This window comes from Orcinus orca, chromosome 13, assembly GCF_937001465.1.
Source record: "Orcinus orca chromosome 13, mOrcOrc1.1, whole genome shotgun sequence".
Taxonomy (NCBI): Eukaryota; Metazoa; Chordata; class Mammalia; order Artiodactyla; family Delphinidae; genus Orcinus; species Orcinus orca.
The window spans coordinates 21,408,057-21,480,145 of NC_064571.1; positions in this window are offsets into that span (position 1 = coordinate 21,408,057).

Sequence of the window (72,089 nt, forward strand, 5' to 3'; positions counted from 1 at the left end):
ATTGAGACATTTAGTTTAGACCACTCCTGAGTAGTAATTCCCCAAGTTACACATTCAATACATATATGATAAAACTGTAAACAATGAATGTTTGGGGGTGATGAAAATCAAACACCAAATTCAGGAGTGTTTGGCTGCAAGGCAGAGAAATGCAATTGATAATATATTGGCAATATTTTATCACTTAATCTACATAGAGTAGGCACATAGGTTTTTTCTTAGATCATTTTTTGAATCATTTTTTTGAGTATTTGTTAATAATTTAAATTTTAAACCAAAATCTAACAAGTTAAACAATTTACTTGTGTGGTGACATTCTAGATGCTTCAAAAAAGTAATACTTTTTAATTAATACTCAGGAAAAAATTAATACTTTCCATAAAAATATAAAATAATAGTTTGTATTTTAATTAAAAGGTAAATGAAAATCAGGATAATCTTTGTGCCACATAAGGAAACATAGTTAATACTCATGAATTTATTTTATTTTGCTTTTTATTTTATTATTTGTATTTAAATTCTGTTTTTCTTAATCTGTAATACATTCAAAGATCAAAAAGTACAAAAGGAATAGTTATCTTAAAAGACCATGAAGAACATTACTCATTTATGAACCTGCCAATCATGAATGGAGAAAACATATGAATAAACAATTTGCAAAAGAATTATAATGGCTAATATATTCATAAAACTGGCATGCAGATTAGGCTTTAAATAGGTAAACATTTTACTTCTCTAATGAATTTAGAAATTTGTCATCATAATGAATTACAGAGTTTTGAACATTTTTTTTTTTTTTTTTTTTTTCTGTACGCGGGCCTCTCACTGTTGTGGTCTCTTCCGTTGTGGAGCACAGGCTCCGTACGCGCAGGCTCAGCGGCCATGGGTCACGGGCCCAGCCGCTCCGCGGCATGTGGGATCCTCCCGGACCAGGGCACAAACCCCTGTCCCCTGCATCGGCAGGCGGACTCTCAACCACTGTGCCACCAGGGAAGCCCTGAAACAAATTTTTAGTGTTCAGTTTCATATTCGTTTTTCAACATTATGAATTCAGGAGATGCCTGAATTTTTATTTAGCCAGGAGCAGCAAGACTTGTAGCTGTGGCCCTATCTAGTCCTCTTTGAACTCTGTCACATATTCTGTCCCAAAAGAGAAGTATTCATATTTCGCATCACTCTTTGCTGCTCATTATTTGTTTGCAGGGTCTTTCAAGTCCTTTCCATTTTTACATTAGAGTTTGAAAACATATGTGAACATTCCTCTGGTACTGCAGAGGCTATTCTGGCAATTGCTTGAGGTTTCTTTTTTCTCTAGATTCTTGAATATTAGTGTACCTTATCTTTCCACGTTGAAGTAGATTTTCTCATTCTTCCTTTATTATGTTCTCCTTTGCTCATATTTCATTTTGTGTGCTCTCTGAGACTCGTTCCCTGACTGCATGAGCAGGGAGCAGCAGGGGAAGAGCCCAGTGGGCAGAAGTGTGAATGCTGGGGCCAATTTGCTACAGATGAGCTCCATCTGTGTCTCCATGTCCTCACAAATAAAAAGCATATAAATTAACACTCACCTCATAGTGTGGTTTTCAGATTAAATTTTTTGCCCACATAAGAGTTGGCCAGTAACAGTAGCAGTAGTAAAAACTGTAGTAATAGTATTTTGTATGGGTGTAATAAACTCTTCAGATCCCACTTCTGCCTCTTCTGATCAATTTGCATAAACTAGTAATATGTTGCAATGATTGAGCTCTCATTGAACAAATCTCAAAATAAGAATGACACTTTCACCTATTTCAAATGAATCCTATTCATATTGAACTCAAAAGAAATATTGTTTTCTCATTTTAAATACAAAAACAAATAACCTTTGCTGAAAACAAAATTTGGGGATTACAAAAATTAAGTGTACTTTATTGTGGTTGATTTTAAAAAATGGTATGTTTTTAACTCAAGTGATTTTTTAAAAGATTAGCATATTGAAGATTTTGATTACTAGGGATGTCCCAAAGTTTTATAGAATTTTGGAGAATCAACTATTAACATTTTTCATAACTAGTAATTTGTGGAACATTGTTTGGCAGATGTTTCTCCAGTTCACAGAATATTAAGCCTATTTATTACTTTTGTAAGAGTTCAGAAAATATTTAAACAATTAATATTGAAGTAATAGAAACATGTACAACCAGTTGATTTAAGGTCAAATGAAACAGCAAGATTTAGAATATAGGAAGTTGAACAAACATACACACACATGTTTCATTAATTCTCCATTATGAATAGCATATATATATTATTTTATTTATTTTATTTTATTTTACTTTATTTTATTTTATTTTATTTTTTCAACCTCTATATTGGATTAAAATTGTGCTACAATGGTGCATTAGCTTCTGCTGTATAACAAAGTGAATCAGTCATACATATACACACATCCCCATATCCACTCCCTCCTATGTCTCCCTCCCACACTCCAAATCCCACCCCTCTAGGTGGTCACAAAGCACCGAGCTGATCTCCCTGTGCTATGCAGCTGCTTCCCACCAGCCATCCATTCCATATTTGGTAGTGTATGTATGTCCATGCCAATCTCTCACTTTGTCCCAACCCACCCCTCCCCCTCCGCATGTCATCAAGTCCACTCTCCACGTCTGCATCTTTATTCCTGACATGGCTCTAGGTTCTTCAGAAGCTTTTTTTTTTTTTTAGATTCCATATATATGTGTTAGCATATGGTATTTGTTTTTCTCTTTCTGAATTACTTCACTCTGTATGACAGACTCTAGGTCCATCCACCTCACTACAAATATTCCATTATATATATTGCCACATCTTTATTCATTCATCTCTTGATGGACACTTGGGTTGCTTCCATGTCCTGGCAATTGTAAATAATGTTGTAATGAATATTGTGGTACATGACTGTTTATGAATTATGGTTTTCTCAGGGTATATGCCCAAAAGTGGGATTGCTCAGTCATATGGTTGTTCTATTTCTAGTTTTTTACAGAACCTCCATACTGTTTTCCATACAATTATGGAAATTTACATTCCTACCAACAGTGCAAGAGGGTTCCCTTTTCTTCACACACTCTCCAGCATTTATTGTTTGTACATGTTTTGATGATGGCCATTCTGACAAGTTTGAGGTGATACCTCATTGTAGTTTTGATTTACATTTCCCTAATGATTAGTGATGTTGAGCATACCTTCATGTGTTTGTTGGCAATCTGTATATCTTCTTTAGGGAAATGTCTATTTAGGTCTTCTGCCCATTTTTGGATTGGGTTGTTTGTTTTTTTGATATTGAGCTGCATGAGATACTTGATATTTTGGAGATTAATCCTTTGTCAATTTCTTCATTTGCAAATATTTTCCTGCATTCTGAGGGTTGTCTTTTTGTCTTGTTTATGGTTCCCTTTGCTGTGCAAAAGCTTTTAAGTTTCATTAGGTCCCATTTGTTTATTTTTGTTTTTATTTCCATTTCTCTAGGAGGTGGGTCAAAAAGGATCTTGCTGTGATTTATGTCATAGAGTGTCCTGCCTCTTTTCCTCTAAGAGTTTTGTAGTGTCTGGCCTTACATTTAGGTCTTTAATCCATTTTTAGTTTATTTCTGTGTATGGTGTTAGGGAGTGTTCTAATTTCATTCCTTTACATGTAGCTGTCCAGTTTTCCCATCACCACTTATTCAAGAGGCTGTCTTTTCTCCATTGTATATTCTTGCCTCCTTTATCAAAGATAAGGTGACAATATGTACATGGGTTTTTCTCTGGGCTTTCTATCCTCTCCTATTGATCTACATTTCTGTTTTTGTGCCAGTACCATACTCTCTTGATTACAGTAGCTTTGTAGTATAGCCTGAAGTCAGGGAGCCTGATTCCTCCAGCTCCATTTTTCTCTCTCAACATTGCTTTGGCTTTTCACGGTCTTTTGTATTCCCATACAAATTGAGAAATTTTTTGTTCTAGTTCTGTGAAAAATGCCATTGTTAGTTTGATAGGGATTGCATTGACTCTATAGATTGCTTTGGGTAGTAGAGTCATTTTCACAATGTTGATTCTTCCAATCCAAGAACATGGTATTTCTATCCATCTGTTTGTATCATCTTTACTTTCTTTCATTAGTGTCTTATAGTTTTCTTAACACAGGTCTTTTGACTCCTTAGGTAGGTTTATACCTAGGTATTTTATTCTTTATGTTGCAGTGGTAAATGGGGGTGTTTTCTTAATTTCTCTTTCAGATTTTTCATCATTAGTGTATAGGAATGCAGCAGATTTCTGTTCATTAATTTTGCATCCTGCTACTTTACCAAATTCATTGATTAGCTCTAGCAGTTTTCTGGTACATCTTTATGATTCTCTGTGTATACTATCATGACATCTGCAAACATTGACAGTTTTACTTTTCCAATTTTGATTCATTTATTTCTTTTTCTTCTCTGATTGCTGTGGTTAAGACTTCCAAAACTATGCTGAATAATAGTGGTGAGAGGTGGAAACCTTGTCTTTTTCCTGATCTTAGTAGAAAAGTTTCAATTTTTCACCATTGAGAATGATGTTGGCTGTGAGTTTGTCATATATGGCCTTTGTTATGTTGAGGTAAGTTCCCTCTAATTCCACTTTCTGGGGATATTTTATCATAAATTGGTATTGAATTTTGTCAAAAGCTTTTTCTGCATCTATTGATATGATCATATGGTTTTTCTCCTTCAGTATGTTAATATGGTTTATCACATTGATTGATTTGCATATTTTGAAGAATCCTTGCATTTGTCAGATAAACCCCACTTAATCATAGTGTATGATCTTTTTAATGTGCTGTTGGATTCTGTTTCCTAGTATTTTGTTGAGGATTTTTGCATATGTTCATCAGTGTTATTGGCCTGTAGTTTTCTTTTTTTGTGACATATTTGCTGGTTTTGGTATCACGGTGATAGTGGCCTCATAGAATGAGTGTGGGAGTGTTCCTCCCTCTGCTATATCTTGGAAGAGTTTGAGAAAGATAGGTGTTAGCTCTTCTCTAAATGTTTGATAGTATTCACCTGTGAAGCCATCTATTCCTTGGTTTTTGTTTGTTGGAAGATTTTTAATTACAGTTTAAATTTTAGTGCTTGTGATTGGTCTGTTTATATTTTCTATTTCTTCCTGGTTCAGTCATGGAAGGTTGTGCTTTTCTATGTATTTGTCCATTTCTTCCAGGTTTCCCATTTTATTGACATAAAGTTGCTTGTAGTAATCTCTCATGATCCTTTGTATTTCTGCAGTGTCAGTTGTTACTTCTCCTTTTTCATTTCTAATTCTATTGATTTGAGTCTTCTCCTTTGTTTCTTGATGAGTCTGGCTAATGGTTTATCAATTTTGTTTATCTTATCAAAGAACTAGCTTTTAGTTTTATTGATCTTTGCTATTGTTTCCTTCATTTCTTTTTCATTTATTTCTGATCTGAACTTTATGATTCCCTTCCTTCTGCTAGCTTTGTTTTGTTGTTGTTCTTCTTCTTTCTAATTTCTTTTGGTGTAATGTTAGATTGTTTATTTGAGACTTTTCTTGTTTCTTGATGTAGGATTGTATTGCTATAAACTTCCCTCTTAGACTGTTTTTGCTGCATCCCACAGGTTTTGTGTCATCGTGTTTTCATTGTCATTTGTTTCTAGGTATGTTTTGATTTCATCTTTGATTTCTTCAGTGATCTCTTGGTTATTTAGAATTGTATTGTTTAGCCTACACGTGTTTATAATTTTTATAGATTTTTTTCCTTTAATTTGTATCTAGTCTCATAGCATTTTCCTCAGAAATGTTCTTGATACAATTTCAGTTTTCTTAAATTTACCAAGGCTTGATTTGTGACCCAAGATATGATGTATCCTGGAGAATGTTACATGAGCACTTGAGAAGAAATTGTATTCTGTTATTTTTGGATGGAATGTCCTATAAATACCAAATAAGTCCATCTTGTTTAATGTATCATTTAAAGCTTGTGTTTCCTTATTTATTTTCATTTTGGATAATCTGTCCATTGGTGAGAGTTGGTTGTTAAAGTCCCCTACTATTATTGTGTTACTGTCAATTCCCCTCTTTTGGCTGTTAATATTTGCCTTATGTATTGAGGTGCTCCTATGTTGGGTGCATAAATATTTACAATTGTTATATCTTCTTCTTGGATTGATCCTTTGATCATTATGTAATGTCTTTCTTTGTCTCTTGTAATAGTCTTTAAAGTCTCTTTTGTCTGATATGAGAATTGCTACTCCAGCTTTCTTTTGATTTCCATTTGCATGGAATATCATTTTCCATCCCCTCACTTTCAATCTGTATGTGTCTCAAGGTCTGAAGTGGGTCTCTTGTAGACAGCATATATATGGGTTTTGATTTTTATCCATTCAGCCAGTTTATATCTTTTGGTTGGAGCATTTAATCCATTCACATTTAAGGTAAATATTTATATATACGTTCCTATTAGCATTTCTTAGTTGTTTTAGGTTTGTTTTTGTGGGTCTTTTCCTTCTCTTGTGTTTCCTGCCTAGAGAATTTTCTTTAGCATTTGCTGTAAAGCTGTTTTTTTGATGCTGAATTGTCTTAGCTTTTTCTTGTCTGTAAAGTTTTTAATCTCTCTGTTGACTCTGAATGACCTCCTTGATGGGTAGAGTAATCTTGCTTGTAAGTTTTTCCCTTTTTCACTTTAAATATGTCCTGCCACACCGTTCTGCCTTGCAGAGTTTCTGCTGAATGTTCATCTGTTAACCTTATGGGGATTCCCTTGTACGTTATTTGTTGCTTTTCCCTTGCTGCTTTTAATATGTTTTCTTTGTATTTAACTCTTGATAGTTTGATTGATATGTGTCTTTACATGTTCCTCCTTCGATTTATCCTGTATGGGACACTCTGGTCTTCCTGGACTTGGTTGACTATTTCCTTTCCCAAATTAGGGAAGTTTTCAACTGTAATCTCTTCAAATATTTTCTCAGTTCCTTTCTTTTTCTCTTCTTCTTCTGGGACCCCTTTAATTCAAACATTGGTGTCCTTAATATTTTTCCAGTGCTCTCTGACACTGTCCTCAATTCTTTTCATTCTTTTTTTCTTTATTCTGCTCTGTGGTAGTTATTTCCACTATTTTATCTTCCAGGTCACTTAGTCATTCTTCTGCCTCAGTTATTCTGCTACTGAATCCTTCTAGAGGATTTTAATTTCATTTATTGTATTGTTCATCATTGTTTGTTTGCTCTTTCATTCTTCTAGGTCCTTGTTGAACATTTCTTGTATTTTCTCCATTCTATTTCCAAGATTTTGGATGATCTTTACTATCATTATTCTGAATTTCTTTTCAGGTAGACTGACTATTTCCTCTTCATTTGTTTGGTCTGATGGTTTTTTACCTTGCTCCTTCATCTGCTATGTATTTCTCTGTCTTCTCATTTTCCTTAACTCTGTGTTTGTGGTCTCCTTTTCCCAGGATGAATGTTTATAATTCCCATTGTTTTTCATGTCTGACCCCAGTGGGTGATGTTGTTTCAGTGGGTCATGTGGGCTTCCCTGTGGAGGGGACTGGTGCCTGTGTTCTGGTGGATGAGGCTGGATCTTGTCTTTCTGGTGGGCAGGACCACATTTGGTGGTGTGTTTTCAAGTGTCTGTGAACTTATTACAATTTTAGGCAGCCTTTCTTCTAATGGGTGGGGTTGTTTTCCTGTCTTGCTAGTTTTTTGGCATGGGGTGTCCAGCACTGGATCTTGCTGGTCCTTGAGTGTAGCTAGGACTTAGCATTGAGACGGAGATGTCTGGGAGAGCTCTCACTGATTGATGTTCTGTGGGGCTGGCAGGTCTCTGTTGGACCAATGTCTTGAATTCAGCTCTCCCACCTCAGAGTTTCAGGCCTGACACCTGGCCAGAGCACCTAGACCCTGGGGAAGGTGGGCTATGAGTTAGGTGTCAGCCACTGCCCTGTTGTAGCTCTGTGTCAGCTGTCTCCAAAGTCATCCAGCTACATTGGGTTATTCCACCATTCCTCGGAACTTGCACATGCCAGTCTGGGATTTGTAGATGTCTTCCCGATACTCTTCATTGAAATACCTTGCATTCATGGTTGTGAGAGATATGCTAATAGTGTTGCTTCTCTTCAGTTCAGAGACTGGGACAGTCTGAGCCTTCATGTGGCCAAGTCAGTAGCAGCTAGCAAATGGTCTCAAAGTGATAACATGTCAGATTCCAAGGAGGCTTTCTGCAGTGGCTGAGCAGCAGTCCCAAGCAGCCACTTCACTCAGCTGCAACACTCTGACTGGGAATCTGTGGGACCCTCAAATGAGGATTTCTGCTGGCCCTAGAGCCTGACTTGCCCACTCAGGCAAGAAATAGGAGAACGTCTACTGGCTCCATCTCACCAGAGAAGCAGACACCTGGAAGCTGTGTGGCCAACAGCACAGGAGCTGACAGGTGGGTGGGCAGTGCTGATAACCTCCTGAGAAAAGCCAGAACTGCATGAAGCATTCCCATGCTACCACCCAGGTTGGGGAATTAGTTCAGAGCTGAGGCTGAAGGTAGTTCCCAGCCCACCCCATCTGGAAAGCCTGGTGTTACCCCACCCAGTCCTGCTAAGGCAAGTCTATACTTTTATTTTATATGTTAATGCATAAGAAAATAATCAGACTTAATTATATTATAGGTATCCATTATGTTTCCTAAAATTTATCATGTGGAAGATAATTGTTTATGTTTTGAAACACATAAAAGAGAAATACACTATGCCTCTTTCTTTAAGACATCTTATAAGATGAAGATGTTTTATTTCCATTTTCCCCATTTTTCTGATTCTTTGTGCTCAAGTTTTTTCTCATTAAAAGCAAATTAAATCATAATTCCTTCCAGGAAACACCACATATGCACATAAACAAGCATGATTTGCATTACAATTAGAATTCTTCCTACTGTTATTTTATGAAAATGAGAGTCAAAAGATTTGCACCCTTGGATAATATTTGAAATCACAATTCAAAGTATAAATCAAGGTACCTAGAGAGTATTAAATATTCATTTTAAATATCAGCCCAAACAGTCATGTAATTAAGCTACCATTTTATTACATGGCATAATGATAGAGACCTCTGCATTCTGTTTTTCTGACAGTAATAAAATATCTTGACAGCATGTTTATTGAAAGTAATTGCCAGGAGAAGAAAAGTTAAAAAAAAATTCCTATTAAAAAAAAAACTATCAAATTCACTAATAAACTTTTAAGCTTTAAAAAAATAATAAATTTGTTGTATGTGTGAAGCTGTTTAGTTTTGAAAATATTTTATAAGTATTAATTGATTTGATCAGTCCAGGGACCATATTAATAGCAATATGACCATCATTACTTCTAGGAAGTTAATAAGCAGATAATCAGATACTAATATCTAAAATAAATTAGATAAATTAAGTAGTGATATATAATAACACAACTGCAAAACAGGCAGTAAAAATGGAGCTCAATAATTCTGAGACCAAATTGTTTATCATGAGTCTTTTTTAATGTATAATGTAAGCTTCATTTCATTTGAAAGACTTTTAAGGTGCTGGTAGATAAAAAAGAAATAGGCAATCTTGCATTTGAACCTAACTTTATTTTTTTAATGAGTTAATACGTAGAAAATACTTAATCATTCTGAGCCCATTATCAGTGTGTATTTTAGATTTTCAGTGATTAAAAAACAACTCAAATTAGATTTCAAATAAATCTTAAAGGTGTGGGGAGATTTATTGGATTTTGGCATTTAGAAGGCCAAGGGAATGCTAATTTAAGATACAACCTGATTTGGATCTCAGTGACTCATCTACCCCGGGTCTCTCTCTTTGTCTCTTGATTTGTCCTCCCATAGTAAGTCCACTTCATTCCCAGAAAGATTCTTCTACATAAAGAATGTAATCATCACTAGCACCTTATATCTTACAATAAAAAATAAAGTACTTTTTATAGTAGAGGATAACAATGTTCTCCCAATGATCCTTGGAAAATCACAAGAAGATTCTGCTTGGCACTGCTATGCTTTGATCACCTTTGAAGTAATTATTAGGCCACAGACTCAAATATTCGAATTGGTCAGCTTGAGACAAATCTTATTTCTATGTGGTCGCAGTGGCAGGCATTTCTGTATAATTGACAGCGTTACCAAAACAAAATTTGTTTCATTTACCTTATGGGCAGCAAAGTCAATATACTGACACTGGGTTGTGGTGAAGGAAAGTACATTTATTTTAAGGCACGAGTAAAGGAGTACTGGCAGCTTATGTTCAAAACATAAGCTAACTCCCAAGTGGCTTTCAGGGAAAGCTTTTTAAAGACAGTGTGAAGGAGAGGGTCACAGGGTGTGTGATCAACTTGTGCACAAATATCTGATTGGTTGATATTAAGGTAACAGAGTAATATTTCAGGAATTTCAGTTATCAGCTTTCTGGTTCCAATTGGTCTGGGGTATAGTGCTGATGATCAGCATGCAGTTTATTTTTCCACCTGGTGTGGTTTTATGTGTCTGTTAAACAACTCAAAGATATGGCTCAGGATATTACCTACACCTGTTGAGGTGGAACAAAAGTTCCTTAACTTTGTTTTATGGCTAAACTATTATTATTTTGTCTTGCTTGACTCTTTTCCTTTGTTTTTGTATTTTTTCACTTCTCTGATTAAATTTGTTCTTTGGACCATGGGGAAGGACTAGGAGACTAAACCACTTTTACAGACAAAATGCAGTGGACATGGGGGCCTATCCATGGGAAGACCTCATAGACTCCTGCTCAGTTTCAATAATTCCTTGAAATTATCATTGTGGAAGAGGATGAACCACATCAGACCCATTGCTTGACAAATATTTTCATGTACCACATTCTCATCCTGATTGTCAAGCAGCCATACACTTTTCTTTACATGTATATACCCAAAACTTTCCCTCCTATATATAATAATACTATGTACCCTCATGAAAAGAAGCTATCTTCAAGTTTTTCAAGTTACTTGATTCAATGTCAAATCTAGGCTATCTGGATGACGTTAGTCTTGTCAATTTTGCTTTGCAAGTAATAGTTAAGAGATAAATATCATCAGCCTTAACACACCCAATACAATGAACACAGTAGAAGTAAATTGAGGATGTCCACTCTCACCATTATTATTTAACATAGTTTTGGAAGTCCTAGCCATGGCAATCAGAGAAGAAAATGAAATAAAAGGAATATGAATGGGAAAAGAAGAAGTAAAATTGTCACTGTTTACAGATGGCATGATACTATACATAGAAAATCCTAAAGATGCCACCAGAAAACTACTAGAGCTAATCAATGCATTTGGTAAAGTTGCAGGATACAAAATTAATACACAGAAATCACTTGCATTCCTATACACTAACAATGAAAAATCAGAAAGAAAAATTAAGGAAACAATCCCATTTACCATTGTAAGAAAAAGAATAAAATACTTAGGAATAAAACTACCTAAGGAGGAAAAAGTCCTGTACTCAGAAAACTATAAGATACTGAGGAAAGAAATCAAAGATGATGCAAACGGATGGAGAGATATACAAAGTTCTTGGATTGGAAGAATCAATATTTTGAAAATGACTATACAACACAAAGCAATCTACAGATTCAATGCAATTCCTGTCAAATTACCAATGACAATTTTCACAGAATTAGAAGAAAAAAATTTACAATTTGCATGGAAATACAAAAGACCCTGAATAGCCAAAGTAATCTTGATAAAGAAAAATGGAGCTGGAGGAATCAGGCTCTCTGATGTCAGACTATATTATAAAGCTACAGTAATCAAGACTGTATTGTACTGGCACAAAAACAGAATTGTAGACCAGTGAAACAGGATAGAAAGCCCAGAGATAAACCCATGCATCTATGGTCACCTAATGTGTGACAAAGGAGGCAAGAATATACACTGGAGAAAAGGCAGTCTCTTCAATAAGTGGTGCTGGGAAAACTGGACAGGTACATGTAAAAGAATGAAATTAGAACATTCCCTGACTCCATACACAAAAGTAAATTCAAAATGGATTAAAGACCTAAATGTAAGGCCAGACACAATAAAATTCTTAGAAGAAAACATAAAACAGAACACTCTTTGACATAAATCACAGCAAGATATTTTTTGACCCACCTCCTAGAGTAATGAAAAAAAAAAAAAAAAAAAAACAGGACCTAATGAAACTTAAAAGCTTTTGCACAGCAAAGGAAACTAGAAATAAGATGAAAAGACAACCCTCAGAATGGGAGAAAATGTTTGCAAAAGAAGCAACTGACAAGGGATTGATCTCCAAAATATACAAACAGCTCATGCAGCTCAATATCAAAAAAACAAACAACCTAATCAAAAAATTGGGCAGGGGCTTCCCTGGTGGTGCAGTGGTTGAGAGTCCACCTCCCAATGTTGGGGACATGGGTTCATGCCCCTGTCCAGGAAGATACCACATGCCATGGAGCAGCTGGGCCCGTGAGCCATGGCCGCTGAACCTGCACGTCCGGAGCCTGTGCTCCACAATGGGAGAGGCCACAACACTGAGAGGCCCACATACCACAAAAAAAAAAATTGGGCAGAAGACCTAAACAGACATTTCTTCAAAGAAGACATATAGATGGCCAACAAATACATGAAAAGATGATCAACATCACTAATTATTAGAGAAATTCAAATCAAAACTACAATGAGCTATCACCTCACACCGGTCAGAATGGCCATCTTCAAAAAATCTACAAACAAATGCTGGAGAGGGTGTGGAGAAAAGGGAACAGTCAACAGTCCTACACTGTTGGTGGGAATGTAAATTGGTACAGCCACTATGGAAAATAGTATGGAGGTTACTTAAACTAAAAATAGAACTACCATATGACCCAGCCATCCCACTCCTGGGCGTAAACCTGGAGAAAACCATAATTCAAAAAGATATATGCACCCCAATGTTCATTGCAGTACTATTTACAATAGTCAGGACATGGAAAAAACCTAAATGTCCATCAACAGAGTAATGGATAAAGAAGATGTGGTACATATATATGAATGGAATTTTAGTAAAGATAGGAGAGTTTTAAAAAGGTGGGCATGTATGTTAATTTACAAATTTGGGGTGTAAGAAAATATCACATACCTGTGTTTCTATAAATCAACTTAATTTTTATTTCAAACCTCCCAAATTGTAAGATATCCCACCTGCAGTCAGGTTTTCCCCTCTTCACCTTCTAGGTGTGACATGAGCAGACTGCCAAATTATTGGAGATGAGGAAATGGAAGAGCTGGTTGTAGGAGAGACACCTCCATTGGTGATTATGGAGACATACAATGTTCTTTGCCTTCCCCCCCAAAAAAGTTACTAATTTGTCTTCTAACCACTCATTTTATCCCCCAAAGGGAGGTGCTGGTAACATTTTTTATATGCAGTGCAAACTTAATTTTTTTAATGGTAATTCCCCTAGGGTATCCAAATTGTAGGTACCTGGATCTGTACACAGATTACTTTGTGAAATGAAAGGTGAGAAATTTCTCATTTTTTGGAGAATTTTTTTCTACTGTTTCTCGTGACTTATATTTCTGAGAGCTTTATTTCTTTATTACATTTTGAAAGGACTATTTTAAGATAGGCTGATTTTCAACTTAGGTATATGAAGAATGCACAAACTACACTATTCCTTATAATTAATTTGAAATAAACTTTAATAATTATTCATGTTAAGACATATGTGCATTTTGTGGATTATACCTTGGTTTCACATTTCTTCCATTATTGCCCCCAAATTCTGAACCCTGTCTAATTTTAGAATTTTGCAACATTGAAACCATAAATTCTGCCTTCAATAGGACAGAAGTCAGTCCCTAATGTGTAGCGAGATGAGGAGTTAAGTCAGAAACCAAAAGAGTTAGTTTAATATGAATGTGCTTCAAACTATAATTCTTCCTTTAGAGTACTCTCCAATTCAGACTGTTTACAGAAGGTCAAATGAATAGCAAAACGATCTTGCTTTTAAGAACAACTAATTAGAATTTACATCCTATATTCTTATACTTGTTACATAAACTGTGAATAATTGCATACTTAATAATGTTCTTGTGAAGGGTATGTTTCATCCAACATAAGCAGTTGAATTGTTATTTCTATCAAAGTCACCCCTTATCATACCCTTACCCATTATTTTTGCTTTATATTGAAGTCCCTGATGAACACCTGCTGCTTGGAGAAATAAAGTGACATTATTCTCCATTTCATTCATAGCATATACTACTTCATTATGACCACTGAAGGCAATTATTCAACTATCAGGGAATTTTTTGTAGATATTTAATAAAAATGCATGTTAGCTTTTTGGCAGAGTCAAGGAATGGGAACTACCTGGGAAAGATTTGTCACATGAGATTTATGTTTTCTAAACTATGTTTTGTTGATGATAATGGGAATTACACATAATTAGTCTTGGGAAATGAGAAATTAAAAGAAAGACAGTTTCTTTCCTGTTGTAATTATCAAAGTTTTAGTATGCTAAGGTGCCACTTGAATCTCCTAGAGGAACAGATGGAATTCTATGAGTCTCAGACTATTTGACAATGAACTTTTTTTTTTTTCTTGCGGTACGCGGGCCTCTCACTGTTGTGGCATCTCCCGTTGTGGAGCACAGGCTCCGGACGTGCAGGCTCAGTGGCCATGGCTCACGGGCCCAGCCGCTCCGCGGCACGTGGGATCTTCCTGGACCGGAGCACGAACCCGCGTCCACTGCATCGGCAGGCGGACTCTCAACCACTGCGCCACCAGGGAAGCCCCAATGAACTATTTTTGATGACATACTTCATTGAACACTTTTTGGAAATTTTAATATAAATTTGTATTATATTAGAGTTGTAGGTATCCTCAAAAATTACCTGGGTGAACACATATATTTTATAGATGAGGAAACTGAGATACAGAAGAATCTTCTCTAAATGTTCCTAATTCTACTTAATGGTAAAATAAGGAATTTATATCTGTGTTTCAGGTTAGGCATTTTTTCCAATACATCACTTGTTTTAGGAGTTAATTTCACAGTGCTTAGAATATTCAAGTATTAACCTATAGTGAGTTTAATAAAAATTAACTTTGGTATCCAAGTTAGAATAACAAATGAAGCAAAACCTTGAAGACCCCATTGTCAAAAATTAGAGCCTGCATGTAGATTAGGAAATTATTACTAGGAAATTCAAACCTTGGAATAATTTCAGCAAAACATGTAGCAGTTGAGACAAGGCTAGAGGACACTTCCTATACTGAACATGCCCTTCTGGTAACTAAGGGAATGGAACTTTAGCAGAACTCCAATAACGACAACAAGCAGAGGAGAAATCAAAGGTATACAAAGAGACAGTTTAAAAGGGAGCTGATTCGTCTAGATTTTGAATGATATATTACCAAAGAAAACATTCATTGCTGTTAAGGGGGAGAAATCCTGTCTTGGCTAATTCGTAATGAAGACCATCTTAACAATGGTAGTTTTAGTACTAGGTAAAAAACTATTTGGGATTTATGTCTTTGTTCTAGAAAGAATTTTCAGGAAATCTGGAATATAGAATCCAAAATCCCATCTCCCTGTAGCCACTTATCTCTGTGATATCACTGAGATATAGTACTGATGAGAAGTTAGATGTTTTAGTTTTTTGTTTGTTTTTGTATTTTTTAATGAAAGTGAGCATGGAGAAGAGGAAGTGTGGATTGATTACCTTCTTTTCTCTTTTTGACACAGTATGTTTGTTATTCAGGCCCAGAGTCTGACAGAGATATTTCTGTCATCTCTTGGTTCTTTCAGTAATTTCACGAGACACCTTCCCATATATGTGCCTGGTGTCAATTAAATGGGAAATTCAAGTCACTCAAGGCCATTTTGAAGTCTCTTTGATTTTTCCCTCAGAAACTTCTGAAATGTATTACTTTAATTCTCTTCAATCCAAAGCCACACTACACACTAGGTCAACAAGCCACTCACCTTATTCTTTTTTCAGTTGCCAACCATGCTTAAAATGCACAACATGATTTGCTGTATATGAATTTACCACAATATCAGTGACAAAAATTTCCTAAATTTGTTGTCATCCTTTATAAAGGAAGTCCCTTGCTACCACAGAAAATAGTCCTTTCCTCAAGTAAATCTGTCATGTATTTTCTCAAGGATAAATTACTGTTTTGTGTTTTTAAAAATCTCTTGCTCTTACTTTTTTTTCTCATTGTCTATCTCTCATTATATTTTCAGCCAGAAGTCCTTATTTGGATCTTTCATCAATGGGAGCTAATGGAAGTTCTTTGGTATATTTTTTTTTCCTCCAAACCAAAGCATCCCACATTTCATGACTTGCAAAGTTCTAGAATATTAAGGTGACAACTAACAAAGTCACACTGCTAGTCCCACAGACCCCCTCTTTAGAAAACACAAGCAAACCCTTAGCACCAAATGTGAATATCACAGCAGTTGACATCTACATAACCTTACACAATAGCATTATCTTCAAAGCAAAGTTATGCCCTGAGCATCAATACTTAGTAAAGACCCACAATGCTCCTAGTCTAGTTATGGTGTTATCTGGGGATAAAAAGAGAAGATAAAGATAAAATTCATATTTTCAGTTAATATATGCAAAGTACCCAAAGTCCTGCTAGTGAAAACATTCTTCAAGATGTTAGTTTTTCTAATTAACACTAATATTTCCTTATACTAGGCAAATTTTGTAATAATTATGCATTTTTTCTGTCTGTAACCAAATCTCACACAATTTAGAAATTTGTAAAATGTCAGCAATAGTTTACCGATTTTTCGTGACTCCCCTTTTTTTCTTCATTTAAATTTAAATCTCTAAATATTCCTTTCATGTCCACATTTTGGAGCCCTCTTCCATTAATGAACTAAAAACTGTTCCCTTTCACTCAGATAGTCTAAGGCTTTGCTCTTTCTTCTTGGTTCCAACATTGCTAATTAAAAGTCTGATATTTATTCAAATCTTCTTTTATCTCCTTTTTTCTTTATATGGTTCTATGATCTCCTACTTAACCCTGTTATTTTGTCCCTTACAAAGTTGTTCTTTTTTTATACATATTTCTTTAATAGAAGTATAGTTGATTTACAATGTGCCAATCTCTGTTGTACAGCACAGTGACTCATTATACACATGGAGACATTCTTTTTTTTAATATTATTTTCCATTTTGGTTTATCACAGGATATTGAATATAGTTTCATGTGCTATATAGTAGGACTTTGTTTTTTATCCATCCTATATATAATAGCTTACATCTGCTAATCCCAGACTCCCAGTCCTTCCCTCCCCAATCTCCCTGTCTGTGAATCTGTTTTGTAGACAGGTTCATTTGTGCCATATTTTAGATTCCACCTTTATGTTTTATTTTTTGTGTATTCATGCATCTCCAATTTTTCTCTTTGTTTATTTAGGTATTTCTTTTCCATGATTTAGGCTTTTCAGAAAAATATAACAATTCACAGTTTTCCACTCATTTTTTTTTTAAAATGTGAAAGAAGAAATCTGCCTTATATTTTACCTGGAATTTTCATGTCTGTAGGCAAAAATCCTCTGTTTCCTTTTCTGCCTGAAACTTTACATTTTCATATGCTGTATATCACATTTTAAAATTGTTTCTTCTATTATTTTCATCTAACATGGATTTTAGGTTTCTTGCTTTTTCCTCTTTTAGTCTCTGCAGTTCTCTATCTCTTTGTGCCTCTGGCACAAACACACTTAGCTCTTGTATTTGACACAGGCACTATGTGTTTTCTCTCCATTTCACTATGGTTAATGTGTTTAACTATATCACAAACTTACATTTATTCTATTATGGAGTAAGTGATTTCTATTTCTTTGCCTCCTTTTGAGGTTCACTATAGTGACTGGGTGTTATAGAATCTACTGTTTCATTGCCTGAATTAATATGGATTGTGAGTGGGAAAGTTCAGCTGTGAATGATGGATCTGAACTATGATCATCCCTGTGGATTTTTACTGAAACTCCCATAGTCGAGTTCATTCCACCTTGCTGGGATGTAGTCCATGGAATACAGTCTTATTTTGAACTATTCTCAGGAAATAGTTAATATTTCACAACTTACTTGCCTTTACTTAAAATCTGTTCCCATTTGTTCCTCTGTTGGAGAAAAAATAAGAAATTTCTTTTTTGGAGTGTAGGGCAGAGTAGACTCTGACATCATTAATGGAAAGGTATAAATGGCATTATAAACAAGTAAGGGAAGAATTTATTTTGGGGTTCCATCTTTGCCTTTTTCACACATATACCAAGATTTCATTAAATCTTAATTTGTGTACATTTTGCCATTAGTTAAGTTAATTTGTTTATTATCAAAGTTATTATCTCTCAGTTAGTACACTCATTATGCTTTTCCTCTCTATCTTTGCTCTTATCTCTTTAATTTTTCTTTCTTTTTTTTGGTGAGCTAAGGAGGGACAGAAAAAATGGGTTTTTACCCCCATGGATAAAAGTTATCCATAATTTTTTTCTAGATTTAGACATTTGCCTTTATTTCCCTGTACCTACCTCATCAGATTGTTATTTAATTAAATAGTTATGTATTACAATGTAATGGTTTATAATTTAAAAACCTAAAGTAGATATGATTTTTTTTTATTTACAGAGTTTTGGGTACATGAATGCTTGCTATATTCTTATATCTACATTTCTAAACCAAAAAAAAAAAATAGATGCATAAAAATTTCTGAGTAAAAGTTTTAAAATAATATTTCATGTTTACATTCTGGTATTCTTCTGGATGGTATATATTCGATCTTAATAAGAAAAATAATTAAGATTAATTGCATTTTTGATTGTCCAGTAATACACCACAACTTAGTTACATAGATAGCCCTTTTAAATATAGGTATGACTAAAACAAAAATAGCAACCATTTTTAAACAAAAATTATCGGAGTCAAGTTTCAAATCAAAAGAGGATTTCCTTGAAGATCTAGTATTACATATTTTAAGGCATAGACAATGGGGACATGCATTAAGGACATATCTCTTTTAAAAAATAAAAGAATCAAAAATTGAAATTATTAAAAAAATTGAAATTATTTCAAATGAAATATTAGATTTCACTCCATAACTAAAATTGCACAGCCCACAGGTTTTGTAAATTTTGTTCAGACCCTTCTGGAAAGTTTAAAAGAGGGGTCTTAAATTATTTTCCCACTCTACATCATTTTTAGTAAATTTTTTTAAATGAATTTCTCTCCAGCTATGTATGAAATTATTTTAGCAGTTTTTCTTGTATTCTATACAAAGTAAATAGAACATTTTTTTACTAAATAAATCTTTAAGTGGAAAAGAATAAGTTTTAATCTTTATTTGCTCTGACAAGGACATACAGGAAAATCCTGGAGAATATGTATAATTTTATTGTTAAAGGTTCCTGATCTTCCAAGCCTCCTCCTGAACATCATTTTACTAACTTAAACTGAACACCTATGAGAATAAAGTTCTGTGCTATGCTGCATGACATAAAGATTAGCATATGTTATTATTTACTCTCTCCTCACCTTTTCAGGAAGATTTTTATTATCCTCGTGTAACAAAGGAAAAAACAGTAGCTTGAGTACTTAATTAAATTATCCAAGGAATTATAGTGCAAAAGCATGAAGTGGGAAATGTCACCTGAAGCCATATTCTATGATCCCAAGTTTAGTGCTGGTTTTATTACACCTTGATACTTCTAATTTTGTAATTCATGCTCAAGAGAGATAAGTGGCTTGCCCAAGGTGTTTTTTAGAAAGGGCAAGTGAGATTAAAAGAGGTGCTTTCTCATTCCCAGGGCAAGTTTATTTCACTTTATGTCAAACAACTTTGAACAGCTCAGATCCCAGCTGAGGCAGGAGACTGGTAAAGGAGGCTGGCAGTGAAAATCGAACCACAGGAAATAAAATCGTGTCTCTACATTTTGGAATTAAGTAAGGTTTAAATACTTGGTCACAAAGCCAAATATTTTCAGTTCTATACTTTTCAAGCCAGCCTGCTTGTGGTATTTTACTACAACTATAATAGGAACTGTAACAGATGGGAAGGAAAGTTGATAACCAAGCATGGCAGATCCAGCTATCCCTAAGGAAATGCAATTTAAAATGCATCTTGATAAAGACAGGAAGACTATCCAAACTAAAACAGTTGCAATTGCAAAGCAAAATGACAACTCAAATGTGTCCTCTATTTAGCATGCATTCTCTTAACAATATAACTGTCCACAGAAGGGACAGAAGGGAATATATATATACTCTGTGAATGTTAGGCAGTGTTTGTACCCAGAAGATCATCAGCAGCTACTCTTCTTAAGAAATTGAATAGTAAAGATTTTTCATTCATTGTTGTTAGTTTTTCAAGTCTCCCAGCCATACAAGTAACAAGTTGGCTAACTTTATTGTGAGCATATGGTTAAAGAGTGACTCTTCATGAGGATGAATTAATTTATGCCTGCACCTGGAAAGAGCAGCTAGAGAATCTTCTGTTTAATGAACAATGCTGGCTAGGCTAATGGAAATGGAGATGGAAAATAATGTTCAACATTATTTTATACAGCAAGACTGATATTAATCAGAACGTTACAACAGAAGCAAAATTTTGGCCACTTAAATATTGTGGGTAAGATTTGCAAATTATTTGCTGAATAAAATGGTCAAATATTGGCAAGAAAATTTGTCAGACTTCATCAAAAGACACATCTATACCACTTTAATTGATGTCCTCCATAAACAGATAGTAGAGCATCATCTTTTTTTTTTTTTTTCTGTATGTTATTTTACAAGCCAATGCATCTGACCTTAGATCAGACACACTATGTCAGAATTTTGAGAGACAAGGACAAACTTGCAAAGTAATCCTGTCAGCAAACTACACACAGATCTTTGGATGTATGTTATCATTGAGCTTCTGGATCCCTTATACATTAATTTGCTTCTGAAGTTTGTCTTGTGATTAGAAAACCCAATAAAAGTCACAGTAGCATTGTAATGGCTAATCCTGTGGATGAAGAATCTTAGCCAAGTCAACAACTGTGAAAAAATTTCTGTCCAAAGATATAATGTAAAGTTGAAGGGGAAGCATAAAATGAATAGAAAATGTAAGAAAATGCTGTGCTCACACATTACCCCAGGAGATAAGAAGTCTTGAGAAAGTTTTATATCTGTCTGAAATGTATAAAATGATAAGGATATTTTGCTCAGTACTCTTACAGCCTCCGTATTGTCACTCCCCAAGTCAACATTTCAGATCTCTCTGTGGAATTTTATATTTGCTGTTATCTTTGCTAGAATTATTTAAAAATTCATAGAAGTTACTCTATACTGTAAAAGTAAAGAACATTGTAACTGGGAGGAAGATTCTATTTTTTTTTTCTGTTTTTTATGCTGGAGATGCATTCAGGCTATGGGTTGAAAGTGATATTCAAATGTGTCCCTAATAATTCAAGTGTGTTGTGACATTTTCATAATTTCTTCACTTTTGTAACTATTTCTTCAACTACAGAAACAAAAACAATAACTCTAGTTTTCAGTTACTAGATCATTTGTTTCTTCATACAAATATATACTTTTAAAAAGCTTTTGATTTTCACAAAACATATTTGCATGTTATTTTCTAGCTTAATAACTTGTAGTGCTGAAGCTTCCTTGGAATATTGGTTTTAGTTGATATATTATTTTTAATTTATTTGGAAGAAAGAAATGCACACATTATGTCTTATTAATTATCCTAGATACTACTGAATTCTACAAAACTGTGAACATTCATTTTACACATTGAACATAATATCAACCTGAAAACATGCTATCATAACTTGTATTTGATGTATGAAATAAAGTTGATTCCATGTATCTGTTGATAAAGTAATACCATAAAACATATTACACAAATCATTGAAGGCAGCAGCAAGTAATAATAGTAATAGTAGTAATAATAATTTTCATCTTTCTCCCACACTCTAGTGTTTTAAAAATACAAAAATATACACTTTTTGTACAAAAACACTTAAAAGATAAAAAACTATGATGATGATGTTGATGATGATGATGATGATGATGCTTCTCAGTAAAACTGGAAATCAGAACTTATTTTCTCTTCAAAAATTTCCCTAAATGCCAAAGGCAATATATTGAAAAACTAAAATGGCATACCTGGCTGAAACCAGATAATGAGGATATCAATAAATATCAAGGCTTTTCTACAATGTATTCTGCAGGCATGATGACTTAAAATTTAGAATCATCACACCTATAGTTTTTGACATATAAAGGAAAGGATAACAGATGAGGTTAAGAGGAATGAAACTGAATGAAATAGTAGAGGTTGTAGGCTCAGATGGTTGATGGACCAAGAAGCAACAAGGGTATATGGGATGCACACAAAGGGTCAAATTCAAACAAAAGAGGTCACATAGTGATGCTGCCAGCTTTTCAATTGGATGCTTATGACAGCAGCAGTGTCATTGGGAAAGAGAGCTTTGCACTCACAACCATCATATTCTTGTTTTTCAAAGATTAAAAGTTGGAAGGAGGCACAATACAAAAGCTCCTAGTGCTTAACAGGTAACTTCTTAATTATTATAGGGGGGAAAAGAATTTACAAAACATAAAATTACTGGTTAAAAAGAATGCATTTCAGGAAAGAAGCCAACAGCCAGGGGCTTAGGTCCAGCACACCACAGTTTTTCATCCTAACACAATAGCAGGTTTTAATTTATATGAGAGTATACCCAAGACCTTCTTTAAGATTTTTCCCTATAGTTGGTAGGGATGGAGAGACCTGCTGAATTCCAGATAAGGAGTATGAGACACTTTGCTGCTCAACAGGAAAAATGACACCCACACTTAAAAGATGTTATCAAATGAGGAAAGTATTTTTGATGTTTTATTCCCTTTAATAAGCTTCATGACACCTTTACAGATATTCAATGTCATACCCTATTTTTTCTTAAGAATATATAGTGTAAATTATTTTGTTTTCATGTACAAATCCGACCTCTTCTAAAATGTGTAGTTGACCCTTCCAATATACATTATCAGTATGCCTTTCAAGTAGAGTCTTTAAAGTTTGATAACTTATAACTTAAAGGCCTATTTCCCACTCACCACAGAAATGTATGTATTATGTATAGGTGATGTATCACAATCTGTAACTTTTTAAACTAAAATAATTGCAGATATAAAACCTCCATTCTTCTTTCATCCAAGCTGAAAGATTTGAATAGCGTGCTGAAAGAATCTGACAGAATCCATAACAACTCATAATGCTGGCAATTATATTCATGTCCCTTAGAAAGAATGTTAAGAGAAAAATAGCACTAGAAATATGAATATGAATATACTAAGCAGTTAAATATAAGTGGAATAAATTGAAAAGTTAGAACAAATATATCTACATAAAACATTCTGCAAAGTATGAGCTAAATCTTTTGAAAATACTTAACTTCTATTTCCAATTGGAATCATGGGAATATTTATTTTACATACGATGCAAATTTAAAATTATTATGATATAGCAAAAGTGATTATTAGAATAGAAGCTATAAAAAAATCAACTCACAAAGATTGAAGACATGTTGGAAATTTTTTTCAAGAAACCTTGTGAAAAGAATGCAAACTTCGAAAATAAGTCTGAGAACAGCCAAAGGTAGAACTGGGACAAGAGAAAGAAACAGAACTATGGGTATAGATGCTAATAGTTGGATATAAAATTTTAAAATTAAGAACTGAAGAATGAGAAGACAAGTAGATGACTAAGAAGTCAAAACTCTAAGACAAGGAACTGATCTGGAACTAAAACATGGGGCAGGGGTAGAGGAAAAAAGAAAGAATTGTTATATCCATATACTTGCAGAAAAAAAATATTGCACATGTATACACATACTAATAAAATATCAAATGTTCTTGAATGGGATAAAGAATAAGGTAAACAGTAAGGCAGATTATCTGAAAATAAATGAAGCAGATTATCTAACCCCATTCTTCTCACCCTCCATCACCCCCAAAATAATAATCTGTGGGCAGCAGACTTTCTACATTACTAAATATTTTAAGGGAATTGATTTAGCCCATTTGGACTGCCATAGACAGGTTCTGATCCAAGCTAGTGACATAGGAGCCCCTGGAACTCACTTCCTCCCATGGATACATCAATTCTACATCTACACACAGAACAATTCTCTTTGAAAGAAATCCAGAAAGTAGCTGAGCAACTCTTACACATCAGGTGAACAAGGAAATATCCACATCACCCACTTTGAAATGGTAGGAAAGGCTGAGGCACACTCTTGCTATTAACCCCACCCCTGGCATAGTCTAATAGAATCTGGAAGGAGCTCCCAAATCCCAGCTTCTCCCTGAAGAAGGAAGTGTTTGGACTCAATAACTACAGCCCCCAATTTAAAGACTTCCACCTAAGGGATGGGATCCCAAACACCTAGTTTGAAAAGTCAACAAGGCTTGTGTTGATAAGAACCATAAGAGTATAGAAAACACAGAAGCAGTTTCAAGGGCTTCTGAGGACTCTCCTCTCAGGGTTTTGCACAGAATGAACAGGCAGAAAACACCTATCTCTCAGTCTTACCTCTGAAGCTTATTTTCATTCTTTAAAAGCTGCTGCCCAGGGCCAGTTTATTAATTTAGCAGGCATAAAGGGACTGACTGTGATTCACTCTGGAGACTGGGGAAGCCAGCAGATACCATCTTTATCTTCTCATGAGATCCCTATACAAATTCCCTGTATCTCCCTTGAAGGAGTTGTATATACATCTGGCACTCCTGCATTTATGGCTGCCACCCAAGGAGTGAACCCTTGAATTGTCTGGCTGTGATAACTAAAGGTCCTTGCATTTATGATTCCCACAGAACTGTAGCAAACAAAGAAACATTTATTACTGGTTGCAGGAACACTGCCCTCCCACCCCAAGCTGTAGATATAGGCCCAGTACTTACTAAACTTATTAAAGACAGAGCAGAAAATAAAGCTCTTCTCTCAGTTTCTCCTTAGAAGATCCCTAACCATATATTTCAACAGCTGCTGTCTGAGGGTCTGACACCCAATCAGCCTTTATATATGTGCTGACTGTGATCCTCTCTTTGGGGATACTGACAGGTCTTGGCACATCCTCAACTACTGGAAGCCACTAAGAACAAAGAGGACAGCTCGAAAAAGCACAAAGATTTGAAATACAAACAATAATTCAAAGCAGTCTGAAAAGTAGGGCTTATCTCTCATATGAGACAACTTCATCAAGGCTTCAACACGGTTTTTTTTTTAATCTAATGCACAGAAATAAACACAGAGCGACATGGAAAATGAAAAAACAGAAGAATATGTTCCAAACAAAAGAACAAGATAAAAACTCCAAAACTAGACTTGAATGAAATACATGATTAACAGCTCAAAATAATGTTCATAAAGATGCTCATTGAAACCAGGAGAACAGTGCATCAACAAAGTAAAAATTTCAACAAAGAGATAGAAAATATAAGAAAGTACCAAACATAAATCATGGAGCTGAAGAATATAATAACTGAAATTAAAAATTCAATAAAGAGTTTCAACAGACTAGATCAAGTAGAAAAAAAGGATCAACAAGGTCAAAGACAAGATAGTGGACTTCATCCAATCAGAGGAGCAAAAAGAAAAAAACAAGAAAACAAGTGAAGATAGCTTAAGAGACTTATGGGATACACCAACTGAACCAATATATACAGTATTGGGCTCTAGAAGGAGAAGAGAGAGAAAAAAGGATAGAAAACTTATTTAAAGAGATAGTGGCTGAAAACTTCCCTGACCTGGAGAAAGAAACAGACATCCAGATCCAGGAAGCCCAGAGTGCTCCAAAAAAAATGAATCTGAAAGGACCCACAACAAGAAACATTATAATTGAATTGTCAAAAGTTAAGACAAGGAGAGAATCTTAAAAGCTATAAGAAAAAAACAAATTGTTATATACAAGTTCCAGTCTCCATAAGACTATTAGCAGATTTTTCAGCAGAAATTTTGCAGGCCAGAAGGGAGTGACAATATATTCAAAGAACTGAATGAAAATAAACTGCTAACCAAAATATTCCACATGGTAAATTTGTTCTTCAGAATTGAAGGAAAAGTAGTTTTCCAGACAAGCAAAAGATGAAGGAGTCCATCACCACTAGATCATCCTTGCAAGACATGTTAAAGGAAATTCTTCAAGCTGAAATACAAGGACTCTAATCAGCAACTGAAAAACCTCAGAGAGTAAAGATATATATATATATATATATATATATATACACATACACACACACAACATTCACAATAATTTTGTAATGATGGAGAGCAAATCAATTATATATCTAGTATGAAGGTTAAAAGATGGAAGTATTAAACATAACCATAATTACAATACTTTGCTAATTGATATACAAGGTGAAAGATGTAAATTGTCACATCAAAAACATAAAATGTGGGGAGAGAATACAAAAGTAAAACATTAGTATGGGTTCAAAATTATTTGTTTAAGATAGACATAAATATAAGATTTTTTTGTAAACTTCATGATAAAGTAAAAAAACTATTGTAGATACACAAAAAACAACAACAAAAAAAGGAATCTAAGCATACCACAACAACAAAAAAATCATCAAATCAAAATGGAAGAGAAAGAAAAAAACAAAAGAAAAGCACAAACAAATTACAAAACATCCAGAAACAATCAACAAAATGGCAATAGTAAGTCCGTACCTATTAATAATTACTTTAAATGTAAATGGACTGTGTTCTCCAATCAAAAGACTTAGAGTAGCTGAATGGATAAAAAATGCCCAACTCTGTGCTGCCACAGAGACTCACTTCAGTTTTAAGAACATATACAGGTTGAAAGTGAACAGATGGAAAAAGGTATTCCATGCAAATGGAAACTGAAAGAGTGAAGGAGTAGCTGTAGTTATATCTGAAAAAATAGACTTAAGTAGACTTAAGACCAGTGACTGTGATAAGAGACAAAGAAGGTCATTACATAATGATAGAGGGGTCAATCCAACAAGAAGACATACCATATGTAAATATATATGCAACTAAGATAGGAACACCAAATATATAAAGCAAATAATCTTAACATGTCTGAAGGGAGAAAGAGACAGCAATACAAAACCAGTAGAGGACTTCAATACCCCACTTTCAATGATGGATAGATTATTGAAAGACAAATTCAATAAAGAAACATTGAGTTTATACTACATATTAGACCAGATGCACCTAGCAGACATTTACAGAACATTTCAGCCAACAGCAACAGAATACGCATTTTTCTGAAGTACACATGGAACATTCTCTGAGGTAGCTCATATGTTAGGCCACAAAACAAGTATTAATAAATTTGAGAAGACTGGAATCATGTTGAGCATCTCCTCTAACCACAATGGTATGAAACTAGAAATCAATTAGAAGAAAACTAGAAAATTGATAACTGTGGAGATTAAACAACATGCTCCAGAGCAACCAAATGGTCATTAAGGAAATCAAAAGGGAAATCAAAAAATATTTGAAGCAACCAAAATGGAAACACAATGTACCAATTGTCTGGAATGCAGCAAAAGCAGTTGTAAAAGTGAAGATTATAGTGATAATAAATTACATTAAGAAAAAATACCTCAAAAAAAACCTAACTTTACACCTCCATAAACAAGAAAAAGAGCAAACTAACACCAAATTTAGTAGCAGGAAGAAAATAACAAAGGTCATTGTGGAACTAGGTGAAATAGAGACTAAAGAGACAATAGAAAAGATCAATGAAACTAAGAACTGGTATTTTGAAAAAATAAACTTGACAAACCTTTAGCTAGACTAACCAAGAGAAAAAGAGGACACCAGTAAACAAAATTAAAAGTGAGAGAAGAGACATTACATCGATAACACACAAATACAAATGTTCTTAAGAGACTGCTAAGAACAATTATGTGCCAATAAATATAACAACTTAGAAACACCAATAAATTGCTAAAAATAAATCCTACCAAGACTGAATCATGAAGAAACAGAAAATCTGAACAGACAAACTACTAGTAAGGACATTGAGTCAGTAATCAAAACCTCCCAACAAACAAAAGTACAGGACCAGATGGCTTCACTGGTAAATTCTACCAAACATATAAGGAATTAATAGCAACTCTCTCAACTCTTTCAAATAATAGGAGAGGAAGAAACATCTCCAAACTCAGTTTACAAGGCCAGCATTACCCTAATATCAAAATCAGAAAAGGGCACTACAAGAAAAGAGAATACAAACCAATATCCCTGATGAATATAGATGCAAAAACATCAAAAATAATAAAATACTTAGGAATGAATTTATCCAAGGAGGTCAAATATTTTACACTGAAAATCTATGATATTGATGAAAGAAATTGAAAAAGCCATAACTAAGTGGAAAGATATTTCATGCTCATGGATCAGAGGAATTAATATTGTTAAAATATCCATACTACCAAAAGCAGCATACAGATTCAATGCAATCCTTATCAAAATTCCAATGACATTTTTCACAGAAAAGCAATCCTAAAATTGTATGAAACTGCAAAAAACCCTGAAGAGCCCAAACAATATTGGGAAAGATGAACAAAGGAGGAGGAATCACACTTCCTAATTTTAAATTGTATGATATATCTATACTGTAGTAATCAAAACACCATAGTATTGACATAAAATAGATACATATATAAATAGAACATAATAGAGAGTCCAGAAATAAATCATGCACATATGTTCAATTAATTTATAACAAAGGAGCCAAGAATATGCGACAGGAAAAAGATAGTCTCTTCAATAAATGGTGTTCAGGAAACTGACATCCACATGCAAAATAATAAAAAGGGACCCCCGTTTTACACCACCCACAAAAGTTAACTGGAAATGGATTACATACTTTAATTTAAGACTTGAAACAATAAAACTCCTAAAAGAAAGCATAGGAAGTAAGCTCTTTGGCAATTATTTTTGGGAGTTGCCACCAAAAACAAAGGCACAAAAAACCCAACAAAACAAATACACAAATCAGACAACTTCAAACTAAAAAGCTCCTGCACAGCAAATGAAACCATCAACAAAATGAAAAGCAACCTATAAAATTGGAGAAAGTATTTGCAAATTATATATCTGATAAGGCACTAATATCCAAAATATAAAAACATTCACAATTCAATAGCAAAAATAAGACAATCTGCTATATAGGCAGAGGAAATGAATAGACATTTTTCCAAAGAAGACATACAATAGTCCACAGGTACCTGAAAAGATGCTCAACATCACTAATCAGTGGGGAAATTCAAATCATACCACATTCACTTCACTCCTATTAGAATGACTGTCATCAAACAAGGCAAGGTACTGCAAGTGTTGGCAAGGGTGTGAACAAATAGGAATCCTTGTGTACTGCTGTGAAGAATGTATATTTGTACAGTCACCATTGAAAATAATATGGAGTTTTCTCAAAAAATTAAAAGTAGAACTACCGTATGATCCAGCAATTCCACTCTGGGTATCTATATCCAAAGGAAATGAAAACAGTATATCAAAGAGATATCTGCTCTCCCATGTTCATTATATCGTTATTCACAAAAGCCAAGATATGGAAACTTGAGTGTCCATCAACTGATGAATGGGTAAAGGAGGTATGATATATCTATACAGTGGGATATTATTCAACCCTGAGAAAGAACTAAGTCCTGCCATTTTTTGGCAACATTGATCACCCTTGATAGCATTATATTAAGTGAAATAAGCTAGAAAGAAAAAGACAAATATTGATGGTATCATTTATATATGGAATCTAAAAAAAAATGTCACACTCACAGAAACAGTGAGTAGAATAGTGGTTGCTGGGGCTGAGAGTTGGGGAAATTGAGGGATTTTGGGGAAAGAGTACAAACTTTCAGCTGTAAGGTAAATAAGTTCTGAGTATCTAAGTATATAACAAGGTGACTATAGTCAACAACACTATTTGTGTAACTGAAATTTGCTAAGAGTAGAACTTTAACATTCTCATACACACACACAAGAGATAAATATATAAGGCAATGGATATATTAATTAACTAGTTGTGAGGAATCCTTTCACAATCAACTCATCATAATGTATGCTTAAAATATCTTACAATTTTATTTTCAATTATACCTCAATAAAGCTGGAAAAAAGAAACACCAGAAACTAGGTGATTTATTAACAACAGAAATGTATTCCTCACAGTTCTGGAGGCTGGAAGTCCAAGTTCAGGGTACCACCATATTATATTCCCACCAATAGTATACAAGGGTTGCAATTTCTCTACATCCTCAGCAACACTTGTTATTATGTATTCTATAATGCAAAAATATTTGTTTTAAATTACATGGGTGGAATATTTATCATTTATTTTGCTGTTTTATATAAACATTAGTATATTAAAGTTATAAACTTCTATTTTGTAACAGCAAATCCGGATTTTTTTAAAGTATTTTATTCAAGTATAGTTGATTTACAATGTTGTGTTAATTAGCAAATCCTGAATTTTTGTCATTATAGCTATGTTTGAATGTGTCCTCCCAAAATTTGTAGGTTGAAATACTAATGCCCAAGATGATTATATTAGGCAATGGGCCCTTGGAAGATGGTTGGGTCATAAGGGTGAAGTAATCATGAAAAAAGGACCCTACAGAGTTCCCTAACCCCTTCTACCATGGGAGGACATAGGAAGGAATTGGCAGTTTGCAAACTTAAAGAAAGTTCTCACCAGAACCAAATTATTTATCCTCTACACATATAAGAAATATATAATGTCCATCATTTCAAGCTCTCTTTATACATCAACCTGATAACAACCTGATCACTCTCTACCTTTGTTGGAGAGCAACAGTATTGTAATTTTTTTTCAAATAATAATCTCTGTTTTTTATTTATTTATTTTAAACATCTTTATTGGAGTATAATTGCTTTACAATGGTGTGTTAGTTTCTGCTTTATAACAAAGTGATTCAGTTATACATACACATATGTCCCCGTATATCTTCCCTCTTGCATCTCCCTCCCTCCCACCCTCCCTATCCCACCCCTCTAGGTGGTCACAAAGCACCGAGCTGATCTCCCTGTGCTATGTGGCTGCTTCCCACTAGCAATCTATTTTATGTTTGGTAGTGTCTGTATGTCCATGCCACTCTCTCACTTTGTCCCAGCTTACCCTTCCCCCTCCCCATATCCTCAAGACCCTTCTCTACTAGGTCTGTGTCTTTAAATCTGTCTTGCCCCTAGGTACTTCAAGACCATTTTTTTCCCTTTTTTTTTCTTCTTAGCTTCCATATATATGTATTACCATATGGTATTTGTTTTTCTTTCTGACTTAACTTCACTTTGTATGAAAGACTCTAGGTCCATCCACCTCCTTACAAATAACTCAATTTTGTTTCTTTTTTTGGCTGAGTAGTATTCCATTGTATATATGTGCCACATCTTCTTTATCTATTCATCTGTTGATGGACACTTAGGTTGCTTCCTTGTCCTGGCTATTGTAAATAGAGCTTCAATGAACATTTTGATACATGACTCTTTTGGAATTATGGTTTTCTCAGGGTATATGTCCAGTGGTGGGATTGCTGGGTCGTATAGTAGTTCTATTTTTAGTTTTCAAAGGAACCTCCAAACTATTCTCCATAGTGGCTGTATCAATTTACATTCCCATGAACAGTACAAGAGGGTTCCCTTTTCTCCACACCCTCTCCAACATTTATTGTTTGTAGATTTTTTTGATGATGGCCATTCTGATCAGTGTGAGATGATATTTCATTGTAGTTTTGATTTGCAATTCTCTGATGATTAATGATATTGAGCATTCTTTCATGTGTTTGTTGGCAATCTGTATATCTTTTTTTGGAGAAATGTCTATTTAGGTCTTCTGCCCATTTTTGGATTGGGTTGTTTGTTTTGTGGCTATTGAGCTGCATGAGCTGCTTGTAAATTTTGGAGATAATCCTTTGTCAGTTGCTTCATTTACAACTATTTTCTCCCATTCTGAGGGTTATCTTTTCGTCTTGTGTATGGTTTCCTTTGCTGTACAAAAGCTTTGAAGTTTCATTAGGTACCATTGGTTTATTTTCGTTTTTATTTCCATTTCTCTAGGAGGTGGGTCAAAAAGGATCTTGCTGTGATTTATGTCAAAGAGTGTTCTGCCTATGTTTTCTTCTAAGATTTGATAGTTTCTGGCCTTACATTTAGGTCTTTAATCCATTCAGAATGTATTTTTGTGTATGGTGTTAAGGAGTGTTCTAATTTCTTTCTTTTACATGTAGCTGTCCAGTTTTCCCAGCATCACTTATTGAAAAAGCTGCCTTTTCTCCACTGTATAGTCTTGCCTCCTTTATCAAAGTTAAGGTGATCATGTGTGCATGGGTTTATCTCTGGGCTTTCTATCCTGTTCCATTGATCTGTATTTCTGTTTTTGTGCCAGTACTGTACTGTCTTGATTACTGTAGCTTTGTAGTATAGTCTGAAGCCTGGGAGCCTGATTCCTCCAGCTCCATTTTTCTTTCTCAAGATTGCTTTGGCTATTCGGGGTCTTTTGTGTTTCCATACAAATTGTCAAAATTTTTTTTCTAGTTCTGTGAAAAATGCCAATGGTAGTTTGATAGGGATTGCATTGAATCTGTAGATTGCTTTGGGTAGTAGAGTCATTTTCACAGGGTTGATTTTTCCAATCCAAAAACATGATATATCTCTCCATCTATTTGTGTAATCTTCAATCTATTTCATCAGTGTCTTACAATTTCCTGTATAGAGGTCTTTTTTCTCCTTAGGTAGGTTTATTCCTAGGTATTTTTTTTTTTTGTTTTTTGTTTTGCAGTGGTAAATGGGGGTGTTTTCTTAATTTCTACTTCAGATTTTTCATCTGTAGTGTATAAGAATGCAAGAGATTTCTGTGCATTCATTTTGCATCCTGCTACTTTAGCAAACTCATTGATTAGCTCTAGTAGTTTTCTGGTAACATCTTTAGGATTCTCTATGTACAGATTCATGTCATCTGCAAACAGTAACAGCTTTACTTCTTCTTTTGCAATTTGGATTCCTTTTTTTTCTTTTTCTTCTCTGATTGCTGTGGCTGAAACTTCCAAAACTATGTTGAATAAGAGTGGTGAGAGTGGGCCACTTTGTCTTCCTCCTGTTCTTAGTGGAAATGGTTTCAGTATTTCACCATTGAGGACGATGCTGGCTGTGAGTTTGTCATATATGGCCTTTATTATGTTGAGGGAAGTTCCCTCTATGCCTACTTCTGGAGGGTGTTTTATCATAAATTGGTGCTAAATTTTGTCAAAGCTTTTTCTGCATCTATTGAGATGATTGTATGGATTTTCTTCTTCAATCTGTTAATATGGTATATCACATTGATTGATTTGAGTATATTGAAGAATTCTTGCATTCCTGGGAGAAACCCAACTTGATCATGGTGTATGATCCTTTTAATGTGCTATTGAACTCTGTTTGCTAGTATTTTGTTGAAGATTTTGTATCTATGTTCATCAGTGATATTGATATGTTCATCAATGCTATTGGCAACCCGCTCAGCAGGGGTCCCTCTTTCTTTGTGACATCTTTATCTGGTTTTGGTATCAGAGTGACGGTGGCGTTGTAGAATGAGTTTGGGAGTGTTCCTCCCTCTGCTATATTTTGGAAGAGTTTCAGAAGGATAGGTGTTAGCTCTTCTGTAAATTTTAATAGAATTCACTTGTGAAGCCATCTGGTCCTGGGCTTTTGTTTGTTGGAAGATTTTATATCACAGTTTCAATTTCAGTGCTTTTGATTGATTGGTCTGTTCATATTTTCTATTTCTTCCCGGATGAGTCCTGGAAGGTTGTGCATTTCTAAAAATTTGTCCATTTCTTCCAGGTTGTCCATTTTACTGACATATATTTACTTGTAGTAATTTCTCATGATCCTTTTTATTTCTGCAGTGTCAGTTGTTACTTCTTTTTGATTTCTAATTCTACTGATTTGAGTCTTCTCCATTTTTTCTTGATGAGTCTGGCTAATGGTTTATCAATTTTGTTTATCTTGTCAAAGAACCAACTTTTAGTTTTATTGATCTTTGCTATCATTTCCTTAATTTCTTTTTCATTTATTTCTGATCTGAACTTTATGATTTTTTTCCCTCAGATAACTTTGTTTTCTTTTTTTTTTCTTCTTTCTCTAATTGCTTTAGGTGTAAGGTTAGGTTGTTTATTTGAGGTGTTTCTTGTTTCTTAAGGTAGGATTGTATTGCTATAAACTTTCCTCTTAGAACTGCTTTTGCTGCATCCTATATGTTTTGGGTCGTCGTGTTTTCATTGTCATTTGATTATAGGTATTTCTGGATTTCCTCTGTGATTTCTTCACTGGTCTCTTCATTATTAAGTAGTGTATTGTATAGCCTCCAAATGTTTTTATTTTTTAGAGATTTTTTCCTGTAATTGATATCTAGTCTCATAGCATTGTGGTCAGAAAAGATACTTGATACAATTTCAGTTTTCTTAAATTTACCAAGGCTTGATTTGTGACCCAAGTTATGGTATATCCTGGAGAATGTTCCATGAGCACTTGAGAAGAAAGTGTAATCTGCTGTTTTGGAATGGAATGTCCTATAAATATAAATTAAGTCCATCTTATTTAATGTATCACTTAAAGCTTGTGTTTCCTTATTTATTTTCATTTTGGATGATCTGTCCATTGGTGAAAGTGGGGTGTTAAGTGCCATACTATGACTGTGTTACTGTTGATTTCTGCTTTTATGGCTGTTAGTATTTGCCTTATGTATTGAAGTGCTCCTATGTTGGGTGCATAAATATTTACAATTGTTATATCTTCTTCTTGGATCGATCCCTTGATCATTATGCAGTGTCCTTCTTTATCTCTTGTAATTGTCTTTGTTTTAATGTCTATTTTGTCTGATATGAGAATTGCTACTCCAGCTTATTTTTGATTTTCATTTGCATGGAATATCTTTTTCCAACCATTCACTTTCAGTCTGTATGTGTCCCTAGGTCTGAGGTAGGTCTCTTGTAGACAGCATATATACGGGTCTTGTTTTTATGTCCATTCAGCCAGTCTATGTCTTTTGGCTGGAGCATTTAATCCCTTTACTTTTTTTTTTTTTTTCTGTACGTGGGCCTCTCACTGTTGTGGCCTCTCCCATTGTGGAGCACAGGCTCTGGACATGCAGGCTCAGTGGCCATGGCTCACGGGTCCAGCCACTCTGTGGCATGTGGGATCTTCCCAGACCGGGACATGAACCCGTGTTCCCTGCATCGACAGGCGGACTCTCAACAACTGCACCACCAAGGAAGCCCTAATCCATTTACTTTTAAGGTGATTATCAATATGTATGTTCCTGTTACCATTTTCTTGATTGTTTTAGGTTTATTATTGTAGGTCATTTCCTTGTCTTGTGTTTCCTGCCTAGAGAAGTTCTTTTAGCTTTTGTTGTATGGCTGGTTTTGTGTTGCTGAATTCTCTTTGCTTTTGCTTGTCTGCAAAGGTTTTAGTTTCTCTGTCAAATATGAATGAGATCCTTGCTGGGTAGACTAATCGTGGTTGTAAATTTTTCTCCTTCGTCAGTTTAAATGTATCCTGCCACTCCCTTCTGGCTTGGAGAGTTACTGATGAAAGATCAGCTGTTAACCTTATAGGGATTCCCTTTTGTGTTATTTATTGTTTTTCCCTTGCTGCTTTTAATATTTTTTCTTTGTATTTAATTTTTGTAGTTTGATTAATATGTGTTTTGGTGTGTTTCTCCTTGGATTTATCCTGTATGGGATTCTCTGTGCTTCCTGGACTTGATTAACTCTTTCCTTTCCCATATTAGGGAAATTTTCAAGTATAATCTCTTCAAATATTTTCTCAGTCCCTTTCGTTTTCTCTTCTTCTGGGACCACTATAATTCAAATATTGGTGTGTTTAATGTTGTCCCAGAGGTCTCTGAGACTGTCCTCAATTCTTTTCATTCTTTTTTCTTTATTCTGCTCTGCAGTAGTTATTTGCACTATTTTATCTTCCAGGTCACTTATCCATTCTTCTGCCTCAGTTATTCTTCTATTGACCCTTCTAGAGATTTTAAAATTTCATTTATTGTAGTGTTCTTCATTGTTTGTTTGCTCTTTGGTTCTTCTAGGTCCTTGTTAAATGTTTCTTGTATTTTCCCCATTCTGTTTCCAAGATATTGGATCATCTTTACTATCATTATTTTGAATTCTTTTTCAGGTAGACTGCCTATTTCCTCTTCATTTGTTAGGTCTGGTTGGTTTTTACCTTGCTGCTACATCTGCTGTGTGTTTCTCTGTCTGCCCATTTTGCTTAACTTACTGTGTTTGGGGTCTCCTTTTCTTAGGCTGCAGGTTCGTAGTTCCCATTGTTTTTGGTGTCTGTCCCCAGTGGGTAAGGTTGGTTCAATGTGTTGTGTAGGCTTCCTGGTGGAGGGGACTAGTGCCTGTGTTCTGGTGGATGAGGCTGGATCTTGTCTTTCTGGTTGGCAGGTCCATGTCTGGTGGTGTGTTCTGGAGTGTCTGAGGCCTTATTATGATTTTAGGCGGCCTTTCTGCTAAAGGATGGGGTTGTGTTCCTGTCTTGTTAGTTGTTTGGCATAGGGTGTCCAGCACTGTAGCTTGCTGGTCATTGTGTGGAGCTGGATCTTGGCATTGAAATGGAGATCTCTAGGAGATTTTCACCATTTGATATTACATGGAGCTGAGAGGTCTCTTGTGGACCAGTGTCCTGAACTTGGCTGTCCCACCTCAGAGTCACAGGCCTGATGCCTGGCTGGAGCATCAATAGCCTGTCATCCACACAACTCAGAATAAAAGGGAGAAAAAAATAGAAAGAAAGAAAGAAGAAGATAAAGTAAAATAAAATAAAGTAAAATAAAATAAAGTTATTAAAATAAAAAATATTTATTAAATTTTTTTTAAAGTTATAAAAATTAAAAAAAAAAAGAAAGGAAGAAACACAGAAGAGAGCAACCAAAGCAAAAAACAAATCCACCAGTGATAACAAGTTTTGAAAACTATATTAAAAAAAATAAAAATAAAAAAATAAAACAGACAGAAGCCTAGGACAAATGGCAAAAGCAAAGCTGTACAGACAAAATCACACACAGAAGCATACACATACACACTCACAAAAAGAGAAAAAGGGAAGAAAATTTATATATTGTTTCTCCCAAAGTCCACCTCCTCAATTTGTGAAGATTTTTTTCTATTCAGGTATTCCACAGATGCAGGGTACATCAAGTTGATTGTGGAGATTTAATCCACTGCTCCTGATGCTGCTGGGTTTAATTTCCATTTCTCTTCTTTGTTCTCACAGCTCCTATGGTTCAGCTTTGGATTTGGCCCTGTCTCTGTGTTTAGGTTGCCTGAGGGCATCTCTTCTTTGCTCAGACAGGAGGGGGTTAAAGGAGCAGCTGATTTGGTGGCTCTGGCTCACTCAGGCTGGGGGGATGGAGGTGTACAGAGTGCGGGGCTAGCCTGCTGGTGGCAGAGGCAGGTGTTTTGTTGCACCAGCCTGAGGTCCACCATGTGTTCTTCCAGGGAAGTTGTCCCTGGATTATAGGACCCTGGCAGTGGTGGGCTGCACAGGCCTCTGGGAGGGGGGGTATGGAGAGTGACCTGGGCTTGCACACAGGCTTCTTGGTGGCAGCAGCAGAAGCCTTAGCATCCCATGCCCGTATCTGGTGTCTGCGCTGATTGCCGCGGCTCATGCCCGTCTCTGGAGCTCCTTTTAGTGGCACTCTTAATCTCCTCTCCTTGTGCACCAGGAAACAAAGAGGCAAGAAAATGTCCCTTGCCTCTTCGGCAGATCCAGACTTTTTCCCGGACTCCCTCCCGGCTAGCCATGGTGCACTAACCCCTTCAGGCTGTGTTCACGCAGCCAACCCCAGTCCTCTTGCTGGGCTCTGACCTCCAAAGCCCGAGCCTCAGCTCTCAGCCCCTGTCCGCCCCGGTGGTTGAGAAGACAAGCCTCCCGGGCTGGTGAGTGTTGGTCGGCACCCATCCTCTGTGTGGAAATCTCTCTGCTTTGCCCTCCCCACTCCTGTTTCTGCGCTCTCCTCCATGTCTCCAAAGCTTACCACCTCCGCCACTCAGTCTCCACCCGTGAAGGGGCTTCCTAGTGTGTGGAAACATTTCCTCCTTCACAACTCCCTCCCACTGGTGCAGGTTCCATCCTTATTCTTTTGTCTCTGTTTTTTCTTTTGCCCTACCCAGGTACATGGGGAATTTCTTGCCTTTTAGAAGGTCTGAGGTCTTCTGCCAGTGTTCAGTAGGTGTTATGTAAGAGTTGTTCCACATATAGATGTATTTCTGATGTGTTTGTGGGGAGGATGGTGATCTCCATTTCTTACTCTTCCGCCATCTTGAAGCTCTGCCTTGGATCTGTCCTCGGAACTGTGGCTTCCCCAGAGGTGCCTGGAATCCACACCTGACTGAAGGAAGCCAAGAGAAAGCCCCTGACCTGGACTGCACCCTCCCCGTCCTCTGCAAGCCACCCAGCTGCCGTCTGCACCTGGCCAAGGAGACACGGTCTCCAGGGCGAGCTGAGCACCAGCCTCGTGCTCAGCTAGACCTCCTGGCCCACCTCTGCCACTGCTGGGGAAGTCTGGAGCTGCCTGCCCGCTCACCTGCTCACCCAAGCCCAGTATTATAATTTTTAAAGTAATCACTTCTTCCTTTCCTTTAGAATATTACTACCTTTGGCCATACAACCGATTTGCATTTCAAAAATTAGTTTCCGTTTTTTTATTTTTGAACCTTAAGTAAATGGAGTCATGGAGTAAGTAGTCTTCTACTTACATGTATATATTCATATATGTTGTTTTGTTTGAATGTAGTTTGTGTATCATAATCCAGTATTTCATATGACATAATTTATTATCCATTTGCCTATCTATGAACATTTGAGTTGCTTCCTTCCTGTAGCTATTGTGAGTAATATACTTATACAATCGCTTCCAGTGAGCACAAGCAGATATTTCTGTAAGGTAGGTAGCAAGTAGAATTGTCATTTGATTATGGAGAGAGTTGAATGTCTTTTTATATTTTTCCAGGCCCCTTAGATTTTCACATTTTAAGAGCCTTTTCAAGACTTTTTTGCATTTTTCTCCATTGAATTGTATGCATTTTACTTAAGGAGTTATAGATTTTCTTTTTAAGTCCATTCTAAATAAGAACCTTTGTCAATTTCTTGTGTTACAAATACTGTCTCCCACTCAATAGTCTGTCAGTTTTCCATGTTAATAGAGTTTATGATCATTAGAAGTTCTTAATTTTAATGTTAGGAAATTTACCAATATTTTTCTATAAGGAAGTATATTTATTATTATTTTTTCAATCTTTTTCTATACCCCAGTTTCAAGAATATATTTTAATATTATGTCTGCAATTCAACTGGAATAGATTTTTATTTATGATATAGTATACTCCCAATTTTATTCTTTTCCATGGGTACACCAATTGTCCAAATACAATTTGTAAAAACACGGTCCTTTCTCCACTGGTTCAATACCATCTTTTAAATTAATGACTATTCCTATATGTATTGATCTGTTTCTAGTCTCTCTTTACTGTTCACCTGGTTTTTATTTAGCTTTCAACCTTACCACGGTCTTTCAATAATTTTACTTTACCAATCAGGTCTCCAAATCTATTTTTTATCTTTAAGAATACCTTGGATATTCTTAAATCTTTGTATTTCAGATTCAATTTGTCATCTTTAATGGAAGATTAAATTCAGCCTTTGGCTGAGTTGAAATATGAAATATATGCTGGTGCTAAATGACAACAAGCATCAGAACTAAGATTTCAGGTTTTTCTGGCTTTTTTGTTTTGGCTGGGTCACTTTCCATAGGAATACAGTTTGGTGTAATTATTTGTGTATTTTATTTCATTTTTTTATTTATAAATGTAAGTGATTAGTTAAAACTAAGTATTCATAATATAGATTTTATAAGCCAAATCTATTTACCTGCCCTATTTATCTATCTATCCTTTCATCCATCATCCACACATATACATATATATGCATACATTTATATGTGTTGTACAAGTATATAATATATATAACTATAGTTATATCACATTATATTCATGTGCCTATACCCATCTATAATAAACATATACTATATATATTCATTGTACATGCATAAACAGTAGATAGATAGATACATAGATAGATAGATAGATAGCTAACAGATAGATATATAGAAGTATTTAGACATGCCCTGGTGACTTTTCATCACATTTGTAATCTCATACATATTTAAAGTCATTAAAATTGTATTCAAGTGTGACTAATAAAAAATAATAACAAGTGTTATTGATGATGTAGAGAAATTGCAACCCTTGTAAACTATTGGTGGGAATATAATATGGTGCAGCCATTATGGAAAACAGGATGGTGGTTCCACCAAAAAAACAAACAAACAAACAACACCAAAAAAACCTAAACATAGAATTGCTATTAGATCCAGCAATTCCACAGGTGTATACCCAAAAGAATTGAAAGCAGGGTCTTAAGGAGATATTTGTACACCCATTTTCAGAGCAGCATTATTCACAATAGCTAAAAGATAGAGGCAACCTAAGTGTTCATTAATGGATGAATGAATAAGCAAAAGGGGGTGAATATATACATACATAATAAATACACCATCTGGAATATTATTCAACCTTTAAAAAGAAGGAAATTCTGACAAATGCTACAACATGGAAAGACCTTGAAAACAGTATTCTAAGTTGGTTAAGCCAGTCATAAAAAGGCAAATATTGTATGCTTTCACTTTGAGGTACTTAGAATAGTCAAATTCATAGAGATGGAAAGCAGAATAATGACCAGGGGAGGAAGGAATGGGAATTGTTTAGAGTTTCAGTTTTGCAAGAAGAGTTTTAGAGATTTGTTGCATAGTGATGTGAATGTACTTAACACTACTGAACTGCACACTTAAAAACAATAAAGATGGAAGTTTTATGCTACACATATTTTACATTAAAATTTTTAAAAATATGTTCAGAAAAGAAAATTACAGGCCAATATCAATGATGAACATACACACAAAAATCTTCAACAAAGTACTAGCAAACAGAATCCAACAACACATTAAAAGGATAATACACTATGATCAAATGGGATTTATCCCAGGGATGCAAGGATTCTTCAATATATGCAAATCAATCAATGTGATACACCATATTATTAACAAATTGAAGAATAAAAACAGTATGATCAACTCAATAGATGCAGAAAAAAGCTTTTGACAAAATTCAACATCCATTTATGATAAAAACTTTCCAGAAAGTGGGCATAGAGAGAATGTACCTCAACATAATAAAGGTCAAATATGCCAAAATCATAGCCAACATCGTTCTCAATGGTGAAAACCTGAAAGTATTTCCTCTGAGATTAGGAACAAAACAAGGTTGCCCACTCTCACCATTATTATTCAACATAGTTTTGGAAGTCCTAGCCATGGCAAAAAGAAGAAAAAGAAAAGGAATGCAAATTGTAAAAGAAGAAGTAAAACGGTCACCATTTGCAGATGTCATGATACTCTACATAGAAAACCCTACAGATGCTACCAGAAAACTACTAGAGCTCATCAATGAATTTGGTAAAATTGAAGGGTATGAAATTAATACACAATCTGTTGCATTCCTATACACTAACAATGAAAGATCAGAAAGAGAAATTAAGGAAACAATCTCATTTACCATTGCAACAAAAAGAATAAAATACCTAGGAATAAACCTACCCAAGAAGGTAAAAGACCTGTACTCAAAAAGTATAAGACACTGATGAAAGAAATCAAAGAAGACACAAACAGATGGAGAAATATACCATGTTCTTGGATTGGAAGAATCAATATTGTGAAAATTACTATACTGCCCAAAGTAATCTACAGATTCAATGCAATCCCTTTCAAACTACCAATGGTATTTTTCACAGAATTAGAACAAAATATTTTACAATTTGTATGGAAACACAAAAGACCCCAAATAGCCAAAACAATATTGAGAAAGAAAAACGGAGCTGGATGAATCAGGTTCCCCAACCTCAGACTATACTACAAAGCTACAGTAATCAAGACTGTATGATACTGGCACAGAAAAAGAAATATAGATCAGTGGAAAAAGATAGAAAGGCCAGAGATAAACCCACACACCTATGGTCATGTAATCTATGACAAAGTAGGCAAGAATATACAATGGAGAAAAGACAGCCTCTTCATTAAGTGGTGCTGGGAAGACTGGACAGCTACATGTAAAAGAATGAAATTAGAGCATTCCCTAACACCATATACAAAAATAAACTTGAAATGGATTAAAGACCTAAATATAAGGCTGGACAGTCTAAAACTCTTTGAGGAAAACATAGGCAGAGCACTCTGACATAAATTGCAGCAAGATCCTTTTTGCCACACCTTCTAGAATAATGAAAATAAAAACAAACATAAATGGGACCTAAGTAAACTTAAAAGCTTTTGCACAGCAAAGGAAACCATAAATGAGATGAAAAGACAACCTTCAGAATGGGAGAAAATATTTGCAAAAGAAGCAGCTGACAAGGGATTAATCTCCAAAATATACAAACAGCTCATGCAGCTCAATATCAAAAAAACCAAACAACCCAATCAAAAATTGGGCAGAAGATCTAAATAGACATTTCTCCAAAGAAGACATACAGATGGCCAACAAACACATGAAACGATGATCAACATCTCTAATTATTAGAAAAATCCAAATCAAAACTACAATGTTCACACATACATTATCTTAATTAGGGAATTCCTATGTTGATATAGTAATAGTTCTTCTATTGGTTACCAAAGGTCCCTTTGATGGTTTTTTCTGTGTAGTGTAAAGCGATTCAGATATAGTCTTCAAAGTACAGTTGGTCCTTGAAAAATATGGACACAGGCCCTCCCCACAGTCAGAAATCTGCATGCAGCTTATAGTTGGGCCCTCCCTATAAACAGTTTGTCCATACCTGAATTCAGGATCTGCAGATAAAACCAACTGAGGATTGAGTTGTGCTGTAATATTTACTATTGAAAAAAATCTGCATGTTAGTGGACAAATGAGGATGGTTCAAGGGTCAACTCTATTGTATGCTTTGAATTCAATTCAAGTCACACTGCTCATGCTGAGTAAAGCCTGCTATTGAGGAAAATAATATCATGATACAGTATAATACGATATGATATTGTCAAGGGAAATAATAAACCAATTTATAATAGAAATAAAAAAGAGTTTTATTTAAGCCAAGCTGAGGACTATAGCCTGGGAGACACAGATAGAAGAAGCACTTGAACTGTGTCCCACTGAACTACGAAATGGGGGAGGCTTGTAAAGGCAAACCACAAAATTCCATAAGTTGTCAAGAATTATAACTGGAGCTGGCAGGAAGCAAAGGTGCTTGTTAAGCAAGGATTTGTTGGGTTCTGAAATGGTTGCATAGTTACAAAGGAGACACTGAGACCATAAGTTTGCTGCTGGCAGCTGTTAGCGGATACTGTTTTGAGAAAGGCTGATGGTGTCCTTGAGTCTTAAACATAGTTCAGAAACTTCAAGTTCTCAGTAATGCAGAAACATGTCTGAAACCATATACACAATGGCCACCTGGCTCCGTCCTGAGTGCCTGAATCACTGTTATTCCACTTTAATTAATTAATTAATTTTTTTTTTTGCAGTACGTGGGTCTCTCACTGTTGTGGCCTCTCCCATTGTGGAGCACAGGTTGCGGACGCGCAGGCTCAGTGGCCATGGCTCACACGGGCCCAGCCACTCCGCGGCATGTGGGATCTTCCCGGACCGGAGCACAAACCCATGTCCCCTGCATCGGCAGGCGGACTCCCAACCACTGCGCTACCAGGGAAGTCCTCCACTTTAATTTTTAAATGTGTTCTTTTCTTTAATGCTTAAGGCAGATGTATAATGCAGTTTTGACAGTGCACAAAACAGGCTGTTCTAGTTAGAATAAAGTTAAGGTAAATCATGTATAAGCCAGAATGACTTTCCCATGTTTCAAAATGTGAAAATTTCTTCCATCAAAATGGTGTTATGTTAGTATCTGACTATTTACAGAAACCAAAACAGGTAATCCTTCTAAACATTTTAAGATATCTGGCTTCTACATGTCATAATTTTTTTTTTAATGTTTTTGATTCCTTCTTCAAGTGGCAATATTTACATCAGCTGCAGCCCTTCTACTATTTCTCAAATTGTGTGATGTTCCCAATCCAAATACTTTTCATTTTTTCCTTCTCTTTTGGAGTTTCTTTAAACTATTGAAAGCACCAAATGAACAAATACTATATTTGTTTTATCAATGGGTATCATTTCTCTGCAGAGCTAATGGAAATTCTTTTTTGGAATATGTATTCATGTATGTAATCGCAATTTCAATAATGCTTAATGAAAATCTTCTCCATCTATGACCCATAAATGATGAAATGCCTGGCACATTATCAACCTTATCTACTTCATGCATAGGGACTTTATTGTTGTGGTTTTTATATTATAATTAGTATCTTGGAATAGATTGGCAAACACACATGCCATATCTTCACCTGCATATTAATTCTGAGTCAAGGTAGTACAAAACAGAGACAATGAAAATACATCAAGACGTTTAGCTAACGTTTGTGCCAGCAGGGTTTTACCTGACCTAGTTACAAACAGTAAATTATTATTTTCAAGTTTTATGTCATAATGAGATTTCTCAACTTCACTTTATCTTGTCTCCTGAATACTTGTTGATTTACCTGTTACGTTAATGTTTCTAAAATATTACCATGTGGCCTAATCCCAACAATTTGAAGGAATTTTTAAAACCTGAACTCATTGTCCCATCTTCTTATTTCTAACTATCGAACTGCTAATTATATATTGCTATCTTGGGTTAGCTGGGATATTATTATATATTATTTAGTAATAATTATACACAGTAAATAAAATTTTTACTGATCATCAAATTACTGATTATCAACATACTTGCCCAATTAGTTCTAAATCACCTGATGTTCTTTAAAGAAGTCTTTGCAAAATCTGAGTTTCAAAGGTCTTAAACCTTCATACAACCTGCCATACATGTCCTGTGAGGACGTGAGGGAATGAGAGTGATAGTAGTCACCTTCAGGTATAAGAACCACCATTAGGTATTTTTATACGGCCAGGATCAGGACTCTAGCCCAACAGCAAGGCAAGGAGGTCAGGCCATCTTAACTTGATACTGATCCTTTGTTGACTTGGGTCCAATTCTCTCCATACTCCAGTGTGATTTTTCCTGAGTGTACACAGTAACTTCCCTACTCTCCCTCTTTTCCATCTGTGTCTACAAAATTACTTGTAATTTTTGAAGTTTAAAGATTTATCTAAGTATGAATTTTCCCCCTACATTTGTTCTGTTTATGCCTAGTTAAGGCTCTTTCAATCTAATATTTTTTGTTCTTTCTTTCTGGGAAATTCTCATATTATTTCTTTAATAACTTCCTTCTATTGATTTTTTTCCTTCTCTTTTTCTAGATCACTGTTTTAGTCTACTCGAGCTGTTATAACAAGATGCCACAGGTTAGGTAGCTTATAAACAACAAAAATTTATTTCTCACAGTTCTGGAACATAGAAATTCCAAGATCAAGGTGCTGACACGGGTGGGTTCTGGTGACAGCATTCCTGCAGCTTCATGGCCAACACCTTCTTGCTGTGTCTTCACGTGCTAGAAGGGGAAAGCTTGCTCCTTGGGTCTCTTTTCTAAGGGCACTAACCCCATTCATGGGGGCTCTACTTTCATGAGCTAAGTACCTCACAGTGGTCCCACCTCATAATATTATCACTTAGTGTTACGTTTCAACATAGGAATTTTGGGGTACACAAACATTTATATCATACCAATCACCTATAACTCCCTGGAATAATCTATATGTCTTATCTTTCCTCTTATAAATTTTGGCTCTAAATTCTGCAAAATATTCTCAAAAGAGTCATCCAACTCCTCTTCTTACTAGTAGTTTTAAAAAATTTAATACTATTTCTTTTCTTTGTTGTGTCATTTTTCATTGTATTATAACTTGTTTCATGCAAGCAATAATGTCATATATCTTTGAGTGCATTAATTGTTATAATCAGTCTTTTTTGACATTCTTACATGTCTGTACTTGCAGTTCATTTTTTTTAATGTATAAGTAACATTTTAAAAATTCTAGAACAGTTTTAGATTTACAGAATTATTTCAGTGATAGAGATTTCTGTTATACCCACAGCCTGTTTGCCTATTTCTGACATTTTACATTAATATGATGCATTTATCACACTGGATCTATTATTATTATTAATAAAATTCTATACATTATTCTTATATCCTCAATGTTTTCCTAATGTCCTTTTTCTTTTCCAAGCTCCCACCCAGACACCAAGTTACATTTAGTCCTTATGTCACCTTACGTTCCTATATCTGTCTGTTTTTGCTCAAACAAATTAACACAAACGGGGTGGCTTAAAAACAACAGAGACTTATTCTATTACAGTTCTAGAGGTTAGAAGTTTGAAATCAAGGTGTTGACAGGGCCAAGATCTCTGTAAAATCTCTCTAAGAGAATCTGTTTCATGCTTTTACCTTAGCCTTGGGTGTTTCCAGCAATCCTTGACATTCCTTGGCTGGTGAATGCAACACTCCAATTTCTGCCTCCATTGTAACTTGGTCTTCTTCCTTGTGTATCTGTATCTGTCCCTTCTTCTCTTATAAGGACACCAGTTGTATTGAATTTTTCTCTAGTATAGTAAGTTGGAAGCTTAGATTATTCCTTTTATAACATTTTTTTAAAGATGTGACTTTAATGCTATAAAGATCCTAAGTACTGTGTTCTCTACACCTCACAAATTTTGATAAGTTGTATTTTTATTTTATTCATTTCACACACTTTTGAATTTCTCTTGGGACTTTTCTTTGACCCATGTGTTATTCAGAAGTACATTGTTGAATCTCCAAATATTTGGGTATTTTATAGAGCTACCTGTTATTTGTTTCTAGTTTAATTCTACTGTGGTCTGAGAACATACCTTGTATGATATCTACTCTTTTAAATTTGTTGAGATGTGTATTATGACCTGGAAATTGGTCTCCCTTTTGGAATGTTTCATCTAAGCTGGAGAATAATATGTTTTGTACTATTGTTGGATATAATAGTCCATAGATATCAATTATATCCAATAGATTAATAATTTTTATGTCAACTAAATGCTACAGATTTCTGATTCATTTAATTTGTCAATTACTGAAAGAGGAATGTTGAAGTTTCAACTGTAACCATAGATTTTTCTATTTCTCAATTCAGTTTTATCAATTTTACCTCACCTACTTGAGACCATTTTAGGTGCATATACATTATAATTATTCCCTCTTATTGGAAAATTGATCCTTTTATTATTATAATACCAGTATCAATGATAATTTTCCTTGATCTGGAGTCTGCCTTGTCTAAATTTATCACATATAATGAACTTTTTTGATTACTGGTAGCATCATACATCTTCCTCTGTCCTTTACTTTTCACTTTTCTGAGTATTAACATTTAAGGTGGGTTTCGTAGACAACATGTAGTTAATTGGGACTTGTATTTTAATGTTTTTGCTACTCTGACAGTCTCTATGTTTTAATTGGTATATTTAGATGATTTACATTGTAAATGATTATTGATATAGCTGGATTCATATATACATGTTTTCATTTTCTATTAGTTGGTTGCTTTATTTTTTCTCCATTTTCAAGTATTTTATGCTTTTAATTGAGCATTTTATATGATCTCATTCTCTCTCTTCCTTTAACATATCAATTATACTTTTTTTTTTAACTTTGTAAGTGATTACCCTTTGCAATACACTTTCCCCCCTATTTTATTGGGATATTATTGACATAAATCACTATGTAAGTTTAAGATGCACAGCATCATGATGTGAATTACATATATTGTAAAATAATTACTGCAATGCATTTAGTTACTAATTAACTTCATGTTCAAATAACACTATACCACTTCACAAGTAGTATAGTTACCTTTTACAGATAATTTCCAATTTCTCCCCTCTTTCTCATCATTCACTGTTATTATTCATTTTACTTATCCATATGTTTCAATCACCCAATACATCGGTAATACATTATTACCTCAATAAACAGTTATCTTTATATTAATTAAAAATAATTTTAAAACAATTTTACTCTACTTATTTCCTCTCCTATACTCTTCCTTCCTTTATATAGATCTAAGTTTCTGATCTATATCACTTTCCTTCTGCAAAAAAAAAAAAAAAGTCTTAACATTTCTCACAAGACAGACAAGATGGGAGTACATTTTACTTGTGGCAAGCCTTTTCCATATTGAAGCTGAGATAGAAGTGAGTACATTAATTTTTAAGCAGATTATTTCCAGAGTCTCTTCTGTTTCCTTAAGAGGTTGTTCTTTCCAGTTTACCTTAGTGCTTTTCTTTCTTGGCATATGTGTTTCCTATGTGATCTTGTAATATTTATAGATCTGCTTTTATTTAAGAAGCAATAATTGTGTTGGTTACTTTGTGTATTGATATGTATTTTCTCTGCCATTGTATATGTAGGTTTCTTTCCCTAAAAAGTTTTCCCCATAAATTAGAATACTTCACTGGGGCTCCATGAAAGAAGTCAGTGGAATGGTGGGCTCAAGTGCTTTCATTAAATGAGAAGGCTGGCCTTTACAGGGATTACTTTCAAGAGTTGGAATAAAAAGATAATTATTCTAGAGGTACCTATACCATACCAATAGTATTATTTTTGAAGGTGATTAACTTTACTTAAAGAAACACTTTTTGGTATTTCCCTAGTGATGAATGACATGTGATAAAATTCTTTTGACAGACTTTTGATTAGTGGAACAATTTTCACAACCCCTTTTCACTCTATATATATTTTATATATCCAGTCCAAGTCTCTCTGAGGTTTCCCCTTCTCCAACTCAAAATATTATGACCAGGTTTGGAATAAGAGAATTAAACTATTCTCTTATTTACTTACTCAAAAGAACTTATCTGAGTTAAAACATTTTATATGAATGAAGCAGTATAAATATAAGTTTATATGATTATAGTTCTCCATTTGGCAAAGTTATCATAGACAATATTCATTTAAAAGTTTCATATTCTTATAGTCATCAACGAAAGTGAATAAATCAAAAATGATTTTTAAATGCCTTTGTGTACACACACCAGCCTCTAAGAAAAGCCCAATTACACACACACACACACACACACACACACACACACACACACATTCCAAAATGAGTCAAGGACAGAAAATTGAGTCATAGTGCTCAGGGATTAAGACATTGATGGAAAAGCTAAAAAGGATAAGCTTTCTTGCATGCATAGAGAAGTTTTTTAATGTTTTTTTTTCTTTGCCCTTCTGTCTCTTGAAACTCATTCTCTGTATAACTGGAATGATTGTAAAAAACATTGGCCTATCCTTTAGATGAAGTCAGTGCCAACATGGGCCTCTAGTTTTTATGAAAGGAGACTTGCAGAGCATATATTTCCCAACCCAGTTCTCCAGAAGGAGGCCATTCAGGGGTTAAGGCCAAATAAGGCAGTCTTTAGCGATCTCTCAGCAACATTATACTCTCAGGAATATGTAACAAAGGGATTTCTCTATTGCTATGTAACAAATTACTACAAATGAATCAGCTTAAGACAGCTTATCTGAGTCCTCTGCTCAGGGTGTCACAGGTCTGCAATCAAGGTTTTGACTGGGATGCTTTCTCATCTGGAGACTTGACTAGGGAAGAATCCACTTTCAAGCTTATGCAGGTTGTTTACAGAATGCTCTTCACAGCTGCATGACTGTGGGATCCAGTGTTTTTCTGACATGCTGAAGAGTGCATGGAGGTCCTAGGGGCCACCCCCAGTTCCTAGAGGCTTCCATCATTTCCTTGTCATGAGGGCTTCCTTAACATAGTATATATTTTGTCAAGCCAACAAGGAGACTCTCTCTCTCTTTAGTCAGCTTAGACAGAGTTTTATAAACATGTAATCAAGTAAGTGACCTCCAAGGACCTTTGGCATATAACGTAAACTAATCCTGAAGATGGCATTCCATCACCTGTGCCATACCCAGTTGGTTAGAAGCAAATTACAGGTCCCACCTACACTAAAGGGGAAGGATTTTATGGGCTGGGAACATTGAGTTGCCAAAGCATCTGTCCATCATAACCTGGTTGGGTTGCAGTCATTAACCTTGCATCCTGACCGTCTCCATCTTTCCATTAGAAGTTCAACTATCTTATGTTGTATATCATCAGTTTGTGACCAGTGTTTACACAAAACATTATAATTTATGGGATTGTGATCTCCAAGAACAAGAAAAATTATCTTTGGAAAAGTCAAACTTGGAGTTTCAAATTTAATTTCTTTTTCAATTTTTTTAAAAAAAATCAGATTTTAAAATTAGGGCAAGATCAGTGGTTGGGATCAGCCATTGGCAGGGAACTCACCCTGAAGACAAATTTGCACATTTAGCACATTGTTTTCACTAGTAAGAATCCTGTTTGGAAGAGAATTTAACTGATTTAATGAACAGAGCATGAAGAATTTATAGGCACAAGCATTTGAACTGATGGGTGATATATCATTTACCAGTCAGGCTATCTTTGGTTTCTTATTCTTTTATATAGTGACAGCTAAGAAAGTGGAATGACACCAAATCTTCAATATGTTCATACATAATTAAAATCCAAAATATGAGTTCAAACATAAAGTATTTGAGAGGAATATATTTAATAAATAAACAAGGAAAATAAGTGTGAAAAAATAATGTGTATTCCCCTTATATTGAGAAGAAGATAAAAACTGGAATTATCACAAAGAAAAGCATCAAGGAAGAAGTTTGAAAATCTGTTTTTGGAACACTTTCCCTCAAAGAATTAGATTTGTCAGAAGCAAAAGGAAAACCACAGTTAGCAAGTTAAAAAAAAAGTCTTCAGAATTTGGTACATGAACAAAAAGTAAAGTTCAGACTTTGAAATAAGAACATCAGAAACTCAGGAAGATACAGGAGCAACTTAAAAACAAATTTTGATCTTGTGGTCAAGAACAAAATTCTGGGCTAGAATAGAGAAAAGAGGATCCAGCAAATTCTTTTAACCTACATGTGGTAGGAGAAGAAAGGGGCCAAGTTAAGCAAGAGGTAAAAATTTTAAAACACAGATAAACTTTCATAAAGCAGGTAGATATACACCATGCAGAAATAAAATGTAATATAAAGTTTTTGCTACTATTTGAAAAGAGAATCAGCATAGGAGTGTTTATGAAGTTTTCATTATGAAAATGTTTTAAAAAGGTCTTGGATATTCATGTTCACAATTTTGTATCAAAGCACAGGATAAGCATGCTGTTCCTTACAGCTTTAGGTTGCACAGCTACTGCATCCTCTGTTCAGTAATCTATTGTTGTGAATTCCAGCTAGGAAAAGTTGGAGATTAAAAGTTGGAGATCTATCTTCTGATAGATCAAATTTAAAGGCTTAAGGAATTTAGAACCAAAGACGGAAGTATTGCAAAATATTAGCAGATGAAATAAATTCAGATTTCTGCTAAAAATTAAAAAGAAATTTGGTAAAATAGCTGCAGATGACTACTATGGGGAATGTAAGGCAGAGACAGACAAAGAGGGCAGAAGCTCTACCCAAAATTCAATCTTGAAAGTAAAAAAAAAAAAAAAAATGTAGAGAGGAAAGTAGGCAAAGAGAGGGAAATAAGAAGCTTTCATATTTAGGATAATACTGAGGAAAATGTTGGGAACTACCCTCACCAGCAAATACTTTTACATTCTGTCCAAGAAAAGTAATATATATCAGTGGTAAATTTATCCTTTAGATTATGGTAAACTTAGAGTCACATTCTTAGGTATTTGATGATAAATTACTCCAAATGAGATTTTCAAGTTCAAAGACAACTGGGTACACAAGAGGAGCTAAACCAATGACCTCTTTCTTAGTCTCCCCTTTCTCCCTTTATTTCTCCTCCCTCTCCTCCTTCTTTCTTTCTTTTTCTTCTCTTTTTCATTGCACATCATATTTTTCCTAAATAACATTCAAGGTATGTGATTGGCAGATGCAATATAAGTAACATAAGTCTGATGGCAAAACGTACTAAATTATAATACATATATTTTGCTTGTAAATGGTATTTTGCATATACTGTAAGCATCTGAAATTGTTTTGATTGGTCCTTGATTTTTTTCCAGTATAATATTTTTGACTAGATTAATTAAGTTCAAAAGATATTTCTTGGTATCTACAATGGGACTTTCATACAAACATTGATATGATAAATGGCATAAGAACATTGATTTAGTCACTCTTTCAGTAGGAACAAATCTAGTTAAATTGTGAATCCAAGTACATGGTGATTTTTCTAGTAGTATCATATGAGACTATAAATAGTAGTATATTATATTATTAGTATGCATTTATAAATTTCAATGAGTATATTTTACAATGACAGACTGACTTTATGGTCCCTGTGGGAAGAGAATTGTCAGAAGTAGAAAACTGAAATTTAAAAAAAAGACAATTAGGCATTAGGACTAATTGACAATTTAAATACTGTCGTGTTTGAGAGGTTAATCCATGGTCCCAGATATTTAGAGGTTTAGCTGAGGGAGGCTATATTTATATCCTTGATGAGGAGTCAATGGCCCACAACTGAAGATGGAAAGTTTCATGTTAATCTAATACTATATGTGATTTTTCCCTTACTGTTTTATTCAGTAGTCTGGAGTGTGTTAATTTAGTTCTCTACTTCTCTTTAGGGAATCTTCAAACAAAAACAGATTTTAAAAAAATAAAATACAACATTGAATCCACCAACTTTTCCTTTAGTCCCTGGTAGATCTTATCATCATTTATTTGAACTAATTTCAGAGTCTGATTACTTCCCAGTTAATTTTTATATAAAACAAAAAAATCCATCATTGTTTTGACAAATTTTCTTTTGAAAGCTCTATTTCATATGCATAATGAACTGGAAAATATCTGTGTCCCTGGTTCTATGCCAACAACAATAAATGAAAATATCATATAGGGAAATTTTTCCCTCTCAACACTTGCATAATAATATTTAATTATAATTAAATAAAATTACAATTAAGTCCATTGTATATCCTTTTTTAATAGGATTTCTCAACTTCTACCCTATTAACATTTAAATTGGATAACTCTTTTTGTGGAGGACTGCCCTGTGCCTTATAGAAAGATCATCCACACACCTGGTCTCTGCCCTTGATGCAAATAACACTTCTTCTACTTAGGACAACAAAAAATGTCTCCTGAGGTTGCAAATGTTCCCTGGGGAACAGAGTAACCCCCTTCACATTGGTAACCACTGCTTTAAATTGACCTTGCAAATATCAGTTTTAAATTCATAACATACTTGAAATAATAATGTGAGAGTTTCATAAAGAAATGGTTATTTATTTTAGGATAAAAATGTCTGGAATCTATGTATCTAAATTACTTCTCTAAAATTCTAATGAAACAAGAAATTAAAAAATATAAGAAAATTCATGTCAGCTCTAAAAAAACAGGGAATATCACTGTCTATTAGTTAGAATTTTTAGTGGATGTTTTGTTTACTTGTTTTGCTTTTATTTTAGTATAGATTACACTGAGTTCTTGTCTATTCTGAAAGTAGTTTAAACAAATCTTTTACTTTATGTGATATCTATCTGAGTTGAAAGAGAAAGTGATACTCAGCAGAATTGCACCAACATCATTTAGAATAGAGGACCAGGAAATTGAAGATGTCATAGACTAGTTGGTGGTCATAAAAAGACAAACACTGACATTATGAGGGGTTTCGAGATACACAAGATTCACCCTTCAGTAGTTTACTCTTAGTTTGTGTTCAACGTAAAGAGCAAGAGAAATAAGCAGAGAATTTTATTATATGGCATCTATATTTGAGCAGATTGCCAAATAGAGAGACAATTTGTATCATTACACACACATAAAAGCAAACTTAGACAATGATGAAATTACCTGAGTGTTGATGGACTTGCACACTACTCTCCCATTAGCCACTTGACCTTTTTCTTGTAAAATAATTTCTTTGAATTAATTATGTTAATTCCATATTTCCCTTGATCTTTATATGAGATTGATATGTTTAAATAGAGAATGAAAAAATATCACATAGGATCTATTGATACATTAGTTCCTGACATTGTACAAACTTAGAGCCTCACTGCAGGAAATTCAAAAAGAGAAAAATCACCAGACCAAAAAAAGATGAAATTATTCAAACTAATTTGAGGGATTGGAGAAAATATTCCTTATGAAATATACTTACTGTAAGAAAGAGGTCCAAAAATCTGGATAATAATTTTTTAAACTTCCAATTTGCATCTGCTGAGATTTGAGATGGCATGTTATCTATAAAATGAGAATAATCTGAAATCAGAAAAGGTTGTATTTTTAGCTAAAATGTATGACTTGAATATCAAAAGGCATAATAGAGAAAACAGCACATTGCATCCTTCAGAAATCTACATCCTACAAATCCACTAGAATTTTAGCATGTTATAGGATAATCTGGCTTAGTGTTTCTCATTTGTCTCCATGCTCACATGCCTTCCTACCAGGGTAAGGACACTTTGTAGGTGAACAAGTGTGTATTGATAGACTACAATCCATCTTTATCTCTTTGGTTACTCACTTAAGTTGTTTATGAGGAATTGGTACTAAGAGCTCACTTTCAGGATATAAGTTTTCACAAATTGTTTGCATTTTACTACTTTTATATTGAGCACCTACTACATGTCAGACATTTTGATAGAAGTTGAGGATAGAATAACATTCATAGCACACAAAATCTCTGTTTTTGTGGCACTAACATGTCATTTGGGGAAACAGAAAAAATATATATACACTATTTTTATATCAATGTGGAAGGCTGAATAACTTTCCCCTCCCACTAAAAAAGATGTTGTCACGCTCATCCCTGGAAACTGTGAATGTACTACCTTAAGTTGTAAAAGGCAATTTTCATTTATGGCTAAATTAAGAAGATGGTGATATTATCCTAGATTATACACATGGGTCCAGTTAAATCACTGAGATCTTAGAGAAGGAAGTAGAAGTTTAGATACATATAAAGAGAAGAAAGCAACTTGAGCGAGAGAAGATGTTACATCACTGGCTTTGGAGATGGAGGAAAAGGCGATGAGACAAGGAATGCCGTCAACCTCTATTAGCTGGGAGAGAAAGTATGGAATGGCTTCTCCCCTAGAGTCACCAGAAGGAGTGAAGACCTGACTGTAACTTGATTTTAACCCAGTTATACTTATTTTAGGTTTCTGATCTCTAGAGCTGTAAGATAATAAATTTATGTTGTTTTAAGCCACTAAGTTTGTGGTGATTTGTTATAACACCTTTTAGTGTTATAAGTGTCGCTTAGTGTTGATATAGTGACAAGAGGAAACAATACAAACTGGTTTAAATATTGTTAAGAAAAATTAAACATAGTAAGGAAATAGAGAGTGATAGCTATTTTAAATAAAATGGACAAGCAAGAAAGAACTTCCTGATGAGGTGTTATTTGTACACAGGCAGGAATGAAGTGAAAAAATAAAATAAGTAAATAGTTAAGGCAATACAAGGCCAAAGAAGTACAAAGTCTGTGACCAGAGTGTGTATTGGTTGTATTATAAGAAGAGAAAAAGTACCAGTGTCACTGAAGTGCAGTGACCATCAAGGAAGCTAGAAGGAGTACAATGGAAAAGGTGAATGATCCAGATTGTTCAGGTAATCTGTGGGCCAAAATAAACTCATGGCTTTTATTTTATGGGTGATAAGAAAATCTGGGATATTTTGAGAAGGGCAATGGCATATTATAAAAAGATTCCTGCAGCTTCTCTGTAAAGAAGAAGCTATTATGTCCAAGAAGCCTGTTGCTGTTGTTTAGACAGGGATTATAGAAACATGGTTGCTACCCATATAAAAGCACCTTTATTTATGCTTTTGAACATATCCTAATTTAACAAAACAGACTTAAACCTGACATTAGTAAAGGCAACATTTAACTTAGTAAATAGAGTACAAAATAAAATTCTGTTCTGCATATTTTGTAGAGTTGTGTTTGAAAATATGTCTCCCACATAGGGCAGAAGCTTCATCAACACATTAGCTTTAAAGAAAGAGTTGATACATAAACAAAAACAAAAGAGAATAAACAAATCTATCACAAAACACCCACCTCATGTACAGTAATTATGTTTGTGTGTAGTGAAGTATTTCTACTTTTAAAAGAATTGAAAAGACACAAAAATATTAATATATTTACTTTTCTAAAATATTGAAATGTCATAATCCTCTGAAAAATTATTTTACTCTTAATGCTTAATTTTTGAAATAATATTCAGAGATCTTTCATTCAAGATGAATATACAAGAAAAAAAATTTTCCAAATCTCATGTATAATTATTTTACATCCTTTTAAAACATGGATATAGAATAATGATAGAAATAGAGAGATTTCTCCTCAAGAGAGGATAACAGATTGGAAATGAAAATAGTTTGTGCTGTAGGCAGGTAAGCATAAACCTTTACCCATGGCCAAAGAGAATGGAAATTCTGATGAGATAGATGTAGTGTAAATGATCAAATTGGGCAAAAATTGAAGGACTAACCTAGTTTGCACTAACAGGGATAATTATGTGAGTTAAAGAATAAGATTTTCTTCCAATTGTGTCCTAGCTCCTAATATAAGCCCAGAGCAGAAAATATTCATCACGGAGGTAAAAACTCCTCCTTCAGAAGCTATTTAGTCACTTCTATAATCCTTATGTCATCCAAGACCTCCAGATTTATATAACACAATTGTACCTGGATGTCTCATAGGCTTCTAAAACATGGTGTCATCAAAAGAGATATCTTGACTCATTCCAGTCAGGATGGCCATCATCAAAAAATCCACAAACAATAAATGTTGGAGAGGGCATGGAGAGAAGGAAACCCTCCTACACTGTTGGTGGAAATGTAAATTGGTACAGCCACTATAGAGAACAGCCACTATGGAGGTTCCTTAAAAAAGTAAAAATAGAACTACCATATGACAAAATAATCCCCCTCCTGGACATATATCCAGAGAAAAACATGCTCCAAAAGGATACATGCACCCCAGTGTTCATTGCAGTGCTGTTTACAATAGCCAAGGCATGGAAACATCCTAAATATCCATCAACACAGGAATGGATAAAGAAGATGTGGTACATATATACAACTGAATATTTCTCAGCCATTAAAAAGAATGAAATAATGTCATTTGCAGCAACATGGATGGACCTAGAGATTGTCATACTGAGTGAAGTAAGTCAGACAGAGAAAGAGAAATATCATATGTCGCTTATATGCAGAATCTAAAAAAAAAGATACAAATGAACTTATCTACAAAACACAAACAGACTCACAGACTTAGAGAATGAACTTGCATTTACCAGGGTAGAAGTGTTGGGGGAAAGGTTAGTTAGGGAGTTTGGGATTGACATGTACACACTGTTATATTTAAAATGGATGACCAACAAGCACCTACTGTATAACACAGGGAACTCTCCTCAATGTTATGTGGCAGCCTGGATAGGAGGGGAGTTCGGGGGAGAATGGATACATGTATATGTATGGCTGAGTCGCTTTGTTGTGCACCTGAAACCAGCAGAACATTGTTAATCAGCTATACTCCAATATAAAATAAAAAGTTAAAAAAAAGGATCTTGGGAGGAATAGCCATACAGGAAAAAATAATTTTAATACATGTTAAAATTTTAAAATAATGCTCCAATAAAAATTAATTTAAAAGAATAGATAACTAATGAGACCCTACTCTATAGCACAAGGAACTCTACTCGATACTCTGTGGTGACCTAAATGGGAAGGAAATTCAGAAAACAGGAAATATATGTATATGTATAGCTGATTCACCTTGCTGAACAGTAGAAACTAACACAACGTTGTAAAGCAACTATACTCCAATAAAAAAAAATTAAATAAATAAATAAAAAGAAAATTACCATTTCACAGTTCTTAATGAAAAAAAAAAAAGATATCTTAATTTCCCTCATAGACACAACATGTTCCAGCTTGGGCCACTGGGAGTTAGTTCTGGTATTCCTTTTAAATACCCCCATTAGTGTGTGTGTGTGTGTGTGTGTGTGTGTGTGTGTGTGTGATTATCATTTTCTTCTCCTGACAGAGCAATGAGGGGCTCTTTCAACTTGGAAGCATAATGGGGTCCATAGAGGTAAAATCCAGAAATGTGTGGGACACTCCTCTGACTATGACCCCCAGGATTTTCTCACTGCCACATAAGTTGTCATTCAGTCAGCAGCAGTTCCTCAAAATTACCATTTAATTTTTGCTACACAGCTCTCAGCTGTGACTCTGGATGTGCCTGCTTCTACAGATTACTGCAACCTCATTTCTCTGATGGTTCCAAGAAAATTAATTCATGATTATTATGTTTAGCTTTTTCTTGTTGTAAGGACAGGAGTGACAATTTCCAATTTCCTTTACATTTCCAGCTTTAAAATGGAAGTCTCTCATGTGTTGCTTTTTTTAAAATTTCCCTGATGTTAATGATGTTGAGCACATTTTATATGGTTAGCCAATTGGCAATGATTGTGTACGTGTGTGTGTGAAAAAAAAATGCCAGTCAAAGGAATAGAAATAATATTTGCTCTACATATTAATGATAAAGATTTGTATCCAGAAAAAAGAAACTCTACAAGTCAGTAAGAAAAAGACAAACAATCCAATAAAAATATGCTCTTGTTGTCATTTCTCTATCATCAAGAATTATTGCCCATATATACAAAACATCCCCTAAATCTATCCAGTTTTCTTATTCTGTACTTTCATCATCATAATCCAACATTCCATCATCCTTTACCTGAACACTGTAATTACCTCCATATTTTGCCTTTCTTCCAAACTCTCATACACAATGGTCATCCTCCAAAGTTAGCCAGAGTGCTCTTAAAAGCATAAATATAATTTCACTTTCTATCTAAGAACTTTCCAGTAGCTTCTGACTACACATAGGATAATATCCATGTCCCTACAATAGTCTCCAAAGTCCAGCATGTTTTCACTCACCACTTCAACTTCTTATACCATATCTTCATGCATATGCTCTATCAGTTCTGGCCTTTGTTTTGTTTCTTACTGAGAGTATGCCTGTCTTACATCATTTCCTCTGCCTGAAATTATTTTTGCATTGTGAGCTCCTGCCCATCATTCAGGTTTCAGTCTAAATGTCATTTACTAAAATAAGTCACTTTTTAACCATCAAATATAAGATAATCTTCTATATCAAGTCAAATGTTCACAGCTATAAGAGAAAGTCTTATTCAACTGGCTTAAATCATAAAAATATGTATAACTTCACTTGATAGCAAGTTCTGAGTTAAGGTTGGCTCTGGATGTAATTTCTAAAATGACTCAATGATGTCATCAGAAACACAACTTTTTCCATCTTTCTGCCAAATAATTTTTATGACATCAGCTCAGTGAGCATTGAAAAGGGGGACAATGGTGGCTGGGAGGTGGTAACCAGTGGTGTCAATCAACTGCGATTCCTTCCCTTACAATCATTTTCTTTGATAGACCTTGTTTTATTTCTCAGCCTAGCATTTTGCTATTGGATATTTTCCTGTTTGTTTATTTGTTTAGAAAGGTTACTGCATTAAGATAAAAATTTAACTTAAGCAGCAGTACCCTCCTGCTTAAGTTAATTCCTTACTCCACTTCTTCCTGGAGGTTTGACTTAGGCAATTTACTTAACCTCTCTGTCCCTCAGTTTTTCATAGTAAAATAGGAATGGTTACAATAATATCTATATCAAAGCATCATTGTAAAACTTCAATTAGTTATATGTAAAACACTCAAAAGCGTATAGGGCATATATTAAGTACTATATCAGAATTTACTATTTTTTTTTTAAATTTAATTGACTCCTTATTTTTTCTCCTCCTCCCACCCACACATACATATATTAGAAAATAAGTCCCAACAAAACAAGGAGTTTACGTGACTTTGTGCAGAAAAGAGTTAACATAGCAGGCCTCAGACTACTACCTCCAGAAAGTCTGCTTGCAAGTAAGCTCTTCTCTGGTATTTGAAATATTGGATTTCAGGATGGTTCCCACCATTCCCTGACTGATAAGAATAACTCAGACATCCTAAACTGTGCAAAGAAAATGGTTTATGGTGAACAGCAGCTTTCTTTCATGGAGTCCGAAATTTTTGTATGAGTTAGAGATTGCTTTAGTAAGCAACACTCAATAAAATCTTTGTTATTGAATCTTTAATGAGTTTCCCTGGTAGACACATTTCACACATATTGTCACAAGTAATTACTGTAGGAAGCAGTGTATTTTGTGTGACTCCATTCTGAGAGGACTCTTTGCTGCTTATGCCTGGTTTCCTTTGGACTTCGCTCTGCACCTCTTCACTTTGCCCAATTTGCTTTATTTCCTTTTGCTGTAATAAATCATGGTCATGAGTACAATTATATAATGAGTATTGTGTGTCTTCCTAGTGAATCACCAAACCTGGGGGTGGTCTTGTGGACCCTGACACATGCTTGTTTATCACAATCTAGAATAGTGCCTTACTCAGAGTAGATTCTCAATGAAAGTTGAATAAATTGATTCAATAATAAATGAATAATTATAATTTTCTAGAATCACATACATTTAAGAAAAGAGAACCTTACAGAGGCTCCTTTCCAACTGAACGGACTATGTTCTTTGATGTCTTTGTGTAAGTCAAATGTCAGAATGATGGGCCATGAGGAAATTGTGGGAAGGCACAAACAGTGAATCTACAAAACACATCATTATGTCTACCAGCTATTTTGGTCAATGCCTCAACCATCAGCTTAAAATTGGTGCATAATATAAATTCTGTAATGTTATAAGAGAAGGCTAGTAACAAAGATGTAATAGACATTATAGTTAAATTTGAACCTTATTTCAACCCCAGGTGTTCAGCCAGAGATGAGTGGGGTGACATTAGAAAGATAAGTAGGAAAGTTTAGATAATTTTGAATGTATGGAGTGAAGGTGTAGAAAAAAAAAAACCACGATATATTATTCACGTGCAAAAAGCAGGGATTCTAGGAAGACCCATCGGAGCAGGAGGACTCCATACCTGTGTGCGGCATACTTTCTCATTCCCTTTCCAGTTTGAAAAAATCAGACTGTGTTAAATGTATATTTTAGGTAGTTTTTTTTTTTTTTTTTTTGGTCTGGACTTGTACACTTTTCAGAGCAGCCCATAAAATACTGTTTTGTTTGTTTTTCCTTTCCATTCTTATTCCTTAACATAGTGCTTGACATCTAGTAAGTGCTCACTAGAAGAGCATTCACAATTGTGTTGACCATCTGGTAGGTGAGGTCTCCTCACAGAAATTTCCAGGGGAAAGAACAGAAGCAGAAATAGAAGTATTTCTGGAGACATATCATCTTTCTATTTTACTTTGTATCCCAAGCACCAACTGTAGTGTCTTGGACAAGTAAGGAAACCAGTAAGTACTTCTTGTAACAACTTTAGGTTGCTTAGTTTGGAAAACGTAGAGACAGTAATGGCATGCTAGAAAAGTTATTAGGCTGGGGTCAGAAGATATCAAGTCAGGTCCTGACACATTTGGGTGGTATTGATGAGTCATTTAATCTCTCTTTACCTGTAAATTGGAGCAAATAATAGAGCACTTAAAAGGATTAAATGAAATAGTCTAGTAACTTAGGAAAGCAATTTTACATGCACTTTGGAAATGCTAGGCATTATTATTATAATCTAAAGAAGTGACAGAAATTAAAAAGTAATGTTAAAAGATTTTGGAAGGCCTTGAATGTTTAAATTTATTTATATGGCAACAATGGAATTTTTTGCAAAAGACTGGAATAATTACATTTTGTGATTGAAATGTAAAAGATTCTAATTTCTGTGACTAAATATTATCAGGGCAACTATAGTCTAGAAAAATGTTACAAGTTTATGGCAGAAATTTAAATGAAAAGAAAAAAACATTGATGATGATTACAAGAGTGGAAATACAGAGAAAATTATGAGTAGAGAACTTTAATTTGTCTATATTTCTTCCTAATTCTTATTAATTTAGCCTTTCATTTTCAACTAAATACTATTCTGCTTATTAACCTGTAGCCTACATTGTCTAGAATAATTGTATAATTCTTTAAATATTTTGAAATTTACAATTTGTTCAAATTCATCTACCATATTTTAAGATTCTTGGTAACAATAGCTATCTGGTTCTATATGATTTGTTTCTTTAATAATCTGCAGTTCCCTGCAAAGGACTTTTCAAAGAGTTACATTCAACAAAGAATTATTAAAGGGAAGAAGAAGATGAATAAATGAAAAATTGAATTACTGATATTCTAAACATTACCTAAGGGAGATAATAGATAACAACCACATTTTACCACTTCAGTAGTTTTTGGTTTAAGTGAATTTTAACTTTTTTTAGGGAAAAATATATTAAAAAGTCTTGAGAAAAAATGTGTCAATGATTTTTTTGAAAGGCTTTTTGAAAAGATCATTTGAAATTTGATTGTCACTATTAAAATGTTGCTGATTTTTCTGCATGCTCAACTGTTTGAAAAAAACAAGGTTAAAAGTCAAATATGGTAACAGTTTCTTTCACTTAATTCAAAAGGCCTCTGGAAAGTAATGAGATTTATTTTGCAAATTACTTTAAATTGTCCTTTAACCACACTATGATATTTGATAATGTCAGAATGATTTTGCTTTAAGGAAAGTGATTTTAGTCCCTGAATAAAATTAATTACTTTTTCCTAAATAAATAGCATTTTATATATTTTATGTGAACTAAGAAAATATTTTTAAGGTTAATTAATCTGTCTTCTGACAACTGCAGAGAAATTTTGAAGAAAACAATTGCTTATGTATTCAGGTCAGTTTTGCTTATGCTAATACAAACTCACAAGGAAAATATCAGATTCATTCAATCATACTTGAAGAAAAAGACTTCCATTTATTCTCAAATCTGAGATATAAGAGCAGTATGACATCAACTCTATTATGTAATCCAATTTCTAATTTGCTTCCTTTAAAACCTTGTGCCAGGAATTGTGTTAGTCAATTTAACAGATGCCCAATTTACTCTAGAAAATGAATCTATTTTTTTCTTGATGTTTTCATTTGTTAATGATGCTTTTCACATTAAATTCTCCAAGTCTTTGTAGATAGATGTATTGATAGATTAGTAATCCATAAGAAAAAATTGAGAGGAGTGACACCAACCTGTTCACAGTGGTTTAGTTACCTTTTGGGGAGAGGAATGAGATGCAGGGTGAGTAAGGTGAATATATATAGGCTTCTATTTTTTTTTTACATTATTTTTCTTTTTATATTATTTATTTCTCATATTATTACTGTTCATGTTATTCTGAGTAACTTGAGGATTTGTACACATTTTATATTTATTATTCATATACATTTTTAGAACAGTGAAAATAAGAAAATTCTTTCCCCCACCCCTCAAAAAAAAAAACTGTACATGGCAAAGTCATACTGTAAGTACATAAATAATTACAGAAGGGTCAAGTACATAATTCTAGAATTTACAATACATTCATTACATTTATGAAACACTATGATGATTTAAATAACTTTAAGCCTTTTATCTATGTTTTCAACAAATAATTATTGAGAGTATTCATGTGCCAGGCACCCTGCTAGGTACAGAGGATGCCACAGTGAACAGAACAGAACAGGCACTGCAGGACGGAACTCCCTTTTAGTGGAGGAGGATGTTAGAGAGAAAACTGTGTAAACAAATCATTGAACAAGATAATTGCAAGGAGAGATGGATTCTATGCAGGAAATAAAACAGGGCGATGAGAAGGATAGTGACAGATAGATGGCTTTAGATCAGAAGACAAGGGGGGTCCTTTGAAGAAATAACTCATGTGAGACTTGAATGACTAGATGAAATTGCTAAAGAGCTAGAACACAAGCATTTCTGCCTGAGGAAATGGCCAAGTACATGTGTTGTGAGACATAGTTCTAGGACATAGATATAAATAGAGTGTAAATCAACTTGACTATTCTGGAAATGGAGTATAAGGAAGCAGAGGAGACATTGTAAGAGAAGAGGTTGAAGTGAGAAAAGCTCATGTAAATATTTGGAATCCATGATAAAATTTTGGATTTTATTCTGGTCACTATTGGGGCAGAGGTGGAGACGTTAGCGGTTTTTAAACTAAGACAGTGACATGAGAGTTTTACAGTAAACAACTAATTTGTGACTTTCCAGAGAAGAAAGTAGAGCTGGAAAATTGTGGACACAGAGATGCCAGTTAGGAGGCCATTTTAATTGTCCAAATGAAAGATAATGGTGGTAGCTGAGGACAAACAAATGGATGGATTTGAGATATTACTTTTAATCACATGAAATTGTCACTTTTGATCTTTAAAAACAATTGACTGTCAGTTGTTTTATTGTAGTTCAAATTGATATATTGATGATCCAGCAAAAGTAATTATGGACAGACATGGTAGGTAAGACATATCAAGGGAAATAGATGGTGCTAAACTAAAAAAGATTTGGGTTAAATGGATTGGAGTGTGAGAGACCAGGAGCTTTATTTGGATATAATAATTTGGAATGATTATTATTCATTCAACTGAGGTGTCAGGTAGGCCATTAGATAACATTCTGTAGTACAATAAAGAATGGAAACTGCAGAATGATGTCATCTCAGTGCTTTTCACCTTGTGCAATAGTGGAAAATTCTTGTTTAATTTCACAATTTTTAGCAGATTATTGCTTCAGTAATGGAAGTTGATCATAATTTATTTGCATTTTATCTTCTCTTTCATTTCTTAAAAAATAAAGCCCAAATTTATATTCTTAAATTATTTCCTTTAAAAATCATGAAATATCAGAGCCAGATTCATATCAGGTTAATTCATGTTTACATTTGTGTTTCTTATCAGATGCTCACATTTACTTGAATTCTCACCCTTACTCTTTTAGGTAGCAGGATTGCTTGTAGTGATATTCAGCCAATTACAACAGTATGTTATAGTATCTAAAAATTAAATTATGTCAAATAGTTCATATATTCATAACTTCAAATCACAGAATCGTGCTTAAAATGCTAACTATGACCTCTCCACTGCAAAAAATCAGGGAAAAATTGGATTTGGATAATCTAGAAGACCTTTATTTGTCAATATGTCAATTCTCTAAATGTAAAGCAGTCAGAATAAAATCCCAGTTGAACTGTTAGAATTTTTAAGCTATTGTTCATTGAAAATTTTTAAAGTTCCTCTAGAAACATTGAATATTTGAGATATCTAGGAGATTTACCTTTTAAAAAATGAGGAAATACTGGGCTTCCCTGGTGGCTCAGTGGTTGGGAGTCTGCCTGCCGATGCAGGGGATGCGGGTTCATGCCCCGGTCTGGGAAGATCCCACATGCTGCAGGGCTGCTGGTCCTGTGCTCCACAGTGGGAGAGACCACAGCAGTGAAAGGCCCACAAAATTCCAAAAAAAAAAAAAAAAAGAGGAAATACTAGCTCTTTTAGCAAGTTACATTTACAGTTCATTGCATGCTTCAGATATAAAAACAGAATGGTATTGTTATAGAAATAACCACATTAATCAAAAAGAAATATGTAGATGAATTTTATGATAAAGCTGGGATTTCACATCATTAAAGGAAAAAAGATGAATTGTTCATTAAATTATCTTGGGAAAGAAATGAATCTATCTCAACCTCATGCTTTATTTTAAATTAAATTATATGTAGAAGAAAGCTTTAATATAAATTGATACAACCACTATGGAAAACAGTATGGAAGTTCCTTAAACTACAAATAGAACTATCATGTGACCCAGAAATCCCACTACTGGGCATATACCATGAGAAAACCATAATTCCAAAAGAGTCATGTACCACAATGTTCATTGCAGCACTATTTACAATAGCCGGATATGGAAGCAACCTAAGTGTCCATTGACAGATGAATGGATAAAGAAGATGTGGTACATATATACAATGGAATATTACTCAGCCATAAAAAGAAATGAAACTGAGCTATTTGTAGTGAAGTGGATAGACCTAGAGTCTGTCATACAGAGTGAACTAAGTCAGAAAGAGAAAAACAAATACCGTATGCTAATGCATATACATGGAATCTAAAAAAAAAAAAAAAGGTACTGATGAACCTAGTTGCAGGGCAGGAATAAAGAAGTAAACATAAATGGACTTGAGGTGCTTCCCTGGTGGCGCAGTGGTTGGGAGGATGCCTGCCGATGCAGGGGACACGGATTCGTGTCCCGGTCCAGGAGGATCCCACATGCTGTGGTGCAGCTAGGCCCGTGAGCCATGGCCGCTGAGCCTGCGCGTCTGGAGCCTGTGATCTGCAACAGGAGAGGTGACAACAGTGAGAGGCCCGAGTACCGCAAAAAAAAAACAAAAAAAACAATGGACTTGAGGACATGGGGTGGGAGGGTGAAGCTGGGGCGAAGTGAGAGTAGCCTTGACATATATACACTACCGAATGTAAAATAGTTGACTGGTGGGAAGAAGCAGCATAGCACAGGGAGATCGGCTCGGGGCTTTGAGATGACCTAAAGGGGTGGGATAGGGAGGATGGGAGGGAGGCTCAAGAGGGAGGGGATATGGCGACTTGTATATGCATTTTGTTGTTCAACAGAAACTAACACAGTATCATGAAACAATTATACTCCAATAAAGATCTATTTAAAAAAATTTAAAAAGAAAGAAATTATAGAATCCGTTGTCAGATTGTCCCACAGATTCAACCTGAGTTCTTCCCAAATAATCAGTATGCACTTATTGCAAACATATAGCAATCCTGGATAGGTTGCAGTAAAAAAAAAAAAAAAAAAAAAAAAACATTTAAAAACATAGATACCAGTGTCTTATAGTTTTCTGCATACAGGTCTTTTGTCTCCTTAAGTAGGTATATTCCGAGGTATTTTATTCTTTTTGTTGCAATGGTAAATGGAAATGTTTCCTTAATTTCTCTTTCAAATTTCTCATCATTATTGTATAGGAATGGAAAAGATTTCTGTGCATTAATTTTGTATCCTGCTACCTTCCCAAATTCATTGATTACCTCTAATAGTTTTCTGGTATCATCTTTAGGATTCTCTATGCATAGTATCATGTCATCTTCAAACAGTGACAGTTTTACTTCTTTTCCAACTTGGATTCCTTTTCTTTCTTTTTCTTCTTTGATTGCTGTGGCTAAAACTTCCAAAATTATGTTGAATAATAGCAGTGAGAGTGGACAACCTTCTCTTATTCCTGATCTTAGAGGAAATGGCTTCAGTTTTTCACCATTGAGAACAATGTTGGCTGTGTGTTTGTCATATATAACCTTTATTATGTTGAGGTAGCTTCCCTCTGTGCCTACATTCTGGAGAGTTTTTATCATAAATGGGTGTTGAATTTTGTCAAAAGCTTTTTCTGCATCTATTGAGATTATCATATGGTTTTTATCCTTCAGTTTGTTAATATGGTGTACCACATGACAGTATGGTACTGGCATAAAAATAGAAATATAGATAAATGGAAGAGAATAGAAAGTCCAGAGATAAACTCATACACATATAGTTACCTTATCTTTGATAAAGGAGGCAAGAATATACAATGGAGAAAAGACAGCCTATTCAATAAGTGGTGCTGGGAAAACTGGACAGCTACATGTAAAAGAATGAAATTAGAACACTCCCTAAAACCGTACACAAAAATACACTTTAAATGGATTAAAGACCTAAATGTAAGGTCATACACTATAAACCAGTTTTAGTAAAACATAGGCAGAACACTCTATGACATAAATCACAGCAAGATCCTTTTTGACCTATCTCCTAGAGAAATGGATATAAGAAAAATAAATAAACAAACGGAATGTAATGAAACTTAAAGGCTTTTGCACAGCAAAGGAAATAAGATGAAAAGGCAACCCTCAGAATTGGAGAAAATATTTGCAAATGAAGCAAATGACAAAAGACTAATCTTCAAAATTTACAAGCAGCTCGTGCAGCTCAATATCAAAAAGACAAACAACCCAATCCAAAAATGGGCATAAGACCTAAATAGACATTTCTCAAAAGAAGACATACAGATTGCCAACAAACACATGAAAGGATGTTCAACATCACTAATCATTAGAGAAGTGTAAATCAAAACTACAATGAAATATCACCTCACACCTGTCAGAATAGCCAACATCAAAAAATCTACAAACAATAAATGCTGGAGACAGTGTGGAGAAAAGGGAAGCCTCTTTCACTGTTGGTGGGAATGTAATCTGATACAACCACTGTGGAGAACAGTATGGAGGTTCCTTAAAAAAACTAAAAGTAGAACTATCATGTGACCCAGCAATCCCATTACTGGGCATATACCCTGAGAAAACCATAATTCAAAAAGAGTCATGTCCCACAATGTTCATTGCAGCTCTGTTTACAATAGCCAGGACATGGAAGCAACCTAAGTGTCCATTGACAGATGAATGGATAAAGAAGATGTGGCACATATATAAAATGGAATATTACTCAGCCATAAAAAGAAAGATAATGGAGTTATTTGTAGTGAGGTGGATGGGTTTAGAGTCTGCCATACAGAATGAAGTAAGTCAGAAAGAGAAAAACAAATACCATATGCTAACAGATATATATGGAATCTAAAAAATATATATATTATAAAGAACCTAGGGGCAGGACAGGAATAAAGATGTAGACATAGAGAATGGACTTGAGGACATGGGGAGGGGGAAGTGTGAGAGTGGCTTGGACTTATATATACTACCAAATGTAAAATAGATAGGTAGTGGGAAGCAGCTGCATAGCACAGGGAGATCAGCTCGGTGCTTTGTGACCAACTAGAGGGATAGGTTAGGGAGCATGGGTGGGAGATACAAGAGGGAGGCGATATGGGGGTATATGTATACATATAGCTGATTCACTTTGTTATACAGCAGAAACTAACAAAACATTGTAAAGCAATTATTCTCCAATAAAGATGTTAAAAAGAAAAAAAAATAGATAACTCCATAGAGCTGTATCCCCACCAGAAAAAAGTATATGTATATGACAATTACATTTGAAGCTGTGGGACAAACTGAATTAGAGTTATATAAAGGCAGTCCTGAATTCTTTTTCTTGGAGTCCTTTGTGGAGAGTACGTGAGTCAAGCTCCATGTAAACTTGGGGCTTGGGTGAAGCTCTGCACCCAGGGACAGAAGATGAGGGGGAAAACGCACACACACACACACACACACACACACACACACTCTCTCTCTCTCTCTGTCAAGTATCATAACTGGTGCTGTACTCCTGTTGGGGATAGTGGGAAGAAGATAGCCACTCAACTAGAGCCTGGCCTAGTAAGGTGTGAGCTCAGGTAAGTCCTGAATGTTGAGACCTTGAATCACTAAAGTGAGATCTGTTTGTGAACTTGTGAGAACAGAGGATTGGATGAGAGGAACTTAAAAAAAAGACTGGGAATAAGAAAGAACCATTTCTTATTCAAGATAAGTTATCAAGCACCTTCCACAGCACAGGTGAAAAATAAATCTCATGAAAATATCACAAAAATTCAGTAAGCTAAAAATACTGTGCCAACAAAAAGAAATAAGAGAAGAATCTGAAAATGACTTTGTAATAATTATGTTTCAAATTCCTCCAAGAGATAAATGAAAGAATTGGAGTTAGAAAACAAGGTAAATAGATTATTATAAAATATAAAAACAAATGTGAAGAGAAAATAATATGAATTATAAAGTTCATGTGGGAGATGATTGAACAAGGTGAAAGAGATGAAAAATCAAATTAATATAAAACAGCATAAAAAATAGATTGAAAAGTAATAGAATAAATAAATGGTGGAGAGGAAATTGTTTAAGAGAAATAGCTGCAAAATTTAGTGGATTGAAAAAAGATTTATGCACAGCTGGAAAGCATAAATAAAACAAGTCAGTTCAGAATCAAGATGGCAGAGTAGTAGAATGTGGAACTCACCTCCTCCCACAAGTACATCAAAAATACATCTACAAATGGAACAATTCTCACAGAACACCTACTGAACACCAGCAGACAACTTCAGATCCTGAAAAGACAAGAAAGATCTCCATGTAATCAGGTAGGACAAAAGAAAAAAAAAAAAGAAAAAAAAGAAGAAGGTATAGGATGGGACCTGAGTCCCTGGGAAGGGGCTGAAAAAGAGGAAAAGTTCCCACACCCTGGGAAGCCCCTCAGTGGTAGGGAGATCAGCCAGGATAGAAAAGGAGCTTCAGAGGAACAGAGGAGACCAAAACGACTGGTTTGTGACAGGCAGAACAAAGAGAGTCCTCCACAGATGGTCCTTGTCACTGCCCTGCGCACCCCATCCTGAGATAAGCATCTGTTGGTACAGGTGTGGGCTGGGGGCTGAAACTTGGAGTTTAGAGGACAGACATGGGGAGAGGACTGCTGTTGGCTTCACGGAGACAGTCTGAAGGGGCTGGAGTGTGGCACAGCTGCAATCAGGTGTGTTCACAGAAGAACCTGTGCCTGCCATAGAAGCAAAGTACAATTACAGACTCTTTCTACACATGCAGGTCCTGGGGGACGATGTCAGTGGGATGCCCATTCACAGAGTTAAGGGCTGAAACAACAACTGAGCCCCAGGGGCTGCATGACTTAGGAAGCATGGCTGAAATCTCTCCCCAAAGCTGCATGAGCCATGGATTTACACTTCTGTCACTGGCTTTGTAAATTCAGTGTCTGTGGACATCTGAATGGATGACAGGTGCTCCCACAGCTGGGATAGGCCTGTCCTTAGCAGCTTTGTGGGTGCATGCATTTGGTGGCTGAGCTGCCTCCATAGCTCCCAAAGAAGTTCCAGGTATGTGAATACTGCAGTCTTGAGGCCTGACTTCAGTGGGTCTGCGCTGGTGGCCTTGTGAAAACAACACCTGAAAAGATACCAGGGCCAATTGCTAGCATTCCTAAGTTTGAGAAGGGGCTGAAGGCAGTGCCGACAACAACATACGTTGTGAACCCACACAGTGGGTGAGAGGTGACACACAGAGCACACTCATTGGTGAACGGCACTGGCAGAGGAATACTCAGTGGTTCCTCATCCAAGAGAGCACTCCAATCCCACCTACCTCATACCACAGCTCAGAAACGCAGCTCAGAAATGGATCTGGGGGCTTTCACTCCAACAACTAGGGAGTAGACCCTGCCCCTGACAGGACAGTGACAACCACACAGCAAAGAGGAGGTCCCACTCAACATCCAGTGAAGGCTCTGATCACCACAACACCAGCCACACCTCCTCTCAAGGAGATAATGGCCAGCACACACCGAGGAAAGGGGTGGCAGACATCCATACTAAAAACAGCCCTCGCACCAAAAGTATTAAACCCATGCGGGCTACAAAGGGATGATCCCACGTAAAAATAGCCCTCTAAAACCACAGTAGAAAATTGTTTTTCTTAAACTCACAGAGCAAGAGAAATATAAGTAAAATGAAGAAGCAGAGGACCCACTCCCAATTAATGATCAAGAGAATTCCCCTGAAAGAATAAACAATGAAACAGACCTCTTCAGTTTAATAGACACCAAGTTCAAAAAGGAAGTAATGAAAATACTAAAGGAATTAAGAAAGGCTATTGACAGAAATGCAGATTACTGTAAAAAGGAACTATAAACTATAATGAGGAACTAAGAAAAATTAGAAAATTAATTTGCAGAAATGAAAGCTGAACTAAAGGCAATGTATAGCAGAATGAAGAATGCAGAAGAATGAATAAGTGACCTGTATCATAGAATAATGGAAATCACTCAATCAAAACAGCAGACAGAAAGACAAATTATATATATATATATATGAAAGCAATATAAGAGACATATTGGGTATACATAAATGCCAATCTATGCATAATAAGGATCCCAAAAGGAGAAGAAAGAGAAAAGGGGATTGAGAA